Source organism: Lycium barbarum, chromosome 2 (assembly GCF_019175385.1).
Source record: "Lycium barbarum isolate Lr01 chromosome 2, ASM1917538v2, whole genome shotgun sequence".
NCBI lineage: Eukaryota > Viridiplantae > Streptophyta > Magnoliopsida > Solanales > Solanaceae > Lycium > Lycium barbarum.
In genome coordinates this window covers 149,731,337-149,803,425 of record NC_083338.1, presented here as the reverse complement: position 1 = coordinate 149,803,425, position 72,089 = coordinate 149,731,337, and the positions used below count along the sequence as shown (strand labels likewise).

Genomic DNA, 72,089 nt, shown 5'->3' with positions numbered 1-72,089 from the left:
TAAACCTTTTTCTCCGTTCAGGATTCTTTGATTTGAAGATGTTGTTGGTAACGTCAACATCCTGCCTAAGCACAAGTGATGAGTGGGAAATGACCCCGATAAGAATCATAATTGAACTTAAGCGCTTGCATGATGGACTTAATTAAGAGATAAAGTTGCGTTTTTTTTTATCAACTATAATTAATTTTTCGAGGGTTTATCAAAAACAGTTTTTTTATCTTTCATAGTAGGGATAAAATCTGCGTGCACTTTATCCTTTCCGGACCTTATTTATGGGATTACACTTGGTATGTTGTCGTTGTTGTTGATAGTAGTAATTAAGCGCTTGATCTAATTTTGCCACTACATCAAAACATTAAATGCAGAGGGTGTATTTTACCCGAACTATAGAAGTATGAAACAACCATCCTAATTAATGCAACTACCAACAACACAAGCAGACTTGCAAGGCACAGAGAAAGCAGCTCGAAACTGTGCGGGAAGATTCTCTCGTGCGAACAAATCTGAAAAAATTAAGGGTAGCTGTCAGGTAAGCTATTGTACTATTTGTATAGTAAGAATTTTGTAACCCTAAAAGAGGATCAAAGTATGCATGTTGTTATAATGAAAGCCATTCATATTGTTACCAACCTGGATTGGTCTGGATGGTGTCCGACCGGCTCAGTTCCCTCATTTTCACTTTTCTCTGAACATAACTAGTACGCAAGAGTAAACAAAAGATGAAATTTATTTTTCCAAATGTAAATGGGTTAGATTAAATAAATTTTTGAAAAAGGTGGATCCAAAGTGCTCCTTTAATAACAGAATAATGAAAGTATCACCAAGAATCGAGGAAGTTTCACTTTAGATAAATGGATATGGATTATGATTTTTGACAACCTAAATAACAAACAGGTTCGGGTTAATGGTTGGATATTTGCTGAGTAATATTTGGTAGAAATGAATTTTTAGTCCTTGATAATTTATTTATTTTTTAGTTTTATGATTTTTTTATAAGAGATCTTCATTTTTTACACATAAGAGATCTGACAAAAACACATAATAGATCTGAAAATTCCATTTCCTTCTATTCAAATTGTAAGAGGGAAAAATATATCATTTCTTCGGAATATATCTTATTGTACAACATCCAAATTAAAAACTAATCAAATTCTTCTAACATTACGGCCTTTACCATAACAATGCAGTGTATACGGTAAAAACCGGATAAGTGTAAACCGGTGAGACAAGGATCCGAAGGAAGAAGAGGACAAAAGCATATATGAAGACTTTCGTTCTGAACCGGAGGAGCGCTATGACCGGGGCTAAGCAGAGGCACCATTTGACCCGGTTTCTTCATCACCGGGTCGGTCGAGGCCGTTAGTCCGATTATCCGTGGTCGTTGGTTCGGAAGAGTCGTTGCACTTGATCCACACGTCGGTAGCGTCCTGCCATGGTCAACCACCAACCATGCGTGTGTCAGACAGTACGGCCAACCTAACCCACTCAGAACTGTCCTTTCTCTTATTTTTTAATGATTAGTATTGTATGAAGCCCATGAAGGCAACATTATAAATAGAGCTCATCCCTCTCCTTTGAGGGGGTTGGCTTCCACACATCAAGATCACTTTGTAATAGCAATATATATATATATATATATATGAAATCTCTCTCTCAAACGCCTGCTTTCGGTCATATTTGTTGCATTTATTTCTTGCATTACTTCAATCGAGTACACTCTTACACTAGTGAGCATACAAGCATATCGCAAATCATCAATTGTCATTGCTCTCGTCTTATTATATCCACATTTACATCTTTCTTTTATCAAGTAGATTAAGGCTAAACCACATATCTTATACCCACTCACAAATTTAATTGATTATCCAAATTCGGGGTAAACATGCCGTCCACAAATCCAATTATTTCGTGAATTGGAGTATAAATTGATAAAAAAAATTGGTTGGATCAATTTGAAAAGTCAAACAAAACATGCTATTAATAGGACGAGACTAGGTTAAGCTCATTTTCTAAAATCACACATACCATCTTATTCCCGCCTTAATTATTTGACTAATAGTACTTTACTAAAGCCAAATTAAAGTAAAACTAATCATTACTGTGTGAGCTAGTTACCGAAGGGAAAATATTTTAATAACATTATTTGTATAGGCCATGGATCCAAAGAAAATCTTGCTAGAGCTCTTTTTACATGACATAGCATGGCTGTCAGGAAGAGCCATCTTTTAAGGTTACAAAAGGCTAAGAATATATAGGGGTTTTAAAATATTCTCAATCTTTTTTTCTTTAAAAAAAACTTGAAGAATTTTTAGAATGATGATGGTCTCAATTGAGGGGGGACACAATGTCTCTAAAAGCAAAGAATATGATAGGAAAGCCCAGGCCACACTTGAGCTAGCTTTGCGAGTGGAAACCTCACTGGAAACACTTCATTAGTTGATTTAATTAAAACATTAATTGTCTTAAGAGACATTATAATTAACTCAATCGTACTATTAGCTTCCATAAGAAATTTTATGTCAATTTTCCGGGAAAAAAAAGGTGAACGAGAAAAAAAAAGATTTCTACTGCTTTTTGACATTAATGTTTCTCGACAGATACAAGTGCTGAACATTCTTTTCTTTTCTTTCCGTTTTCTTTTTGATCGATTGTGGACCAAATGGTTCACTTAATTTCTTGATTAAAGGATGGAAAGTTTTAAAAAGGCCAGATTATAAACCCTTGAGAGTGCCCCTCAATGGAAGTTTTTTTTTTTTTTTTTTGAAATTTGTGTTAGCTATTGGGAAAGCGGAGAGAACATAATATACTAACTAATCATCAAACTATAGAACTTGGCTTATGTATGGATTATTGCTGAGAAAAGGATCAAAATCATCCATAATGTTTGGGTTTGGATCAAAATCATACATATTTTTTCGCATGGAGCACTAATAGTACATTATATTTGCATAAGTGGTGCACTTTTAGTCAAACTCCCAAATAAATTTAATGGAAAAGAACAAAAATGCCCCTGAACTTTTAGAAAAGGTATAAAAATACCCTTTATTCATCTATTTTGCTAAAACTACCCCTCAATTCAACTTTTTGTCTCATTTATTCCCCTTGACTACGGACAACACTAATTTTTTTTTAAAAAAAAAATTAAATTGCACATGACATTTTATTACAGAAAAATTGATTTATTCTTTTAAAAAGAAATCTGAAACCTTGGAATTTTTTAAAATTAGAATTATTTTTAAATTTGGAAAACTTTTTTTTAACGAGTAAAACCTTGACTAACGGACAACACTAATTTTTTTTCTTTTCAAAATGTGAAAAATTGGATTTTTATAAAAATCTGAAAAAATTAAAATTTTTATGGAAAAACTGTGTTTATAAAAAAACCAGAAAACTATCTTTTTTTAAATCTAGAAGAAAATTATGGAGTATTAGTTTTGCACATTTTACTTAAAAAAACAATCAGTTTTTCAGATTTAAAAATTGAATTTTCTAAAAAAAAAATGGGGTTTCCACCCGTTAAAAAACGTTTTCCAAACTTAAAAAAATTCCACATGTTTTAATGAAAATCCAATTTTGTTTACATATATATATATATATATATATATAAAAGGCTTACTACATTTGTTTTTCAAAGAAACTGATGTTGAAAAATTATTTTTCCTTATTCTACAAATAACGATTTTTCAGATTTCTTTTTAAAAGAATAAATCAATTTTTCAGTAATAAAATGTCATGTGCAATTTATTTTATTTAAAAAAAAAAATTAGTGTTGTCCGTTAGTCAAGGGGAATAAATGAGCCAAAAAGTTGAATTGAGGGGTAGTTTTAGCAAAATAGATGAATAAAGGGTATTTTTATACCTTTTCTAAAAGTTCAGGGGCATTTTTGTTCTTTTCCGTTAAATTTATTTGGGAGTTTGACTAAAAGTGCACCACTTATGCAAACATAATGTACTATTAGTGCTCCATGTGAAAGAATATGTATGATTTTGATTCAAACACAAACATTATGGATGATTTTGGTCCTTTTCTCATTATTGCTTCTCTATCGTCAAACTAAAAGAGATGTGCTAGCGACCGTACATATAAGTTTTTAGAGGCGGAGTCAGGGTTTGGATTTTAGCACGATGATTTCAACTACTATTCTAAATTTAATAAGTATACATATTTAATAAAATTCTTAACACCTAGACACTATTTGAACAAAAATATACTGAATTCGGTCGAAACCCATATTCGTATTTGGAAACAATCATATTAGTTGATATTGGTACTATCACTGCACACAAGAAAGAATCGGAGATCTGATGATGTATTGTTAAAAGTAGGGGTGTATATGCTTGGACCGGGTTAGTTCGGATTTTTTAAACACGAAATCAAACTAATTGCGTCAGGTTTTTAAATTTATACATCAAACCAAACCAATAAAATTCGAGTTTTTCAACCTCGGGTTTTCTCGGGTTATTCGGGTTTTTTTTCCGGAATAGTCTTGATACAAAACATATAACTTTTACTTCAAATATTTCTTTAGTCCTAATAAGATACAACTATGTAATTAAGGTGTTTCATAAAAAAATAACACAAAATGTGAGAAGAGTGGTAACATTGTATTAAAATATTCAACAAAAGATAATAAAATCGGTTAAAATAAATATTGCTAATTAATAAATCATAAAGAAAATGATCATAATCTAAAAATACTAAGTCATGCTAAAATAAGTACGGCTAATAAGTATTAATTACATGACAAGAAAAAAAATTTAAGTTATGTATTTTCACTCTCTAAGCCAATTATGCAAAACTAAAGAATAGATATCTAACATTATTGTCATTCCTAGTGGTAAATTGAATTTCTTTTGTTAGTATTAGTGTTGAGTTGGTTTTGGTTTGGACTTTATATGAGTTACTAACATCCATAGGATATAAAACTTATTTACATTCAAAATTCTAAGTTCAAGCTTGAATAATATGATAATAGATAAAAAAACTACGAAAAAATTTAAGAAATATTTATAAATTACATTACAAATAAATATTTTTATGTATAAAATATTTTAAAAATTGAATACATGTAATGTCGGGTTGATTTGGTTTGGTTTGACTTTTTTTTTTTTTTTTTAGCTAAAACCAAATCAAACCAATTATGGTTCTTTTTTTTTTTTTTAACACCAAACCAAGTCAAACCAAACCACTAGTCGGATTTTTTTCTCGGTTTGACTCGATTTATCGATTTGGTGCTAAACCTGTTAACCGGTTCGGTTTAACCGGTAACCGGACCGGTTAAACCGGAACCGGTAGAACCGGTTAACCGGTTCCGGTTAACCATTTAAAAATTACCGGTCCGGTTCCAACATTTTTGAAACCGGAACCGGTTAAATCGGTAAAACCGGTACCGGACCGGTTAAACCGGTTTAACAGGTGAAATTAAAAAAAAAAAAAAAAGAAGTATATATATTATATATATATATATATATATATATATATATATATATATATATATATATATATATATATATATATATATATATATATACTTATATACATGTATACTATATATGTATATAAGTATATATAGTACTTATAGTTATACATATATATAAGTATATATATACTTATATACATATATAGTATACATATATATAAGTATATATAGTATATAGTACATATATATAAGTATATATAGTATATATATATATTAAGTTATACATATATATAAGTATATATATATATATACTTATATAAGTATATATATTAAGTTACACATATATATAAGTATATATAGTATATATATTAAGTTATACATATATATAAGTATATATAGTATATAGTACATATATATAAGTATATATAGTATATATATATTAAGTTATACATATATATAAGTATATATATACTTATATAATCTTATATACTTATATAAGTATATATATTAAGTTACACATATATATAAGTATATATAGTATATATATTAAGTTATACATATATATAAGTATATATAAGTTATACATATATATGTATACGAAAAGCAATATTCTATATTGCTGACTTGCTGTTAGTCTGTTAGTCAGTAAATATTTAAACTTTAATTATAAACTTGTATAACATATGTAAATATACCTACAATATACTATAATATATATATATAATACAAAAAACAAAAAAAAAAGGTTTTAACCACTTTGAACCGGACCGGTTCCGGTTTGGGATTTCAAACCGGTAAACCGGAACCGGTTAAGCGGTTCCGGTTTTTAACCGGAAACCGGCCGGTTCCCTAACCGATTACCGGTCCGGTTCCGGTTGCAACCGGTTGCCACCTTTATTTGGTGCGATTTGTCGGTTTATTTTGTACACTCCTATAAAAGGTTTGAAGTAGGCTGTGATTTGTGAAGAAATAGCACATAACGATATTCATGACCAGTTGAATCCTAACCTACCAGTAATTAATCCTTCCTAGCTGGAATAATTTTTCTGTAGATTTAGTAGGTGTGAGCTTACCAGACGATAATTTTTAAAGGTTCACGAGTAGGTTAGCTAAGCTCTTTTATTTTTTATGAAAAAAAAAAAAAACACCATGAAGTCCTTGTTATCTTTTGAATTGACCTGGTCAAATATTCGGTCACACGAGTGGTCTCACGATGTCTTACTGAATGATTTAGGGTCTACAAGTTTGTGTCATACAAATGGTCCATACCTCTAAGAACGTGTGGTGGTTCTTGTACGGACAGGGTGGATCGAGTTAGAATTATTTTTGACTTGAATTTCATTAAATTTCTGAACCAATGAAAAATATTACTAGTATAGTCTGTCTTTGGTTTTTATACAATTAATTTTTTTTAGGGTATAGGCTAGAAATTTTAAAACATAAAAGTTGAATCATTGGGCATAAAGGGTAGCTTGGTGCGTTAGCCTCTCGATAAACTTCAGGTCCAGTGAAAAGCTAGAACAATATTATAATATGTACTATTAATTTTACAGTTTGAAGTGATTTGAACCGGTAATTTAGTGATGATAAAATTAATTCTTTTTTAGTGATTCAAGTTTAAATATGCTACGTTATGATTTATTTATTGATTTGATTCGACGGGTTGAACCCAAAATAATGCATCAAAATAACATAATCTGATGGATCAAAATGCAACCCAAATTAGACCCTGAAAATTGTATAAATTCAAAAAAAACTTAAGTTAATAATTTAAGAAAAATACATTACTTTCTCAAAAATGTAAAATAAAAGAGGGAGAAGAGAATGGGTTAATTTAGGCGAATTGAAATATGACTTGTCATTTAACATATTTTGATGCAACTCATATTTGATCGAAATAAATACTCCCTGAATAAAATGATGATCAGTTTATTGATTTGATCCAATTTGACGTGTCCATAGTCCATACTTGATCCAACCACAAACATTTACAACTTCTAATCACGCTAAATGAGGTTAGAGGACATGATTTGTTTACTGATTTGTCCCGTTTTAACTCGTCCATATTTGATCCAACGTAACTATTCATTTATCACACGATGTGAGGCTAGAGAACTTGATATATTTATTGATTTGATTTGTTTTAATTCTTTTTTTTTTTTAAACCCAACCAATTCATTTACCACCTCTGATCACACGGCTTGAGGTTAGAGCACACAGGCAGACAAACAAGAAGCAACAAATGAAACCCAACGTAGAGCTTAGCAGGATGTGTTGTGTGGAGGGGTTTATTGTGGGGTTTTATGAGCTAAAGCATGCATGGGTGATGGGGTACCCCGGCCACCACCCCTCGTGCGCTCTATCCATTGATGGCGGCTCACCACCTTCCCTTCACAACCCCCCCCCCCCCCCCCCCGCCCCCCCAACTCTATTTGCTCTCATCAATTATCATCATCATTAATGGCATGCTTCCAAAACAGAACCTCTTAGACACAACACTATTTGGGATCTCCTTTTTTCATTTCTTTAGCTAGTGGGAGTCCATGGATTGGGTTGTCTTGTCATCCCCAATGAAGGCTTTTTTTTGGTTTAATTTTTATGTAAGTTAGAACATATTCTTTTTCTTTTCTGGCTGGAATTTTTTTTTTTTTTTCTTTCGGCATCAATAATATAGGTGAAAACTAAGTTTAAGTTTCCAACAAAGATAAATAAAAGTAAGTGATTTTTTTCATTAGGTAGATTTTTAAGTAGTGATCCAACCAAAAAAAAAAAAAGGAAGCTAAGATGGAAGCAGCATGGGCTAAACAGGTTCAACTGAAATTATTTAAATAGTGCAACGATCGATATATATGTGTGTGAAAGTTATTAAAATTTTAATAAATATTAAGTTCTCAATTCGTAATTGTTGTGAGAAAATGAAGGTTTGAATCCAGCATTGCCTATATCTAGTATATGTGCAACTGAAAAATGGTAGGTATCCTATAAAATAACTGCAAATGGACTCAAGTATCATCGTTATAAAAAGGAGGTGATTTGTTTTTTCTTTTCTTTATTTCCTTTTTGTTTTTCCCGATTTTGTGAGAGAGGGAGAAAGGAGAATGTGGGAGACAACCAATAACATAAGAAGGTTAAAAACAGTTGACATAACATCTTTTAAGGACCCCATTGGTGGGGTCACTCTTCTTTTTAGCTATATTTATACCCCCTAACTCTAAGCACCAAAGCATCGATCACAACTCAATTCCATCCCATTTCTCTTTACTTCTCTTCAATAATTAGCCCTGTTACTTCATTCCTTTTTTTCCCTTCTTTTTGCCTCTGATTTTCTCTAATGGCAGATACTAGTGGTTCAACCACTACTAAGAGAATGGGGTTTGCCGTGCCTGAAAAAATGCAACTGCACTTGGCCATGTTGACCTTGCAGTTTGGTTATGCTGGTTTCCATGTTGTCTCTAGAGCTGCCCTTAATATGGGCATTAGCAAGATTGTCTTCCCAGTTTATAGGAACATTCTTGCTTTCCTTCTACTTCTTCCCTTTGCCTATTTTCTTGAAAAGTATGTCACTCCAACCACGTTTTCTGTTAAAATTTATGACTCCGCCGCTAATTAAGTTCAAGGCTTGAAAGTAACAACTAATTTTTTTTTTTTTTTGGTTTTATCAGGAAAGACAGGCCACCACTTACTTGGAATTTTGTTATTCAGTTCTTCCTCCTAGCAGTTGTTGGGTAGGAGAAAAGGATAGTACTATAATTAATTAAACATGATACACGTTGAGCGTCAACTATATATGAAAAACTAAGATAATTAACATTTCAATATTTTTCCTTCTTTGTAGAATTACTGCAAACCAAGGATTCTACTTGTTGGGGTTGGACAACACTTCCCCTACTTTTGCTTCTGCCATACAAAATTCTGTCCCTGCCATTACGTTTCTCATGGCTGCAGTACTCAGGCAAGTTCTCTATCTATACACTATCAGCGTAAAATAAAAATTCACTACCAGGTCAGCTAAAAAATATATGCAAATTACCTTCCATAATAAATTGAATTATATATTAAGATTATAAATATATAATAATTTTGTATGTTCATTGAATATTAAGTTAAGTACATATATCAAACGTGCAGGAGCCACTACCAAACTTTCATATCTTACAATAACTACAGATTGTTTATTTTTTTAATCTAAAGTCTTTGACTTTTATGATGAAATTTCAGGATAGAAACAGTGAGACTGAACAGAAAAGATGGAATATCAAAAGTGTGTGGAACATTATTGTGCGTAGCTGGAGCTTCAGTAATTACACTATACAAAGGTCCAACAATTTACAGCCCAAATCCACCACTACAAAAGGCCTCACCTATGTTGATGTCCTTAGGAGATGCTAAGGGGAAAAACTGGACCTTGGGCTGCATTTTCTTGATTGGACATTGTTTGTCATGGGCTGGGTGGCTCGTTTTGCAAGCACCGGTTCTTAAGAAGTACCCGGCTAGGCTTTCGGTTACATCGTATCAGTGTTTTTTTGGAGTCATACAATTCCTTATAATTGCAGCTTTTTGTGAAAGAGACCCTCAGGCTTGGCTTGTTCACTCTGGTGGTGAACTATTCAGTGTCTTCTATGCTGTAAGTATTTTTCAGTCACTTTGTGTCAGAATATTGTCTCTTTTTAAAAAAAAAATATTCGTAACCTTAATGTGAAAAATAAAAATAAATTACGACTATTGCTCTGTCCCTTGCGTCATAAATACAGTGTTTCACTAGGCATGAGATTCAAAAAATACCTTTAGAAAATTTGATAAAAGGTTATGGCGATTTAAACTACTTTTAAATATCTAAAAGTGTTGATCTTTTATGAAGCATATAAAATGTATTACTTCCATCCCATTTTATGCCATTAGCTTTGACTAGACATGAAGTTTAATAAAAGAAAAAAATACTTTTGAAATTTGTGGTATAAAATAATGCATATTTATTTATATAGCTATAATCATCTCATTAAATATATATATATATATATATATATATATATATAAGCTAAATTATTTTTAAATATAGAAAGATATTTGAAACAGCTTAAATGGATAGTGTGTAACTAATGTGTTGCGAACTAATGTGTGTAACTTGTATATTTAATTGAAGGCTATGTTGCGAACTAATGTGTGTGAAGCAACAGCAGGCTAGAGTACCAGACTTAAATTCAATTGAAAAATTCATGTGACAGGACAAGCTGATTAGTCAACGTAAAACAATTGGATCTTTGCAATATTGTTCCCTAAACTTACTCTCTTGTAGTTATGCTATATGACAACAAAATAGGCAGATGGACATATGGTTAGTTATAGATAGGGAAATGACAGCAAAATTTTGTGTACTCATTTTTTTCCTTTAATTTATTTATATACTAAGAAAATGAAGGGTCGAATTAATTGATTATATATTATTATGCAGGGAATTGTAGCATCAGGGATAGCATTCGCTGTACAGATATGGTGCATTGATAGAGGGGGTCCAGTTTTTGTTGCCGTTTATCAACCTGTTCAGACTCTTGTAGTTGCTCTTATGGCTTCCCTAGCTTTGGGCGAAGAATTCTATTTGGGAGGGTATATTACTCATCTCATTTTCTGTTATACTATCAGTATATATAAGTTACTAATATTTTTCATTTTTTTTTTTACTATCTTACGTCTTTTCTGACTTGATTTGATCCCGCCAAAGCTAAAACCGTTTGAATGGCGTCGGAAATCGTCAATTTCCAATCATATTAATTCCAACAGTCTTGGCAGTCTCAAATAGGCCAATTTCTAGTAGTGGTTGAAATATTATACTATGCAAAATGAGGCAAAAGCAAATTATTTTGATTAAAAATAAAAGTTATTGAATTCTAGTATAGATATAAAGGTACTTAAAAATAGCTAATTTTGAAACCTTTATATGATTTTTGAAAATTTCTGACTCTGTCACTATCTCTAACTCCAATGGGAATACTATAAAATAAAGAGAAGAAGAGTTTAGTTGGTTTTTGAATTTTCTTGGCTGGACTAAAGCTATATTTCCTCAATTATGCATTTGTGGAAAGACCCCACAATGCGCATTCCTTCACCCCATGACATTGCATGTAGTTAGGTACATTGATCGTGGATATATATGTTTTGACCTTTCTTTTGTTTTCAATAATCACCAAGAACTTCCAAACAAATCTTTGTAGGTCCATCATATTCTCTACACTAGCTAATATCGCCATCCACACCGCTATCGAATAATTGCAAATATTATACAAACTCATGTTAATCGATACGACTTATTGTAATATGTTAAAATATCTTATACTGTCAGTATATATAAATTAATTAAATTGATTTTGCAGGATTATTGGAGCGGTGTTGATCATAACAGGATTGTATTTCGTGCTATGGGGCAAAAACGAAGAACAAAAATTTGCAAAGGCAGCAGCTGCTGCAATTCAATCCCCAGTGGATATTTCTAACAACAGGCCAACAAGTCACATCAAGTCCTCTTTGGCCCAACCACTTCTTGGTTCTTCAACTGATCAAAATGCTTAACAAAAAAAAGTTTGCTGGAAATCAGAAAAAAAAAAAGAAGAAGATCTGCTATCCTTCATATTAAGAAAAGAAAAAAAAAAAACTTTGGTGTGTATGCATTTTTTTTTTTTTTTGTGGTCTAGTTTAGGTTTTGTTGCCCTTTTCCTTTTTTAGTAGCACCTAAGGGATGTGATGATTACTATTTTTGGAGTTGGATCTAAGCATGCAAATCCCAAGTTGTTTTTTATATGTTTAATTAATTTTATGTTCTCCAATCTATGAATGGGAAAAAATTATGACGAAAAGAGTAATGCTTTTACTTTTTTATCATTGCAATTAGTGGACCCCTTTATTTTGCAAAATGATAATTACATATGTCTAAAGAGGTAGAAGGTGGCAGCAAACAAGTCGATTTTTTACATAACATCACCAACAAACACTTTTGTTATAATGTGAGTGGCAGGAATAATTTGTAACGAAGTGATCACTACATCAGATATTTTGTTACATCAATTAGTGGCACCGTGATCAATTGGAGTTAATTATGTAAAGTCCATAGACAAGGTGACAAAATAGAGCTTGTAAATGTAGAATGTTCTCTGTTTTTTTCTTTTTTCTTTGGAAACTGTCTTCTTGGAAACGAAGGATAGTGACAATTTAAGTATCTAACATTATGTTCCCGAAATTCGAAAGATAGAAAAGAGAAGAGAAATTTAAAAACTAATCTATAGACTATAGTTCGAGAACAGAGTTATTTTAACAGTTGCAATTGATCCAAATCAATTATAGTCGTCTGGTTTACATATTAGTTTGGTGGGGATTATAACATAGGGATGGTTTATATGATGATTCATTAAAAAATATTATGTAGTGATATTAATGAATTGTTATACATTAATTACTAATTATTTTAAAAAGTAGTTAGTCATTAAATAATTTTTATGTTGGTGGATTCATTATAATATCAGCTAGTTTCTAAATAATTTTTATGTTGGTGGATTCATTATAATATCTACACTCCATTCACTGGATACAAATATCCACCATTGTTTCTAAAGATAAATTGAACTTTTTTGTTAACAAAATGCAGACACGTGCAAACACCAAAAGTAAGTCGCTAGGGCAAAAGTAAAATTAATTAGCAAATCCCAAGATGTTGACATGATTAAAGAGAGTCAAATTTAATCATACGGGATGCAGTGGTAGTGCATTTTTCGAAAGTATCAAATTGCATGCTTTCCCCTTTATTAATGATTTGAATGGCATCCAGTGACATTTCCCTGTACGCTTTTCATTAATCTAATTTCTTTTCGATTTCTTTGATTTCATTATTATGTCTTTACAGTGGCATTAATTTACTCAAAGCCTCAGCAAACACTTTTGTCTTCCTCACGGAGTACCTTTAGAAAATCACAAAGCACTAAATTCCAACAAATTGAAAACGACTAACTAGTAAAGCAAAAGCTTACTTGCTAGATTTAAAGTCATGGGCCTAATTTCAGTAAGTGGATACCCTACTTAACGATAAAGAATTAAGCTGAACATGATCACGTTGTGCTTTTTATTCTCCAAAGTTGAGTTGATTTCTTTTTTTTTTTTTTTTTTTTTTTTTTAAAAAAGGCACATTCCCACTACGGGAAATACTCTAGGACCAGTGAAAAAGATTTCTGTATTGAAAGAAAATAGTAGGCTTGCCGCTTGCCCAATAAACATGATCTCAACACCTTTTACGGGAAAGGGTTGGCAACTTGATGTGTGAATATGTCACGTTTGGTGATTTATTTTAATTTGATGAAGTAAGAAGAGAGTGAAGGATAAAGTAGTGACCGCTATTAAGGTAGGAAAAAGAAGTGATCAAAAGTGGCACTAGAAAAGCTTCAATATATAGGTGATTGCGAGTTCACTATAACTAAATATTCTATATCAGAGCCGGATTCAAAATTTGAAGAGCACGAATATCACTAATTTTAATGCAAAATTAGTCACACCTAGCAACGGTGAAATGCATGGTTATAGGTGATTTGCTCGAGTTTGATTGAGACTACAACCCATGCATTTTACCAATGCACCTATAATCTTTTTGTGACTTCGGATAGCCGTCCATGTAATTGGAAATGAGTATAATTCAGTGTAATTATACAGTTTGATAGGTTTGGTAGGTCAAGTAATTACATGGTCAGCATGTAATTGAATGTAATTGGAAGGGTGTAATTACACTCTCCAATTCTCAAAGAGGGGTTGAGAATTGAGTGTAATTACATTATGTAATTACAGGGTTACTTTATAATTTCTTTTCTTTTTAATTTATTTTTTATTTCTATTATTTTAATTTTTTTTACATTTTAAATTCTTTTTATTTTATAATATTTTTATATAATTTATCTTTCGTTTTCTTTCTTCTCATTTCCTAACCTTTATCTCTTGTGATTCCATGTAATTTCTAGTATTTTTTTATTTATTTTTTTCTTATTTTCTTCATTTAGCGTAACTATGCTATTATTCTAGTATTTGAAATTACACTTCCTAATATTAGAAAGAATGAGTCATTTACAAACTTGACATATAATGAATGATGTTATTAAAGTAGAATTTCGTTGTTGTATGAGGTTATAAACTTATAAATATTTTCACTTTCTTTTGAATTATATTTACTTAAGTTATGTTATGTTGGAATTTGACATAAAATTATCATGCTAAACTTTTTTTTGGATTTGGAATTTAGGTTATAATTTCGATTTCAATTTATTTGCTTTACTACTATTCACTTACTGTTTTACATTGCATGTAGCTCATTTTCCACTTACAATTGATTGATTACTTTTTGTCAAACAATTGAATAACATTATAACGACATTATATGTATAAATATTAATCTTTTTGTCAAACATCCAGCCCATGATGTTCTTACAAAATATCTGTTATACCCCATTTAAACCGGGTCAAAGTAGAGTACAACATATTGGTGATTCCTATTTTGTTTATTTTAAGGAGTCGCCACCTAATTAGTTTAATGGTGAATTAGGGCACCTAATTATTAACTAAGGTAAAACTAACTAAACCTCCGTTAATGGTCTGCTTAATTTATGATTCTAGGTAAGGGTTCTTGATTATCCTAAGGGAAGGGGTTAGACATCCTTTAGAATCCGTTAACTACGGTTAACCGGTCAAACTTAGGTTAATTAATTAGGGCTAAAGATGCAAATATAACATTTAAATTTTAAGAAAATGGCTTGTAAATGTTGCTAAGGTTTTAAAGGAAAATATAATAATGCTATTTAAAATAATACTTGTAAATGTTGTTAAGGCTTTAAATGGAAATACAATAATGCTATTTAAAATAAGATTTGTAGAGGATATAATGATTTGCATAAAAAGAAGACTTTAAATGCTATTTAAAATAAGACTTATAAATGTTGCTAAGGCTTTAAATGAAAAATAATGCTATTTAAAATAAGACTTGCAGAAAATATAATAGTTTGCATATAAGTAATAGCTTTTAAGAGAAGACTTAGCAAATCTGAACTTTGGATAAAACTATGTTATATGAATATGGCGATGTAGAAAAATCTAGACTTATTTTTATAAATAGGATGCAAAAAGATGTGAGTTTTCTTTCTTTTTTTATTAACTTTATTTAACTATATTCGGCTAAAAAATATGTATAATTGGGTAAATCTTGAAAAATTGTTTATAGAATATACTTGAGTTCATATTTGCGTATTAGTGACGTTTTTAAATCTCTAAGATAGCAAGAATAAATCATGATTCCTTTAGCTCAAAATATGTAGTCATGCTATTTTGAAAATCAATTATTATAATAAAACATAAATATTATAGATATTACAAATAATTTTAACATAAAAAGGGAGTGAAACCTATGGAACTAATTGCTAGTTTCTATTTTAAATTAACTACCCATCATACTAAAACTAACCCACTAATTCCACTAAGGTTCATTCTAGCTAAGAAAGCAAACAAAGTAAAGTATTAGTTGTACAATACAAATTAAATGCACAAAATAAGGAGCAAATATAATTAAATGGGCTCAGTCCATTTTAGGACTGCTGTGATCGTGCAGGCTGTTGGGCTTAGCCCAGAAATCCTTTATATATATATATATATATATATATATATATATATCTGCTGCGGACGGGGCTGGGCAGAGAGAAGTCATGTTTCGTTGGGCCTTAGCCCAACACCGAATGCGGAAGATGACAAGTCCCTTGGACTCGTAAGCGATGGTCATGCATAAAAACGAAAGAAAAAGATTAGTACGCAATCAATAAATAAGGCTAAGATGTATATGATGCAAAATTCAAAGAGACAGAAATCCACACTCCATCAGGAAAGAAAAGTAGGCAAAGAATACAAGTAGTAAGTCCAAACATCTACGTCCAATAGGGATACATATTCATACTTAACACTTAAACAAATATAGGTTATAGATCAGTAAAAAATGGGGGAAGTGTATCTTATACGTACTAAGTATACAAACTCGCATACACCTAAGGTGTATAGAGTTCCGAATTTACTTAGTATATTCTAGATCCCTTTTTTATACACACTACTTATACTCAATCAAATCATTATGCATGCTCACAAAAAAAAAAAATCAACAGAGGCACAGGACATCCAAGAAGAATATAGAAGCAATCTAAAAGGCATCCTAGAAATAGTATACCTCAGTATACCTTAAATATACAAGTCCCAGTATACCCGAGGGCACCACAAGTTGTATACTTCAGGTATATCTGAGTATATCATCCTATAAATTAGACATAGAATACTAAAAAAAACCATACAAACAAGTAAACCTCAAATTCAATTATCATACTATACTCTTATCTCTCAAAGCATGCGGGCTACCTTTTACAAGAGGGACATGATATTCAGGGGAGAAGACAAGTAAGAACATGCACTGTGAGACTCATTTTAGACCACATGGCAATTTTGCAGGTTTAACAGCAAAAGGTTCAGGCTTTAAGCGAAAGATAAACAAAGAGACTTACCTAACATAGAACACACAGGCACATTTTGACACTGATGAGACAAGGACCTTATGCAGCGACATTTGGAACAGAAGCAAACAACATATTAAGCAAGTCTGACGATATCATGAGCCTTGGTTAGGCATACTTCACTTTAGTAGCACATTATAAAACACAACATTTTAATGGTTGGCTTAGACCAGCAGATCATAACAACAAAACTAAAAAGATCCTAGCAATTCGAACTAGTACATAAACTCAACTATTGAAAGATAAGGGTATAAACAAAATACAGTGTCTTTATTTAGGATCAAGCATTCACGATCTTATTTAGACACATTAAAGTAGAGAAAGTGAAACTTATCTGTAAGCAACTGATGAACTCATATAATAGCTAAACGAAACAGAGGACTGAAAAGGGACTGCTTTCATATTTCATACTCATACCATAGCCAATGTAAAGCTTAAATATCCATGAAATTTAATTAACTGACCCCATACTAATTTAAACATTCAACTGGGTATACTGTTGTTGTTGTTGTATTGTTGATACTAACTTTAAACAAACAAAAACAGGAGCTGAAAACTACAAACCAAATATCAAAAACATAATAAAACCATAGCTAAAATAGAAACTGAAAAGAGAGGATGGAGAATTACAATTAGCAAACATTTTACTATTGTTTTAACACATCACAAAAGCCATCATGGTACTCCTACCAATATTAAGCTGAACAAACACATGCTAACACAGGTTCATTAATCAGGCTAACAAGGCATTAACTAGACAGTGAACAAAGACACTCTAATCATGTTGAGTCGCTATTAACAGGAAATAAACTAAAGCAGCATATGAAAACCATATTAAACTGGACGATGTTAATATTAACAAGTAACTAACCTAAAACAAGTAGCTTAAAACACCTAGTCATGCTGAACTACCAACATTCATAAGTTTGTTAATAACAACAACTAATGTCTATTAATCGTGCTTAAGTCATTATTAACAAAGATACTAGAAATAGCAACTAATGCACATTAATTATGCTTAAGCTACTATTAACTGGAAATTAAACCAAACAGCAACCAAAGCATACAACAACTAAGGCATGACAGAGACTAACAACTAAGACTAAATAGAAAGAAAAACAACTAAAGGAAGGTGATTTACCGACCTTTTTCGAGTGCAGCGAAGTGGATGCGGGTCTCCAATCTACCTCGAAACACCACAAACTCCGAGCTCACAAGCACTCGGATTCGAAGCGACACCAGGGGAAAAGAAAACATAAACTAATTTATTATTTTTGAATCAATATCAAGCAATATAGACTACTGAAAACTAATATTTTGTAAGGGAATTTTTGAGCGGCTAAAAAAACTTCATATTTTCTTAGGGAAATTCGGCGACTCAAGAACTGTCTCTAATTGACCTCCAAAGAGATTATTTATAGGAGGAACTTCTAGGGTTTTTGGAGTTCAAATATTTGGGCGGGACCTTTAGGTCAAAACGCCCCACCCCAAATCAAACGTTCGTATCTCAAATCCCAATCCCGAAAAGAAAGAAACAGACAAAAATTCATAAAAACTTCGTACTCGAAAACGAAAAGGGACTGATAAAGGGGATGGATTTGAACTCGCAAAGGGCCAAAATCCATTAAAATCGTTTAGATCAAAACAGACAAAAGAAGAAGACGACGACTTACCCTAAGCTGAAACCTGACGGGGAAAGGACGAGTCATTAATTCCTTTCCCCAAAATGGTCGTGCATGGCCTGGGTTCGCGAAAGAACTCTGTGATTTTTGCTGAATTCACCGAAAAAGAGGGAGAGGAGAGAGAAGGGGTGAGAAGAGAGAGAAGGGGAGGGTGCGGCGCTGTGGAAAAAGATGAAAACCTAATTTCCTTTTGTTAAACAGGCGGGTCGGGTCGTAGTGGGTAGCGGGCCGGGCGAATTAAAACATGGGACAGCCGGGTTGCTGATTAAAATATGGGCTGGTCATTAATGGACTGGTCCAAAAAGGTTTGTGGGTTAATTGGGACGGATGGGCCCAAAATTTGGCTGAATGAAAGAAGCAATTTGGGCTTCTAAATTTGCATAAAAGATCTATTTTAATAAAAAAATATTACCTATTATAAAAGTATGTATTTATCAGTGCTCGGATAAAAATAAAATTATATGACGTCATAATGGTCGTGCGATAATATCAGTAAATAAATGCTATTATTTAGCTGCGCAAAATAAATGCGATGCGGGTGCCTAAGGTGGTAAAAATGCTGAAATGATTATAATGCAAATTATAATAATACTGGTAATAATAATAATAATAATAATAATAATAACAAAAATAATAATGATAATAGTAATAATAATAATAATAATAATAATAATAATAATAATAATAAGGATAAGTGGTAGTAATAACAAAAATAATAACAGCTAGTGACTGCAATAGAATAATGAAACGCCGGTATTAATAAAAGCTAATAATTATAGTAAAATATAAATAATTATTTCTTAAGTTGCCAAAAATATTAGAAGCGTAGATAGATATTTTGGGGAAGGCGGGACAAAATTGGGTGTCAACAATATGTGCTTTTAATTTTTACACCATTATTACTTTGAAAATATGCAATTACTTTTACAATATTATTTACAAATATGTGATTAGTCATTAATATATTTTCAAGAGACAATATGTATCTTAAACATCCAATTTAATATATCATTTATAAAGGCACATATTTGTCAAGTATTAATTTTTATTTTTAAACTAAACTTACTGTATAATTACACATGTATAACTAAACAGTATGCTTTTAATTACACTGTAATTACGTTATGACAAACAATAGGTCCTTGTAATTACTATGCTGTGTAATTACTAGGTTGTGTAATTACTACTCTAGTAATTACACCAATTCCAATTACCAGGTGGCTTTCCAAACAGACACACACATATATAATTACATATACATACAAGACGCTTTAGCCAAGTGTCCGGGTGCCAGTATACCTCAACGGTCTACATAAATCCGCCCTTGCATCTATACTCTTTTTCACGATCTCTCAATCTATATCGATCAATATTAAGAAGATTTTTCTGAAAGGCAAAAGAAAGAAAGAAAGAAAGATGGAAAAAGCCTATATGGTATATAATTCCTTATTTTTTTACTCGGACCACAAAATTATTTCCCTTTCCAGTTAAATCTGACCAACTGGCTAGCTAGGCAAATCAACTGCAGGAGCTTGTTCTTACAAATACTATTCCCCTCTCTCTTTGTAGAGTTTTGTGTCAAAAGTGAGGACAAATTAAAGGAGCCAATATAAAACATGTCTAATCAAGTAAGATGTGTCTTTGACCTATATATAATCCAACTTGATGGAAAATTTGCGTATTTTTTAAATTGAACACTTTGAAGTTTGAATTATTAAAAAGAAAAGGATTTTTTAATCGATTCAAATGATTTTTTTCTTTCTTGTAACATCTTTTTCTATGACTATGGATTGGTGTGGACGACAAACATTGTGCCTCAGTATGCATAATTCTCTTCTTGTATTCAACAAAGTAATCCACATACATTGAACATATGTCTTTATTAAGCTTTTGCAAAAAAATTTGAATTATATAGTGTAAGGAATTTTACAGGTCACCTTTATATGTTATAGTAGCATGTATTTTTATTTTCAAGATTACAAGTTACACATTTGAAGGATCTGTAAATATCTTTTTATATAACTTGATAGTACAAAATTCCTTATATGTACGTCGGTCGCTTTGTACCCCATTAGTTCTCCATATTGTTGGGTCATCATTTTATTCGTTATATTGTCATCTCTATTCAGAACTAACAATATACATCTGTGTAAAGCTCAACTAAATATTCCTAGATCAATTTCGAATTGACCTTGAATTATATTAGTGATTCAAATACGATGTAGTTGGAAATGCAAAAAATTTATTTTTGAATTGAGAATTTGGGTGATAATTTGAAGGTACTATTGGAATACTAATTGATTGAATTTAGAAAAAGCTCCCACGAGTGAATCAAACAGAATCAAATTTGCTTTCCGATGAATCAATGAGTCTCTGCAAAGTTTCAAAAGTTAATGTCATGTTACATCCAAAGCATCGAAAGGGTACGATCTTGCAAGTCAATTATATGGACCAGGGACCTGCAAAAGGCCCATTTTCTCCCTAGATTGTGGAGCCCAAAAGTTCAAGGAAACAAACTTGGGCTAGATCCAATGATCCATAGTTCGGAGTATAATTGGTCCAAAAAGTGAATAAAGCCACGGCCATTGCCATGTTTAGGGCATACGGGTAAAACGAAATTGGGCTAAATTCATTTTGGTATTTGAAGCGCACTAGAAGAAGAGTATACTGATCAATGCATGTAATTTTCGGCTCGAGTTCGAATATGAATGTTCTTTTTTACTATTTAATAAAATAAAGTCTACATATTTATAAAAAAAAAAAAGTCTCTTTTTCTTTTTGGCAACTTTTCTATTCTAATTTTTCACATGACACGTTTAAGACCACAAGATTAAAGGGTATTTTAGTAAATTTTAGATATTTTTAATTTAAGACCACAACATTCAAAAGTCCTCTTCACTTTCTTAAATTCCATGTCAAGTCAAAACTAGAGGAACATTTTGAAACGGAGGGAGTAAAATTCAGAAAATTTAAAAACATAAACCAAATAATAGAATTTGTTTAATTCACCCAAATAACTATCTTTAGTACTCATATGTCATATCGATGCTGTATGAGATTTTCTGTTCAATGGCGGCAATTCACCAGATATTCCTAACGAATAATGAATATTCTTTCCACCTCCTTACATCATACAGATATCTCTCACTACGTAAAATAAAATTGTGACTACTTTTGCATATACGTGGAGCTCCATTTCAATTAAGACCATAAACGTAACCAATCAAACCAAACAAATTTATAAACATAAATAAATAAAAAAACACAAAGCAAGAAACACATGAGCTTCAATTCAAATAAATAAAAAATGGGTTTGCACTTTGCAGCAGGTTTACAGGATTATTTGTAAGTACAAAAATTCAGTTATGTGATGGTGGAATAACTAGTGATTATGTGAGAAATTATAATTCTAATGTGGATATGCCACTGAACAGTGATGTATTTCAAGTGCCACCGGGTTACAATGCTCCCCAGCAGGTTCTTCTGCTCTCTCTTCATAATTTCCAAGTTTAATTCCGTCTATATGAGCTTAGCAAAATATAATCCGGGGTATCAGTTGATCCTTAGTGTTAAAATATTTCTGATTAATCTGGGATAGAGGTGTAATTAATTGATTCTTATTTCTATATTCCTGTGTTTTTAGTTCCTTATTTAAAAAAAAAAAAGGTTCTTTTATTTGGTTAACTGTTCTTTTGTCAAACAATCAGCTTTGTGGAGGAATCTTCCTAGCCTCTTAATTTTTTATTTTATTATATCATAATATTGAGATAATTCTAATTAACTACTATGTTATTCGGACTCTCCAAAAATGCACTCCATCAGCATTTTTGAAGAGCTCGAGTAACAGAGCTATTTAATCTTCAAGATGCTATAATATGGTGCTGGAGTTCATTGAAGTCATGGATTAAGCATCTTAAAAAAGACTAGTTTTAAAGGCTTAAAAAAGACTAGTTTTAAAGGCCTCTTTTCTAAAACAAACACTGCAAGCAGTGAAGCAGAATTTCATATCGATGTCTATATTGGTTGATTTTAATTATGTTTCCTTTAGTGTCTGCACAGCTTTGTTGTGTTTAGCATCAACACATCTTTTATGAATCCCATTGTTTCTTGAATGTCATTGCAATGAGATGAAACTGTATTATCTAGTACTTATCGATTGTCATTTAGCGTTGATATTGTTGATGTTGCTTTACTATGGTGCGCCTTTGTGTATTTCGGTTTAGTTCATCCTGTAAATGAATGTGGATCTTGAAGGTTTACATAACACAAGGTGATCATGAAGGAAAGGGTGTGACTGTATCGTGGACCACACCTGATGAACCCGGCTCAAATGCAGTCCTCTATTGGGCCGAAAATAGTAATGTTAAGAGCTCCGCGGAGGGCTTTGTGGTTAGCTACAAGTACTATAATTACACGTCTGGATATATACATCACTGCACTATCAAGGATCTTGAGGTACAATGTAATTCTATATGGCACGATGACCTCAAATAATTATCATAAATGTCTGCATCACATATGTCCTTCGATTTGATGAACATGAACGATTAGTTGTGCCTCTCCCTCCTTTTGGTCTTAACCAGTTTAAAATTTTGTTCATTCGATTGAGCACCAAATGGTGCTAATACCACGAATCGAACATCCATCAACCCTAACTGGTTAATACCAACATTCATGCCATTTTGGATTGTATGTTAAGAGTATTTGTTGTCCATGTGGTTCTTGTTGCCGGATTCTGAATCTTGTATCTGTTTTGATTGTTTGTTGAGTTCCTTCAATGTGACTGTTTGCTTTGATACTGTTAACCTTGAAGTGCCGCCATATATGTTTGAGTAACCTGAAAACATTAACAAACAATTAGTATAAACATCATTCACAATCTCCTCCTAAAGGATTTGAATGTGAGAATTTCCTCTGCTCCAAACGTCCCCTAGTTCTGGCTTCCTCAACATTTCTTGATTCTTAGGTAGAGCATTTGCAATTTGTCACCGTTCACTATTCTTTAACATTGACTCTCCATGTCTTGAAAAGAATTGAACAGTACCTCTCCATTATACGGACCTAAATTAGCTAGATGATCTGCTAATTTATTGCCCTCCGTATAGATATGCTCTATCAACACAATTTTATTCTCCATAATCTTCCATATTTCTACCACCATAGGCACAATTTGCCAAGGTATTTTCCAAATCCTCTAAATGATGCTTTTCAATAGTAATGAGTCAGTTTCAATCTTAATTCTATCCATCTGATTCTCCTTCAAGTATCTGAGAGCTTGCAGAATAGCAATTGCTTCTGCTTCTATATTGGTACTCAAAGGATCTTCCATCTCTTTAGCATGAGTTTGCACCACATTCCCCATCTCATTTCTTAGTGTCAATCGTTATAACATTATTTGTAGCATACTTTTCTAATTTCTTAATTAAGTGTTTATTGTAATTGTGTCTTTTTCATTATGTTTTTTTTTTTTTTTTGTTGCTCATTAGCACTTGATTAATAAAATAAAAGAAGTTTTGTTTTTTACTTTATCAATATCAAATGTTCTCTTTGTAACATAAATTAAAATTGGTATTCGTGTTGCTACCTAGTAATTTAGTTGGTAAAGCTCGACTTAGATAAATTGAGAACCTCAGTTGATTTCAGATTCCTCATAGTAAATCCCAACTGCTACTTTATATGTTTTCCTTTTCCTTTATTATATTGTTATTACGAGTTTTCCATTTTGAGAGTTGAAGATACATTTTTCTTACGTATGTATAATTAACTTCAACGAAATATTCAAAACTAGTAACTTTTTATATACTTCAATTTCTGTTTTATAACTAAAAAAAGTTCTTACATATGGATGCAATTAAAAAAATATTATTATTGAATATAAATTCTATAGGATTAATTTGAATTGTTCGTGCAACTCATGTTTCTATAGCCCAATTTCTGCTTCAATTCATTATAAATTCTCCCTTCTAAACCCAATTTTACATCTACACAAAACTCAAGTGTCTCTTCTCCAAAAAAGAAAAAATGAGTATCCCATCTTTTACACCCATGTCATCAACATTCTCTGTGGATGATCAAAGAAGGTCCAAAAAAATAACTCAAGCTACCATCACCACTTCCTTCCCTTCCTCCTTTGATCTACGTGCAATTCACGTGTCCAATGATTTATGACTAAGATAATAGAAAAATTTAGGTGATTTTTTATTCTTGTTAGCAAATCTAAAAACGGAACGTTTACCACGTATAATTAACTTGAACAAAATATTCGAAGAACTAGAAACAACTTTTTGTATACTTTAATTTCTGTTTTATGACTAAAAAAAGTTTTTACAATGTGTATGCAATTAAAAAATTGTTAATTTTTGGATAAAATCTTATACTCTATTGATTAGTTTTAGATGTATGTGTTACTCATGTGTCAACATCTAAAAGACAATAATAAGAGGTTCCTTCATCAATTTTTCCTTTTTAGTTAAATACCACTAAGCAAGCTTAGTGGGTAATTTATTAATCAACTAATAAAAAGAAGTTCAACAAGTCGGAAACCCGACAAAACAGAAATAAAGCAACAAATAAACAAAAAGGGAATGAGGATCAGGTCATAAGACCAAAACCCTAAAATGTAGCTTACCAAAGGCCGGGACCGTGGTCCTCCGTCTCCGATTTGCTGGCCGATAAGATCTCTGAGATTGACCAGCCAGCTGGGTTGGTTTGGCTATTCTTTTCTATTGAAAAGGAGTCAGTTGTCTGCGCGAGTCACCTTCTTCTAGGCTCCCGCTGGACGACACGGCATTTTCGTTCAAATATATATAGGCCGGCCGTACGACAAGTGCAGTCCAGTTGTTCTTAAGCTGAATTAACTGGTAAGTTGTCTAATATTCCATCCAATCTCCATGTATCTGTGTTGAATGCTTCTAGACTTGTTGTAATAAGAATCAAACTGCTGTGTTTGAGTGATTTCCTTCCTTATGAGCATCAATTCAAAGGAAGCACCACAAGTATATGAGCATTAAAAGAGACGCATGCATGCGTCAAACCAATTGCACGAGGAATTGCCTGAAGCAAGAAAATTATGAGGAGGGCAAAATATTGCGTTGGCGCATACTCATTATGGCACCTCATCTTTCAATGATTATCTTTTCTTAGCCAATTTTTCAACATATTTGTTGCACACTTTTGCCGGTAATTTTTCTGGCCATTTTACTATTTATTTGTGGTAACTAAAGTCGGCAATAAAATGTACTTGCAACTCATGTGTTCAGTGACTAGTATTATTATAAAGATGGGAGAAGAAAAGATCAACAAAAAAGGAGATCCAAAAAAAAAAGAGCAGACAAGCCATTTCGTCAATAAATGTAGCATAAATAACGCTATAATTGTAACATACACATTGTAAAAAATTTCTTTAGTTATAAAACAGAAATTAAAGTTTACAAAAGTTGCTTCTAGCTCTTTGAATATTTCGTTCAAGTTAATTATATATAGTGAATGTTCTTAGATTTGCTAACAAGAATAAAAAGTCACTTAAGTTTCTCGATTTATCTTAGAGCCCGTTTGGATTGGCTTATAAGTTGCTTATAAGCTGTTTTCAGTTTTTTTGAGTGTTTGGCTGGCCAGCTTAAAGTCATTTTGTGCTTAAAATAAGCTCAAAAAAATAATTGGGCCCATTTGACTTAGCTTATCTAAAGCAGCTTATAAGCTGAAAACAGCTTATAAGCCAAAAAAAATAAGTTAGACTACCCCAACTTATTTTTTTTAGCTTATAAGCTGTTTGCAGCTTATAGGCATAAGCCCATCCAAACAGGCTCTTAGTCATAAATTATTATTACACGCGAATTGCACGTACATCAAAGAAGGAGGAGGAGAAGGAAGTGGTGTTAGTTGCTTGGGTTATTTTTTCGAACATTCTTTGATCATCCACAGAGAATGTTGATGACATTGTTGTAAAATATGGGATACAGATTTTTTTTTCTTTTTTGAGAAGAGAAGCTTGAGTTTTGTGTAGATGTAACACTGGGTTTAATTAGAAGGGAGAATTTATAATTGGGTTGAAGCAGAAATTGGGATATAAAAAACGTGAGTTGCACGAACAATTCATATTTTTTATATGTGTTTGTTTACATGTCTGATGGATAACAGTTGTGATGAATTGGAAGTTACTCCACATTCATTTTTGGATATGCGCTTTCATTTGTATTTGTCTACATGCCTAATGGATAACAGTTGTGATGAATTGGAAGCTACTCCAGATTCATTTCTAGATATGCACTTTCATTCGTGTCTGTCTACATGTCAGATGGATAACAGTTGTGACGAATTAGAAGTTACTCCAGATTCATTTCTGGATATGCGCTTTCTTTCAATATTTTTGACCAATTTAATTTTTTTATGAGTTTAAATTTTGTGCACCGTCGGTGTATAAAAATTTCAACATTATCAAATAAATATACCTTCTATTGCAGTTTACCAATTCTTTTTAGCATTTTTTACTTTTTCTAAAAAGAAAAAAACACTACATGCCTGTTTCTCTCCAAATTTTATCTGTCTCCTCTCCAAATCCTCCTTCCATGTTTATTACTTTTTTGGGCATTGTTTCCAACCTCATGTTTCTGATCACTTTAATGTGATTGAAGCACGTAAAACGCTTTAAGATTTTGATGCAATTTTGCACCACTTCAGAATAAATTTACACATGAGTTGTCTGTCGAGCCTAACTAAAAGAATGTGATTGAAGCTCAAACATTTTTTCCAGACATCAATCAATTTATTCGTATAACACTTCAAACACCACATGTCTAATATTTATCAAAACTGGGTACTTGTAAGGTAATTATAAGAAATTGAATACATATTAAACAATAGTATGCAAATAGAGTTCCCACTAAAAAAATTATAGTATGAAATGTGAAACACAATCAAATCCCACATATAAAGCCAAAAGCTATTAAAAAGCCAGAGCTTCATGACATCACCTTACCTATGACAAATTGTGAATAGTAAATATATGCATCAAATATGATGTGTTTAATCATGACTAGCGATTCATCATCAGGCACGTGAATTGCACGCACATCACAAGGTAATTCATGAATTAAATATCACAATCTATCTTTGCAAAAACATTTTGTACTATAATCAAAATAGAACAAAAATATATTAAAATATAATGGTAGTCACTGAAATTTAATCAGAATTAATTATAGTAAACCACACAAACCAAAAACTGCTCAAAAGTTATACTTTCGCTTTCAAAATAATAATATTCTCAGGGCATATAAATTTATTAAAAGAAAAACAAATGAAGAAAGATCATGAAAAAACCATCAGCACTATTTCTAGACCTCATAGGGACAAAAATGATGAATTGGAACTTAGTCCAGATTCATCTTTGGATATGCATTTGCATTCAATAGCAAAGCTAAAAAAAAACAGCGACTAACTGATTGCTAATGGAGTATAGTTATTAGATGATACTGTGGGTAACTAATGCAGTTTGTGAAAGAATTTTCTGTGGTTTACACAAGTCTCGTGAGTCCGAGAAAAACATGTCTTCTAGTCGGAACTTTCTGTCACGCAAGTACAAAATATTTGTACTATTGTCTGCCCCAAATACCCCTTCAGTAATAACTTGGGGTAGGCTCCTCTTCTCAAGAAAAATTATAGCATTGTGAGTCATGGAAAATGTGATAGGTAAAATTTTATATATCGATGTTTATCAAATTGGTGGATATAAATATTTATCTTTCATACACACATTTATCACTTAAGATCTAGTAATATTAACTAAAATTTACTTCCTCGGCCTATTTTTACTTGCCCACTTGGCCCACCTTAAGGAGCCATAAATAGAATGATAATTTTACAATATCAACCCTAATGATTACTAAGTCATCTGATGATTGAAATCAAAAGGAGTATTACAAGGAGATGGTGATTGTGTCGAACCAGAAGAAGAAAAAGGAGGAGGTGGTGATGATGTTGCCCAAATCTGAAAAAAACAACAACATGTGGTTGTGATGTTGTTAAAAAGAAATAAAGATGATTTTGATATTACCCTAATTTGAAACTAGAGGTGGTGGTGGTGACTGAATCCCACTTTTTTTTTTTTTTAGATCAGTTTGGTTATGCTGTTGTCGCCAATTCTACCTCTTCCTTCTTATTTTCTAATCTAACCATCGTCACCACTAGCACCTCCTTCTTCAAATTCGGCCAACACCACCTGCTCTTTTAGATTTGATCACTACCAACACCATCTTTTTTTTCAAGATTTGCTTACCACCGCCACCACCTCTTTTTTCAGATATAGGTGACATCACAACCAGCTTTATTTAAAATTTTGATAACATCACAACCACCTCTTCTCTTCTTTTTTTTCCAGATTTGCGCAACATCACCACTACCTACTTTTTTGTTCCTATGGTGATTGGTGAGAGCTTGACCTGACTCTATTTGCATTAAATGTTACTAGAAAAGATAGTTATTGAATTTTTGTTTCAATGAGAACTTCACATTTTTCTTTAATTAACGACAAGATATTAGTCCCGCTTTATGAGTTGGAAAGAAGTGAGAATTACTTAACCTTTGGTGATCACACATTGACCGGATAATCGCTAACAACAGTCAATGAAATTTTGAATTTAACTGTTCAGAAAAAAGCGGTCTGATCATGTGCTTTCATTTGTCAACAAATTGTGTATAGTGCATATACACAACATATATGATGTGTTTAATCATGATTCATCATCAAGCACATGAATTGCATCACAAGGCAATTTATAAATTTTATATCTAAGATATCACAATCTATATTTGTAGACATATTTTAACAAAATTTTGTATTGTAATAAAAATAAAATAAAAACATATGAAAATATATTGTTTGATCTTTGAAATTTCGCCAGAATTAATTATAGTTAACCACACAAACCAAAAAGTGCTCAAAATTTATATTTTCGCTTTCAAAATAGAAATAATTCGCATGATATATAAATAAATTAAAAGAAAAACAAATGAAGAAAGATCATGAAAAGGCCATCAACACTATCAAGAGGAAGATTTCAAGACCAACAACTTAAATTCCTTCTCCTTGGGTTAATACATGTAGTTGTATGATTAATTTAGAGGTTCTCAATTTTCTAATTGTGGGTCATTAGATTTCATCAATTGTGTGTTTTAACCTTTCTTTCTTCAATCTATTGTTACTTTATCTTGCTATCTTTAATTTAAGTTCTTCCGCGTATTCAATTTTACATCACGGGGGTATTTAAAACACCGACGGGTAATTATTGAATGTAAACATCGACGGGTAAGTATTTACTGGATAAAGAGGTAAGTCATCGGTCATCATAAAGAAAAAAAAATTAATTTAAAAAAATAAAAAAAGACAAAACGCGAAAGAAAAAAGAACAAAGAAGGAAGTACACGATACCATCATTTTGGTGTTACTGTTTAAGTTATACTGTAAGTTTATAAATTTTTGCACCACTTCGGAATAGCTTTACACATGAGTTGTCTGTTGAACCTAACTTCAAACAAATATGGCTGAAGTTCAAACATTTTGCTCGAACATTAACCAATTTAGCCACATAAAACTTTAAACACCACATGTCTTATATTTATCAAAACTGGATACATGTAAGAAATTGAATACATATTAAATAAAAATATCTGAATAGAGTTCCCGTAAAAATTTATAGTATGAAATGCGAAACACAATCAAATCCCACACATGAAATCAAAAGCTATTAAAAAAAGAATTTAGTCCGAAAAAGCCAGAGCTTCATGACATCGCCTTACCTATAACAAATCATGTATGGTACATATACGCAGCATATATGATGTGCTTAATCATGATTCATCATCCGGCACATGAATTGCACGTACATCAAAAGATAATTTATTAATTTTATATTAAAAATATCACAATCTATATTTGCAGACATATTTTAAAAACATTTTTTATTGTAATAAAAATAAAACAAAAACATATATAATGGTAGTTCTTTAAAATTTCGTCAGAATTAATTATAGTGAACCACACAAACCAAAAAGTGCTTAGAAGTTATATTTTCGCTTTCAAAATAGTAGCAACTCTCATCACATATAAATAATTAAAAGAAAAAACAAATGAAGAAGGATCATGAAAAGGCCATCAGCACTATCCTAAACCACCTAGGGGAAAAAATGACTTCAACCACCCATACTCAATCCAATAATTTTTAAAATTAATTTAACAAGATTTTTTTACATATTATTCTTAGAACATAAAACTCTTATGGTGTGTGTGGTTGAGGTGGGGGGAGGGGGGTAGGGACATCATCGGGTAAGTATTTATGTAAATATTGATGGATAAGGATTTACTGGATAATGAGGTAAGCTATCGGTCATCATAAAGCAAATCTTTGAATGTGAAAAAACAAAACGCGAAAGGAAAAAGAACAAAGCAGGAAAGAAGGAAGTACATGAAACCCCCATTTTGGTGTCACTTTTTAAGTTATATTGTAAGTTAATAATTTTTGCACCAATTCGGAATAATTTTACACATGTGCTGTTTGTCGAGCCTAACTTCAAACAAATATGGCAGAAGTTAAAATATTTTGTTTGAACACCAAATAGTTAAGCCATATAAAACTTCAAACACCACATGTCTTATACTAGTTGAAATTGTGTACATGTAAGATAATTGAAAGAAATTGCCTACATATTAATTTAACAGTATCCAAATAGAGTTCCCGTAAAGAATTTATCGTATGTAATGCGAAACACAATCAAAGCTCAACCATGAAGTCAAAAGCTATTAAAAACGAATTTAGTCAGGAAAAGCCAGAGCTTCATGACATAAACTTACATGTAACAATCGTGTATAGTACATATACGTAATATATATGATGTATTTAATCATGACACATGATTCATCATCAGGCACATGAATTGCACTTACATGTAACATCCTGTAAATTCGAATTAGGTGTGAATGTATAAAATTGGTATTAAGATGACATGTTAGGTATATGAATCCTTTCGGAAATATTCAGGTGGAAGATAGCCGTTTTGAAGTCAAACCAAATAGTAAAGTTCGTAAGAATTCTTAAATTCGTCTAAGTTTGAGGTAGTCCTCACTTATGCCCAATTTTCGAGTAGTTATGTTAGGAATCTGAGAAAACTCAAAACATGAAAGTTTTAGATCTTTAAAATACCTTTGCAACAATATACGATGAAGGTCAAATGGAGCTATGTGCTAGGAGTTATACACATTTTACTGAACCCTATCGGCAGTCGCGGCACCCTTGCGTCGCAAGGGTGGCACGAGTTCATGTTTCAAATCGATTTTGGCCTTGTGCAACACATTTTCAATGCAAGGGTTGCACATGGGAGGTCCCTCATGCTGGCCTTGCGACTCAAGGGTGATGCGAGCCCTTGATTTTCTGGTTTCGAACCCTTTAAGTTTAAAACTTCGTTTTAACTTTCTCCACTTTGTTTTGGCCGACTTTTTGAGAGAAAACAACCCTAATGCTTCCCCAAAATATCTAAGGTAAGTTCTTGATCAATTCCCATCACTACAACATCAATCTAACATCAAATTAACACTAGTTCATCCTTCAAAAACTATAGATTCTTAAAAATCGAAGACAGAGAAATTGAAGGAGACTTTGGGAAACTTCTTAAAGGCATGTTATTTGATCCATACTAAGATTATTTAAAGGATTTGGACTAGTGTAGGGTATTAGAATCAATAGTAATCCATGGGTGATTCATGGGGGAATCAAGAACATGTTTTTGGACACAAAAAGCCCTAATTTTTCGATAAGGGTGGGAACTCTTAGAATTTGATTAAAATTATGAATTTTATCATTAATAATCATTGTAGAGCCATTGTTGAACTTGGAGGAATACATTTGAGCGGGAATTGAGGTATGTCAAGATTTGAAAAATCTTTCTTGAAGTATGTCTATGTATTGAAATTCTCTCTATGTTTTGAAAATCTCTTTTAAAGTATGTATACTTTTATTGAAAACGTTTTGGAGTATGAATACGTTTGAAACCCTTGTTTTGGTGGATGTTTCTTGTTAAACCTATTTTCGATTTGGAGATGATTTTTGAACAAGGTCATGTGTGCATGTTTCTTGTTAAACCTATCTTCGATTTGGAGATAATTTTTTAACAAGGTCACGTGCGTGTAGGGTCAAGCCCGCATCGAACCACATGCGAATTAAAGTGAACCACACAAACCAAAAAAGTGCTCAGAAGTTATATTTTCGCTTTCAAAATAGTAATAATTCTCATAATATATAAATAAACTAAAAGTAAAAACAAATGAAGAAAGATGAAGAAAAGACCGTTAGCACTATCCCTAGACCTCCGAGGGACAAAAATGACATCAACCACTAATAGTTAATCTAATAATTTTTAAATTTAATTTAACAAGAATTTTTTTATATTATTCTTAGAACATAAAACTCTTATGGTGTGTGTGGCGGGAGGGGGGGGGGGCGAAGGGAGTGGTGGTGGCCGGATCTAAAAGGGGAGTATTGCGAGGAGATTACAATCATGTCGAACGAAAAGAAGAAAAAGAGGAGGTAGTGATGATGTTATCCAAATCTAGAAAAAAAAAAAAGTGGTTGCGGTGTTGTCGAATCTAAAAAGAAATGAAGATGATTTTGCTATTACCTAAATTTGAGAGAAGATGTGGTGGTGATGACCGGATCCGAAAAAGCAAGTGGTGTTATTTTCTTCACTCGCTACCCCCCCTACCCCTTTGATCCTCTTCCTTATTCTTTAGATTTGATCATCGCCCCCAAACACCACCTTGTCCGTTTTCTTTTTCTTTTTTGGATCGATCTAGTTATGCTGCCGCCGCAATTCCACTTCTTCCTTCTTATTTTCTTATCTAACCATCGTCACCACTATCACCCCATTCTTCTCCAAATTCGGCCACCACCATCTTCTCTTTAAGAATGATCACTACCAACATCACTTTTTTTGTAGATCTGAAGGAGGAGGAGAAGAAGGGAGTGGTGGTGGGTGGACAGATCTAAAAAGGGAGTATTGCGAGGAGCTGACAATCATGTCGAACCAGAAGAAGAAAAAAGAAGAGGTAGTGATGATGTTGCCCAAATTTGGAAAAAAATAAAATAACAAGTGGTTGTGATGTTGTCGAATCTAAAATGAAATGAAGATGATTTTGCTATAACCTAAATTTGAAAAAAGAGGTGGTAGTGATGACCGAACCCGAAAAAGAAAGTAGTATTTTTTTCCACTAGCCACCCGTTCCCCCTTTTGGTCCTCTTCCTTATTCTTCAGATTTGATCATCGCCCCCAACCACCACCTTTTCCGTTTTGTTTTACTTTAAGATCGATCTAGTTATTCCGCCGCTACAATTCCACCTCTTCCTTCTTATTTTTCTGATCTAACAATCGTCACTACTACCACCTCATTCTTCTTAATTTCGGCCACCACCACCTTCTCTTTCAGATTCGATCACTACCAACACCATGTTTTTTTTCAGATATGATCACCACCACCACCTTTTTTTCAGATATAGGTGACATCACAACTATCTTTTTTTAAAATTTGGTAACATCACAACCACCTCTTCCTTTTTTTTTTTCTAGATTTGGGAAACATCACCACTACTTGCTCCTCTTTTTTCTTCTGGTTAGACCACCACCTCCTTTTAATCCTCCCATTTTGAATCCGGTTTCCGCCACTACTTTCATCTCCTCCTTCTTCTTTAGATCTGGCCACCACCATACATTTATTTCACTCGCCACCCCCATTTTTTTTAATAACTACCAACCACCACCTCCTTCTTTTTCTTTTTCTTTTTTTAGATCGGTTTAGTGGTGCCGCCGCCACTAACACCACCTCTTTATTCTTCTTTCTAAATCTGACCATCGTCGTTACCATCACCACCTCTTTTTTCTTCAGATTCAACCAACACACCTTTTTTTCTAATTTGGGCAATATTATCACTACCTATTTATTTTTCTTCTTTAGGTTTCACCATCACCTTCACCTCCTCTTAATCCTCCATTTTAGATCCGGTCACCACCACCACTTTCTTCTTTTCCTTCTCCTTCTTAAGATCTTGCTACCACCATATGGTTTTTTGACTCGCCACCTCCCTCTGATCCTCCTTATTCTTTAGATTTGATCATCACCCCAATTCTGATCTTTCTTCTTTTCTGACCAAACCATTGTCATCAGCACCACCTAGTTACTACCATCTCCTTTTTCAGATTCGATCACCACCAGCACCACCTTCTTTTTCAGATTCAGTCACCACCATCACCACCTCCTTTTCAGATTTGGGTAACATCACAACCATCTTTTTTTAAGATTCGGGTAACATCAAAATCACCTTTTTTCCCCCATATTTGGGCAACATCACAATTATCTTCTCCTTTTTGTTTTTCTGGTTCGACCACCACTGCCACCTCCTCTTTATCCTCCCAATTTAGATTCGGCCAGCGCCACCACTTTTTTCTCCTCCTCCTCCTTCTTCAGATCTGCCCATCACCATACTTTGTTTTTTTCACTCACCAACCCTTCTCTGATCCTCCTCCTTGTTTGTTCATATTTGATCATCACCGCCAATAACCACCTCCCTCTTCTTCTTCTGTTTTTCTTTTTAGATTGGTTAATTTGGTGATGCCACCGCTACCGACACTACCTCTTCCTTTCTTTTTTAACCCAACCATCACCGTCACCATTACCATCTCCTTTTTCAGAATATAGAATAACAATGTACAAACAAGAACCAATCCCAGGGAAAAGGCAGAATAGATTTGATTGGGAAGTAATACCACCCTAGACCTTTTTTTAGATTCGGTCATCGTCATCACCGATGGTGTTAAAATGGCTAAAAAAAAGATAGTCACTAAATTTTTGTTTCGGCTAAAATTTTATATTTTTGACAAGATATAAGTTAAGCTTTTACGAGTTAAAAATAATTGAAAATAGCGTGCTTTTACATATTATAAAATCGACCATGCATGTTATATAGTTTATTAAAGAAGCATAGGTAGCAATGAGGCGGATTAAAGAAGCATAGGCAGTAATGAGGCGGATGATTTTGACACGTGGTATATTATAAAAGATTTTGTATCGATCGCGTTATAGACTTCTCTTTATATGAAAATGCATATGAAGTCGATAGCAGGAAAAAAGAGTAAGATAATGATTTGTATAATTTATACTATTTTTTACTAACTTAATAGTAAAAATCTCATGCATGTCGGTACACCCCTTAATCTCAACCAAACTTATATAAGTAAATACATAAATAGTGACATGAAGCGTGTAGCGCATGCATGTCGATATCAACCAATAGTTTCTAAGAAAAAAATCTCAAAAATCCGAGAAACGTTTAATTGTTGCATCATATGGATAACTGCTAAACTTGTAGACTTAGATATATATATACACATATATCTATATATTACTATTCTTTTTTTTTTTTCTTTCTTAATATTTGCTTAATACAAGCTGAACATTTTACAGTCCATATATATGCGCTTCTCAACACACTATAGTACCCGTCACAGTAATTACCCTAGACACTTTTAGTAACTTCCTGCACATAAACTTAAAGATAGAGCTATATACATGCTCTAATACCTATACAAGTAAAGTATATACCATATATCCAAGCATTTTTTTTCTTTATATATATTTTTTTACCATATATATAAAGAGAGCTAATTAAACACATAAATTAATAAGTACTTAACCACACCATGGAGGATAGTTAATCCCATCATCCAAGTTGCATGCATATAACCCTGGATCATTCACTGCCTCTTGAAATGAAGTTGTTGCTTTTGCTTCTTCCCATATAGAAGAATCATCAATTACTGGCAACATATTCAAATCTCTCCACATTTCTCCACCAAGCTGATTATTATTGTTTTCATCTAACCCTTCATCAGCAGTTTGGTTGATGTCCAAACACATAAATGCATTTGGATCATTACCAGAAAAATTGTTGGTACCAAAATCATTGTTGAAACAAAGAGAGGTGTCATTTCCAACACTCCAAGTTGATGGTGAAGCCACATTGTAAACAGTTGTTGGAACCGGAGCTGGAGCTGGAGCCGCACAAATGGTGTTGGGCCTGGAGTTTTGTATTTGGGCCTGGGGTTCAGCCTGGGCCTGTTTGTTGAACAGATGAGGCAAATTGAGTTTGGCCTCGGCACCATAGAGCTTACGGGCCGCGTGATCATAGGCCACAGCGGCATCGTAAGAATTCTCATAGGTGCCGAGCCAGAGTCTGGCTCCGCGATTGGGTTCGCGGATCTCAGCAACCCATTTGCCCCAAGTACGTTGGCGGACACCCTTATAGGTGCAGCTAGCATTTTCGGGACCACCTTTGCCTCTCATGCAGCCTTTTCTGGAAGTGGCTTGGATTATTTTTTTAGACCTTCTTGGATCATCAACAGAGAAGGTTGACATTGTGGGGAGGAAAATGGCACTGAATTTTTATTTTATTTTAAGAGAAGAAAAAGTTGAGTTTGGGTGCATCAAAACAGGTTTTAGATAGGAGATTTATAGTTGGTGAAGGCTTTGATGGTGGGAACTGTTCAAAGATACGTGGCTACCTCCATGGTTAGAATTTTGATACTTGTCAAGTGCTACATTTGATCTTGTTGCTATCTCTTTTTTCTTCTTTTTTGTTTTTAAATTCGTTTTAGAAACATGCATGTTTGTGTCTCTAGTTCATGCAAGTGCTTATGCGTTTTTTTGTACTGAAGCAGAGGTGTCAAAGACAAGATGTTACACCTAAGAGTACTGCTTAAGGTTTTCTTCTTCATTCTTTTCCTTTTTATATTTTGAGAAAGGGTCAAAAGTAGCTTCTCCAGTATACAAACAGTCTAATTTTATCCTCAGTTACTTTGATCATCCATATATTTTATGTTGACAAATTACTCCGTAACTGTCCTTTCTATTTTGCTAAAGAGAACTAAAATAATAAGAAACTAGTTCCCGAAAACATCTTCTCCAACACACGAAAAAATGCTAGAATGCACGTGTGAATGTCATTCAAAGCGAGATTCTTGACTAAACGTCAAATTTGCTAAACCATCAACTACCAAATTAGCCTTTGTATAAATATGGGCGATAGAGACCACCCAGTTCCTAATCAAAAAGTGACGAATGCGGTTGACAGTATCACCATTCTGTCTAAAATATAGTAGAAAGATAATTTTAACCTATAGTCAACAATATGTAGAAGGATGAATTTGAATAATTTCTCTTGAAGTATTTTGACATGTAAATGGACAATCGAGACCACTCAGTTCCTACCCAAGAAGTGACGAATGTAATTAATAATATCACCATTTTGACTAAAATGTAGTAGAAGATATTTTTAACCTATAATCAACAATATATAGAAGGACAAATTTGAATAATTTATCTCGAAGTATTTTGACATGTAACTTGTTCTCGAGCAGTGGTGGAATCAAAATTTTCACTAAAAAAAAAAAAAAAAAAATGGCAAGGAAACATGAAACACCAACACGGCCGGCTTTTGGGCAAAGCAATTAAAGCCCAAGCTTGAGGCCCCTAAACTTTTGGGGCCCCATTTTTCACTAATAAGGTTCTATGATTTTTTTACTTTGAAAAATTTAAGATAATTCAAATCGTAAAAAGTACATTTTTTCCATTTAAAAATTGTTCTTCTTGATATTTTTTACTATATATTATAATTTAAATATGTCAAGTTGTCTATGAATCCTGTTACATAAAAAAATATCAAAGTAAATCATAAGGGATTATTAAAATTAAGAAACTTGATTCTTTTTCAAATGCTTATATTGCTTATGAAATAATATTAACAATTTCTGAAAAAATTGTCTTACTGAGAAAAATTTTGAATTAAAATTGATAAAATTTTACTTATAAGTTAAAACAATGTCTTAAGAGAGATTGAATATATTAATTATATTATCAACTGGAAAAAAAATATTAGAAGAGATCAGTTATAAAATAATTATATATAATTTTGCATCTCAAAAATTCTATATATAAATAGACTTCAAATAAAAAGTACCTAGTATGAAAGTGTTTCTCCTTTTCAAAGAAAAAAAAAAAAAAACTTAAAGCCTTTAGTTGAAGTTTGGCTTTAGACCATCAATAATCTTGGGCAGCCCCTGATTACACCGATAGGATTCAACAAATAGTATTTACAAAAGCAACAACTATGTCCCAATCGCACTTAAATTAGGGTCAAGATATAGTATACATGCATAAAAATAAAACTAGCTATCCACATAATACAACTTTTTATCGAAGGGGCGTCAATTGACGCCCTTTGAACATGAGTGGCTCCGCCATTGCTATGGAGCTCCTTAAAATTAAGGACCAATACGAAAGAATTTACTAACAGCAAAATTTTAAAGATGAAAGATAAAATTAAAAAAACGTTTGTAGGGAGTAGTTTAAGATTTGTAAATGTGAACCTACTTTTTCCACTTCAACACTTCATCAGGAACCACTACGCACTTTTTCATGCTTTGGTCGATGAAAACAAAAATCAAAAGAGAGTAAGGATGAGAAAATGCTTACGTCAGTTCCCGGGAAAACATGGAAATTGGATAAGTACGGAAACTCCAAAAACTTAGCACATGAATGAAGTATAGAGACAAGTAGGAAGAAAGCTGGCTTCTTTTATAGTTACGTGTCTGTCTACATTTCTGATGGATAACAGTTGTATGAATTGGAACTTAGTACAGATTCATCTCTGGATATGCATTTGCATTCAATAGCAAAGCAGAAAAAAAAAAACAGAGACTGAATAACTATTAATATGTGGTATAGTTATTAAATGATACTGTGGGTAACTAATGCAGTTTCTCAAAAAAAAAAAATCTGTGGTTTCACACAAGTTTTGTGAGGCCGAGAAAACATGTCCCTCTTGTCTGAACTTTCTGTTAGCGCTAAGTACAAAAATCTTTGTACTACTGTCCAACCAAATTACCCCTTCAGGAATATTTGGCGTAGGCTCCTTTTCCCAAGAAAAATGGAGTACTACCACTGTGATTTGTGAATCATGGAAAATGAGATGGTAAAAAAAATTGTATACTCACTCCATCCCAATTGTTGTGATAGTATCATTTTACTAGGCATGGCGTTTGAGAAAATAAAAAAATAAAAATTGTGGTGTAAAATAAGCAATAAATCTAACGATTTCATTCACTTCACTGCAAAAGGTTAGGGGGAAGTTTTAAACTAAATTATTTCTAATGCAAAAATGTATCATTTTTTTTAACAAATTAAAAAAAAAATATCACATAAATTGAGACAGAGAATACATTGAATGTTTATCAAATTGGTGGATATAAAATATGTCTTTCGTACACAAATTTATCACTTAAGATCCAGTGATATTAACTTACAATACAACTTAAACAAAGAGAAATAGATTTTTAGTCCTTTACAATTTTTTTTAATTTTATGATCTTTATACAAGAGATCTTCATTTTCTAAACATAAGAAATCTGAAAATAACACATAAGAGATCCGAAAAAAATATTTTCTTCTGATCAAATCGTAAGAGGTCAAAAAATTTTCATTTTTCTAACATTAAAATGGGGTACCGTGCCCTTTCCTCTTTCATACTTTTGTTTTTTTCTTTTCGGGTTTTGTCTTTACACATTCAAGAATTTGTCTTTATGATGACCGATGGCTTACCTCATCATCCAATAAACTCGACGAGTCAGTAATTTAATACAAACATCAACGGGTAAGCATTTACTAGATGATGAGGTAAGCCATCAGTCATAAAGACAAATGCTTGAATGAGTAAAGATCCCCAAAACCCGAAAGAAAAAAGAACAAAAGTAGGAAAGAAGGAAGTGCACGGATACCCCATGTTGGTGTTATTGTTTAAGTTATGTTGTAATAGCAAATTTTTGCACCACTTCAGAATAACTTTACACATGTGTTGCCTAACAATCCTTAGTTCACGTAAATATGCTAAAGTTTAATCATTTTTGCTTGAATTTCAAATAGAAGTCTCTGAATTTCAGTCATATAAAACTTCAAACACCACATGTCTAATATTTATTAAAATTAGGTACATGTAAAAAAATTAAGAAATTGAATACATATCAAATAGCAATATCCAAACAAAATATCCGTAACTTTTTTAGTATGAAATGTGAAACACAATCAAGTTCACGATATATTTTAAATCATTTCTCACAGTACAGGGGTATATTTGACCCTTCTCCATTTAATGTCCAAAATTATCGTTAATGAGCTTGTTAACTATGTGCTAAACGATTTCGTGGCATTAATTGATTTTACAATAAATTGATTTGCTTTAAAGCGCTTCATGACATCACCTTACTTAAAAGAAATTATTATTCCTTCCGATTCAAAATAAGTGTTCACTTAGCCTTTTTCACACCCTTTAAGAAAACATTAACTATTAAATTTTTTTTAGTTATTTTGACTAAACTACCCTTAATTAATATAAGAATCTTGCTTATTTTTCACCTTGAGTAAATACGGGCAAATATGAAAAAATAAAGTTAATTCCTTTCTTAATTTTGCAAGCGGACACATATTTTGAACCAAAATAAAAAAGCTAAGTGAACACTTATTTTGAACCCGAGAGAGTACTATACAAACTTCAATTGTCAACGCCTCAATCCCAAAACAAGTAACAGTCAAATTTAACTGAACTTCCATCAAGTTAAAATTTCAGCAATATAATTTCAGGCTATTGCGTATATATATTTCACATGGTACAACTAATGTTACAGGATGTAGGTGTTACAGGATGAAAGTTGCATACACCATTTTGTTCCCTTTATGGTTTAATACATTAGAGAAAAATGGGTCATAGGTGGGTCTCAAAATATTCACATACACAACGCAGCCGCTATATAATTTTCCAGCATGAGATTGCCGGCATACAAATCCCAAGGACTCACAATGCAAACGTAAAGTCACATAATCTTTGAAGAGTAGGCTGACAAACTTTGCCTCTATAATAGTAGTCCATAATGCATCCAAAAAAAAAGCATTTTATGATATATTAAGAGGCAGCCAATCATTTTAACAGTACAAAACTTCATCTCTCCTGACAAAAACCTGACAATAGCATCAAGGTTGTATTATTGGGATTCGCGTAGCGCTGCCCTTATTGCTTTCAACATCTCGTTGACTTTAATCCCTTTCCTACAAGCAACAGACATAATAGAATTTTCACCGTTGGCCGCTCAAAATAACATGTAAATATACATATGTGCTGATGAAGAGGTTTGGCTGAAAGTCTGAAACTGTAGCTGTTTTTTTTTGTCTTGGAGAATAACATAATTTATTTATCAAATACGGAATCCATAAAATATGCAACAGTATATGATGAGCACAAAATAAAATATGAAGTGTCTTTTTTTCTTTTTTCTTTCTTTTTCCTTGGTATTATGGCCTAAAATTAATTCAAAATGCCTACTTGACGGCATATCAAGTGACCTTAGAACTTGGTTGGGACAATCACATAGTTACAGATATGACAGCATCAACCATATAAAAGGAAATTATAAGCCTAATATATTATATGGACAATCAAGACTTGTGTTAGACACAAAAAGGCCTATAGGAATATCTAAAGTTCCAAACTGGAGGACATACTCGTTTCTAACTAAATACTTCTCCTATGACCAGAGGCGGAGCCAGGATTTGAGGTCTGGGGGTTCGGCATTTTAAGACATGACAACGACCTTAAGCTAATATATAACAACTAAGGGCGTCTCAATAAAATTAATGGCCTAAAGCTAAATTTTAATCCGAGACCTTAAATATATACACATACATAAAAAAAAAAATCTAATCTTGCCTTTTTGGTTTTTTAATAATTGTTGCATTTACTTCACATAGTAACATTATTATTAATATTTATAATAGTGAGGATTAATTCAAGTTAATAAGATGTTAATCATGTGTCTTAAATACATTACCTTAGATGTTGTTGTAAAAACTTTATTTAATAATATGAAGATTTTGAGTAATTTAGTTCAAAGTCCTAAAATATTTCTCTTAAAAAGTAGATAGTTTTTTCCCTTCTTTTATTATATAAATTTTGTACTTCTTTTTACAATCTTCAATATTGTCTAAGAAAAAAATAAAATCATAAAATTCATCCGTAAAAATTTTGGGGCCTCAAAAGTTTGGGGGGCTAAATTAAAGGTTTTACTAGCTTCACCCTTGAGCCACCCTGATAACAACCATCAAACTAACGAACAGGTATCAGTATTTAATATATTTTAAAAATCTAAGTTTGGGTTTGGCGTTGTGAAAGAAAACGATGAAAAAGAATAGTAGCAGCAAGTATCGGGAGAATTCAGTTTGCCTTTTGCTTATTGATTTGTCAATTTTATATATTGTTTTTAAAATATAAAGTGTTAAAAGAAATTCTGTATGATAGCAAAAAGGGAAAAAGTTACCCCCAAAGGAAAAGAATTGCACGAGTTCAATTCATACGTTCTTCTAATTTTACAAAGTGAATTAAAAAAGAATCTTGCTTATTATAACAAAAAAACGAAAAAACATAGGCACTGATGGGGTTTCAAACCCACATCTCTGGAAAGAAAGCATCTCTAGCCTCTGCCTTACCACTGAACCGGCAGCTTATTTGTGTATGTGAGTTCGTAAGTAAATAATATCTACCTTTACTATTTTTCTATAGTAATAATATAGGGTCTACGCAAAAGCTACTAGTTCGCCCGAACCCCCCTTTAATACTGTAGCTCCGCCCCTGCCTATGACAGTGTGAGAGCAACATCACATGTATCTAGAACATGATGAAAAATTTGGGAGGAAGAAACTTATATTACAAGCTTTATAAAAGTCACACATGCATGTCTAACTTTCCAAAATAATATGATCTTTGAGGCTTGAATGTCTGTAAACCTAGAAGAAGATAGATGACAGAGGAACTTACAGTACACTAACACCCACAACAGCAAGAGGGCGTGGATACTCTTCAAGTTCTTTAACCTTCTGATCCTTAGCAGATAACCCTGAAGAATGATCACTGTTTTGGCTCTCGTCAATAGAAATGGACTCAGCCACAGCTCCAGAGCTTGGGTCAGGTTCGGAAGATATTCTCTCACACCCAATTTTCCATATTTCTTCGGTCAAGGTAGGAAGCTTGTCTATTGCCTGTCAAAGCCATAACCATATCTTTCATATTTAACAAACTTGATGGCCCTTGACAAGATGCATATTAATACAACATTTTTTGCAGGTGAAAGCAAGTTATGCAGAGCCAGATACCTCAGGTTTGTCAATCTTGTTTAGCACTACAAGGTATGGCCTGTCAAGGTACTCAGGATTGTACATCCGCAGTTCCTGCAAATAAGATATCATTTCCCTCAGCAGAGTGGCAAGGAAAGAAGATACCGGAGTGTCGATAAGCAACGACTTACTCAGAAAGGTGAAACAACCCCCCACCCAAAATAAGAACCTCCTGCAGTTGGGAGGTCAACCATAAAACAGAGAGACTGGATGAGCATAGTATGCAATATGGCTACAACAGAAGTAGCTTTGAAACTACTTCTCCAGAAAAAATATACTATAGCTAGGGTGTCAAATGGGTGGGTCAATCAGTTGGGCTAAAATGCGCTGAAATAGGGTGGGCTAAACTGGGCTAAAAAGCAGGACATAACCCAGCCCGCCCAATTCTTACCGGTGTTAATTTCTTGGTTTGTTCTATTATAATTTTTTAATTACCTAAGAAAGCTATATTTTTTTCATTATGGCTACATTGGGTATGTTGTTGTCATTGTTGTTGTATGGCTATATATCCCATATCAAATAAAAAAGAATGTCTTTTCGAAAATATTTTGACAAAATTTCTATGGGTCAATCGGGCTACATATCACCCCAATTTGGCTACATATTAGCCCAACTTTTAGATGGACTAGAATGTGTTGGGCTAAAATGGACTGAGCTAAACTTGAATGGGTTGGATAGGTTATATTTTCATGGGCTAAATTTTGCCACCCCTAACTAAAGCAATTAAGCAAACTACAAAACAATGATGTGATACAAGTAAGTTTATGGCGTTTTTAACAGACCAAGGTAAAAATACTTGAGCGCTAAGTTCACTACACCAAAAGAGGCTTTTCGTGGCAATATATTTTCCTTTTAGCGGCAATAGTTATTGCCCCAAAAACATTTACAAGCAATTGGTTAAATGTCATTAGATCCAAGGTCGCTAAAGCCTTTAGCGGCATTTATTGTTGGGGCTAAAGTTTGGTATTGCCGGTAATAATTGATTCTAGAATACAATTAGCGGCAATTTAGTTATTGCCGTTAACTAATTGTCGCTAAAAGCATATTTTGTTGTAGTGGTTGGTCTGCCCAAACCAATTAGGCAAGACATTAATGAAATGGCATGAGGTAGAGAACATAAAAAATGGATCTCTCTATGATGAGGCAATAATTATTACAGAGTAAAACAAACACATCACATAGATCAAGTTTCTTGTATGTAAGACTAATATGCATCTATGAGTAGAGAGGGGGATTTTAATAAATAAAAAGGTTATTAAACCAGCAAAGTAAAATGTTTCTTAGTTGGAAAAACCAGTTAAAGATAGCAGCTAACGAATAACCGAGATGGTCATGGGAATCCATGTAACCTATCGCTTCCACACACTTTATTCCTTGTCCACCTTAGCGCTTACTTAATCCAAAATGATTAAACAAAAAATCACAGCGCAACTCAAAAATGAAGATGAAGGAACCTGCATGGTGAAATAATTCTACGGAAATAAATAGGAAGAAATTGTGCATTACGTAAGTTTATCTTTCAATTCGTCCCACCTCTGATCTTTGAAGCCATATGCTATAATAGTAATCAAGAGTTGATTCTTTAGATGCCTCTACGATAAACTGGTCAAATTAAGAGAACTTTAAATTTTCTTGTCAAACCAAATCGGGTCAATGAAGAAGAACCTTACTACTGTGTGATTCCAAATTTATTTCTTCTGTTAAGACGCAATTAAGGTGTTATAACTAATTAACTATGACAAAAATTATGTTTAACGAGTGGGATTAGACTTACTTCTTTTACAGTTCTGTAATCACCGACTGGGTCCTCAACAGCTGCATCAACAACATGAACCAACAATCTTGTTCTCCTCAAGTGTCTCAAGAAATTACGCCCTAGACCCTGATAAGATAATTAGGGACACATGCATAGCCAAATTTCATTTTGTAGAGCAACATAAGTAAAACATAAAAATACAAGGTTTGAGGCCTCAAATTAGTAGAGTGATAACTGAATATAATAGAAATACCTTTCCCAAATGTGCACCTTCTATTAGACCAGGCAGATCCGCTAGAGTTGCTTCAGATGAATATTTGTCTGCCCCTAAACTTGGGTCACCATCAAGACGTCCAAGGTTTGGCATCAGCGTTGTGAATGGATAATCAGCAATATCAGGCTTTGCATGCGTAATGGCAGCCAATAGGGTTGATTTTCCAGCATTTGGAAGTCCCTGAGGAAAATTTAAAGAGCAAAGTCAAAGAGTTGAAGATAACTGAAGAATAATAGAGTTGCATCTATATATGATCACATAATGTAATGAACCAATCAGGCTATAAGCATCCAGATGTATCACTACAAACAAATTTTACTATTGACCAATATAATCCACATTTTACATGTTATTACTTATTTGTACTCGTCCCAATGACACTATATGTCCTTGGGGATCCAAAAGCTAAAAAGTCAACAAAAACCTAACATCATGCATAATTTAAAAAAACAAAGGTCAAATGGGTAAGAGCCAAAAAGCAAAGTGCTTCTCTATGGCCTCAGGTTCAGAGATCATTTCAATTCTAAAAGTAGTAAAGATGCATAGACATCTAAGCAGACATAGCATCCAACAAAATAGGCTCACAAAATTAGCAATTACGAATGCATAAATTAATAAAGAGGATAAAGGTTCTAGAATTAATCTTTCCTTTTTCTCAACATTATTTTTATAAGGATGGTGTTCGGCCAACTTGCGGGCACCTCGACTATACTGTGTGATACCTGCTATCTCCCACCAGAATATGTAACGGATATCTCTGCCACCGAGGCTTAAAAAGATAGAAGAAACCATTTGGCATTTTCAACCTCTGTTAGGATTTGAATAATAGCCTGGCTAATTGAGTAAACGACCTACCTAAATGTGCGAATGGTTGAAATGTAATATCAATTGATATATGCATCAGTGTTTACCGGCATATATTAGTACATGTCAATTGAATCATGGATATCAGAATGCTAATTAAGTTTGTGCACATATCTGCAAATATGAAAAGTTTGTCTGATAAAGATACTCACAACAAGACCCACATCAGCCACAACTCTCAGTATCAACTGCAGGCTAACTTCCTCTCCAGACTGGCCAAAAGATAAAACCTGCGAGAAAGTGAAACAAAAAGGTACAGTGTATTAAGTCCAAAAACTACTACCAGTATTCATACTGGCTTTAGTAAGTCCGATCAGATTATCAACACATTTGTGGGTTTTCAGCACACTTTTACTATTCACCCAAGTCAGATAAGCATGTTAGCTCGTCAAAATACAATCACTTGGAAAGAGACCTTTTGCCAGCATAGCATGACAGAATACAGGACTACATAGCTGGATCACATGACACTAACACTAGAAAGCTAGTATCAGCTAAGTGCATAAAATTATTTTTTTCTAAGCTCCTTTTCATGTATCATAAGATTCATTGGCATGCTAGCAGACACGGGGAAAGGATTATATAAAATCAGATGTCTCTTAAAGATTAGGCCTATACAAACCTTATCGGTTTCATCTCTCATTATATTTGTTGACAAATTCGTCATTTGTTTCCTTTTGTGCTCTGGAACATCCAACAAGCTAATCTGCCACAACCATGTAGCACAGAATCAAAGACCAGGCATGCAGTTCCAAATAAGTAATACAGTATCTATTACTCACAACGAAATACTTCAAGCACCAACGAACATATCCAAAAAAAGCGAAATAATTTGCTCCTTTTTCTTTCTTTTATTTTTCTTATATTTGGTAGGGGATGGTGTAGAAGAGAGATACTAACTACTTTAAAAAACTGGTAGAAGCATGATATGCCAAGCATCGCAATTATATATGAGACCCAAAGATTTCTCACCCCTCCTTGTCCTCCCCTTGCAACAAGAACTTCATCACCTTGATTAGCTAGATCTGCCAAAAACTTTCCTCTTTTAAGTTTGACAACAGTACCTGGAAAATATGGAAAGGCATGAGATGAGAAGTGTTGGCATCACACAGCGGTATGCCTTTCAAAATACAAAAATCACTATTCTTAAACAGCTTCAAATGAAGTGTCTAAGTTGAGAAAACAGAAGATATCCAGTATACATTATAGCAACAAGAAAATAAAAGAATGTAATAATCTCAAAGTAAATCCATAAGTCTAAACTCTCACAGGAGTTTCTCATGCATGCTAGAGCTATTATCACACTAGAGATCCAAAGGGAGAACAAACCTAGTGGAACGGGAATTCTCAATGTTGGTGCAGTAGCTCCATTTTGCATAAGAGATGTTAACACACCCATGGAATCAACATTCCCCCCACGCTTCGCCTTGTGATTTCTCTTATTGTGAAACTCCAACAGTGAATCTTTACTCTCATCTGCACAAATGACAACATCGCCACCATGTCCCCCCATTGGTAGGATTATTGAGCCATCAAAGTCCCTTTTATAAGAGGCTTTCTTCTTTGCCTTATCTCTGCCAAATTTTCCTTCTGACTTAGATGGAGCTTTATGGTTGGGCATACTAAGAACGGCACCATGCCCTCCATCTCCAGCACGAACTGTGATAATCACCTCATCAAAATATTTGTGAGGTTCTCTTATGTATGCATCAGAAGCGGGCGAAGGAGGCATTCTGGTTTTTGCAAGTGCACACTTTACAGCATAGCTTCTATAATTTTCATTACTGTTCCTCTTTTGAGAAGCACTGTGAGGTAAGTCCAATATACATTATAGCAACAAGAACATAAAAGAATATAATAAGTATCAGAACACAAGTCAACCAAACCAAATACATGAAATGATAAATCGGTACTCGCTAATAGTCAAACAGAATACCCCAGCAGAAGTTCACAGTATACATTAATTTGCACCACAAGATGCTAATATGTACAACAAAAAGGACTAAAGATTCCTTTAAATATGGAGGGAATTCAAGAAATATCCAAGGCATTAAAATCATGCTTCTTCTTGAAGTTACACCAAGAGTACAAAATCTGCAAATCCCTAAATTTTACGGAAAAAAAAAACAAAAAAGGCTGTAAATTCTCAAAATTTCTGTTACTCCTTTCTTCCCAAGTACTCTCATATGTTAACACAATTGGAGCATATTGCTAACTATTCCAAAAGAAAGAAAAAGAAAACATTGGGTGAGTCGTAATCTTTTTAATAAGCATCATTTTAAGTTCACAACTTTTTTCTCAAATTTACCTGTATAGGCATTTTATACACAGTCCCCCTCCCCCCAATCTTTTAAGAAACTCTTTAACATAATTTTTACTGTTTCTAATAAGTGCAATCCTTTAACAGAACTCTAAAAAAACCCAAGTGATTATATAGCCAAACAGAAGGCAGCAAAGAAATATCTACATTAACTGTTAGAAGAAACTCGTATCTATCTCCTAGTGCGAAATTAACTGCCTTTATTTTATGTTTTGTTATTCCTACTGTTGTACTAAGTATTAGGAGTAGAAGGTAAAACTGGTACAAAATTGTTAAGCAATTGCACTTGTTAAGTAAAAAAAAAAAAAACTTCATCAAGTTCATATAAGCTCAATGAATTACATATAGCTGACCATATTAATTACAAGATTAAGGTAGAAGCTGTACCTATTTGGGAATTGTTGAAGAGGACAGGATAAGGTAGAAGAGAAGGAAAGAGAGGAATCATTATTAGTGAAATGAAGGTTGAGATATGAACAAGAAGAAGACAAGTGAGACACCATTGTAGTTGTAAAATGTAATGTTGTTGGGCGCCAGAATATTAGAGGATAGAACTAGAGGATTAACTTCCCTTTTATATGTTCCTTTGCTGGAATTCTTTTTTAAGCAAATTGCATCTAGTAGGCTGTTATTATGCCTTTAAGTTTTATCCTTTTCTTTAAATTATTTAATCTATAGCCAATTTAGCAAAAAAAAAAAATCAATAAGTGCTTATTTTAAAAAAGTGAGGTATTTGACCAAACTTTTGAGAGAAAATAAGTGTTTCTGGAATTAGCAAAAGCAGTTTTTCAGAAGCTAAAAAAAAATGTCAAAAAACACTTTTTTTAAAAGAACTTTTGAGAAAAATACACTTAGAAGCACTTTTTAAAAACTTAGTCAAATACTAATTGTTACTCAAAAGTGACTTTTAAATTAATAGGCCAAACACAAACCGTTTTTCGCCAAAAGTACTTTTTTCAAAAGCAGTTTTGAAAAAACATTTTTCAAAATAAGCTAATTTTAAAAGTTTGGTCAAACAGGTTAGTTAACATATATTTCATGGCACTGGCCACTGAGTATTATGCGATCAGCATACAAGATACACTTTTTGTTCTTAGTATATCAGTTATTGTATTGTAAATTTCCATAAAATTCTATTTAATTTGAACAATTTTGGGCTGAAAAAAGAATAAATTAAATGGAGGTACCGCGGAAGCATGGATGAAGTATCACAGTGAAATGAAATGAATTATCAAAGTTCATATAAATTTTTTTGCCAAACTTCCAAAGTTTGAGACTTTTCAACCAAAACTTTAGGCAAAATGTTTGAAGTTTGGGACTGCCAAACCAAACTTCGAACAGAGTCATCTGAAGTTTACTTGCAAAAGCAATATGCCAAACTTCAAAGTCGTATATGTCCGATTATTGTACTTTCAAACGCAAATTTTTTCAACTTCAATATCATAAATCTGAAGTTTGATTCTGAAACGGCTAAAACTTCCATAAATTTATATGCTTTCAGCTATGGGTTATATAGCAGTCCGCAAATCGACTATCTGTGCACTTTGATAGTCTACTTTCTTGATGGCTCTATGATAGAGTGAGCAAAATTTGATACTATCCACGGGAAAAACCTCACTTTTTCCTCCACTAAGAAGAAAAACGAACTAAGACAATCTACTTATCGATCATTTATTTACCATCACCTTTTAAACTAATCTTCTCATGTCGAGCGCAAATGAATTAGCATTTAAACAAAGCATTTGACTAACACATTCACTTATGACATTCTAAGCATAAACAAATCGCCACAAGTGGTATCGTGGTATTCAGTAAAACTTTAATACTCTCACAGTTGCCCCAAGGACTGATTCGTGAGGTCTTAAAAACGTCAGACAACCCATAATCAGCCATCCCAATTTTTGCTTTCCGAAAGTTGGCAATGTGAATCTAGCTGCGAATGGACTTCAAGGTGCAGTAATTGCTCCCCCGGGGGCTGGAATCATGCTCCTAAATCAGCTCACCTAGCTCTTAAGAAAGTCTTTCAAAGAAAATGGTGGATGCCCTTCCTGCAACACGACAGTCATCAAAAGTTTAGTATTTAAATGGAGAAGGGTAGTGGGGCAGGACATTATCCCCCGAGTTTCAACTCTATCCGATCATCAAGAATCTTGAACTACCAAAGTTTCAAGTGGTCTTGGTCCAACAGCAGGTTCGTAAAACCTTGCATGCATGGGCGGAGCTAACTAGGAAGGGGTTGAACCCCCCTTGTTGAAAAATTATACTGCGCACATAGGGTAAAAAAAACTATTGTTTGTGTGTGTATATATATATATATATGAACCGTGAATCCCCCTTAATGGAAGAGAAGCTTCTACTGTAGTTGTAAATGTGGTACAAATCGGGTTCCAACCCCAAGTGTATCATTTAATCCCCTAGCCAGAATTCTAGCTGTGCCACTGCTTTGCTTGAATGCCTAGGGTAGGGGTAGCTAATAGATAGGCGAAATTATGTCGCTCCTGGGATGAATCACTAGCGGTTCCTATCTGAAAAGTTTCTCTTTTAACACTTCTTTCACCTTCTATATTCCCTCCCTGTCCACAGAATGCTAAGCAACAATTCATGAAATAAAGCTCTAAGATCAAACCTTACTGGATTCTTGACTTAAGCATTGCCTTACGACAGTTGTCTGCTGCATCAACCTTTCAACCGCAGAATAGCTGGGGAGGTTTGAATGTGCTGCCAGCAGCATGACAACAAAAATGAGTGAGAGGAGGGAAATTAAAGTGATTAGAAATCACGACATCAGAAAGACCCGTAAAAAAACACACCAAGTATTGCTCTATTCAAACTATCGGCAACTTGCTGTCTGTACTCCAAGCTTAATAGATGAAACATGGGTGACTTTTCTGGTTCGCTATAAGCTAATAAAGCCATGAAGTCCTGCCACAAAGCTTCAATATTTAGACAAGTACAAGGGAATTGGAAGAGAATATCTAAGAGATTCACTAGGGAAGAAACGTACCTCAAGCTTTTCAACATATTTCTGCACCTTTCCAAAAGGAGCCAACTTTGCCTGTGCAAATTCCAGAGCTTCTGTGCTGCCACAGATAGATAGAAATAGTCAGAAAAGTGAATTTCATCCTTGACAATTAAGCCATTGGCATACTGTGCTCACCATTTTCTTGAGCAGACAAGTCCAACAAAATGAAGGCTCAAGAGATCAAAATGAAGATCCTTATTTTTCTCTAATAAGTCAGGAGCGAACTGCTCTGTAAGTTCAATGGCCTTCAGTACACACCCCTCTAATGCCAAATGATAAATCCCTGGAGATAACTTTGTAGTTAGAATCATCAATCAAACACTTTCTAAAGACTAAAATTAATAAGGGGAACACCAGAATCCAGACAACTCCATTGCTTACTGTGATGTGGATAAACTAACTAATAAAGAGGAAAGAAAAAAAGGAAACAAAATCGGCTCATCATAACATTTTCAAATCTGCTCCTTCTTTACTGAAATAGGTAAAACCATCTACTGCTCCTATGCATGGGAGGTGAATAGAACAGCACTACTTCCCAATCCCAAGATAATTGGGTTAGTTATCTGAATTCTATATATTCAATTTGCTCCATTAGGGCTTGTTTCATTCAAATACTCAATAATTTGCCACTTAAAAATAAATATCCTCCAAATCTCATGCTTATCCTAACATTGACACATCATTCATTAACCAAGGTGAGAATGCTCTCGGTCCATACTAGACTTGATATACGTGTACCAACACTGACCAAACCTTATTTCCGACTAGCTAATATTGCCTATATGTGTACTTGCTTCTATTATGTTTTTCTTCTGCTAAGTCGCGTGGAGTTTAGAGATTGTAGGTCTTTGAGACAACTTCCTTCCATGTTATTTGGCTCTATCTCGTCTCTTTCAACACCTTCAATCATTGTGTTACACAGTCAATCATCAAGCATTGGAGGACAACATCTCATAACGATGAAGTAAAATTTGTGCCCCAAGTTTATAGGCTTTTGACATATCAAAATGAATATGATATCCACAATAGGCAGTAGGCATGCAAAATATGCATGTGGGAAGATCGACAGAAAAATAGCATGCCATCAAAATGAAACAAGCTATTGCAGACAAGACTATTTCTCAAACAAAAATACACATTGGGGAAAAAAGGGGGTGTACTTATCATGGAAAACTGTTCTCAAAGTTTAGAAGCAAACCAATACCAAAAAAGGGGCTTAAGGAATGTTAATGTCAGATTGTAACACAATAAGAAGAACGAGCAATCTGTGCTTGATGAAAACTATCACTTACTTTTTCTCTTCTCCATATCCTCCAGATGATTAGCAGTCTGCTTCATGCCAGTGGAGGCAGTAAAAGATTCCAACGTGTCTGTGAAGCAATTATGCGCGAGATATGACATGACAATGTTGTGAATATCATTGTCATTGACAGCCTATTGAAGAAGCACACAAAAAGCAAATCAGAAGTTAGAGACAGCACAAACATCCATTTGAATCATAGATCTTTTGTTTTATGAAAGTTTTCCAACACAGAATTGAAAGAGAGTCCACAAACAAAACAAACTTCTCTGACAATATGTTACTTTCAGTATTTTCTTAAGATCGATCTTAAAGTTAACTTTTAACTTTATCAACCAATTAACTATTCCTCGATCCCAAATCAGTCGGAGTTGGCTATATCTAATACCAGTTAGGATCGGCTATACGAAATTACAGATCCTCTATACTCATTCAGAGCCCATTTCATTGTTAATACTAAATAATTTTTCTTTCAGGATAAATTAAAGGATCTCTAAAACAAGTTCTCTAAATCTCTCTTATCCAGTTATCCCTATACTAACATAAAACACGACTCGTAAAGAACACCAGACCTAATATAAGTATAATAATAACTAGTAACTAGTACAGTCTATATCATTCTCTCCCATTGTATTACCTACATTGATTACGAGAGATTATAGGTATCCTGAGACAACACCTCGTGTTTTAGGTCTATCATGTCCTTTTTAGTATCTTCAATCATCATAGTGTCACACTTGTTGACCGATGCATACTATACCCCCCCCCCCCCCCTCTTTCCCAGCACCGTTCTCACTTCTCATTTCATAGAGGCATATACAAACAGCCATGATATATGTTTACCACTATAAGTATAATACTTGTTCGTTATTTATTTATTTATTTGTTTTTTTTTTTTTTTGATAACCGTGGTGTCCAACCAGCTTGCGCGCACCTCGACTAATTCCAGGGGATACCTGTCACCTCCCACCAGCAACAGGTACAAGGTAACTTTGTCCACCAAGGTTAGGAAAGATGGGAAGAATCACCTAGTGTTTTTGTCTCCATTGGGAATTGAACCTGAGACCTCATGATGCGCAACTCACCTCATTGACTACTACGCCACACCCTTGGGTGGTTGTTCGTTATTTTGAGAACGGGAAAAGGTTGCAACTTGTAGTATTCTTTTTACATAATCTCAATCTGAATCCGATATTCAACGAACACATTACTCATGCCTTAGGGGGCTTCAGCAATTGGTCAAATTGATCATCCAAAAGCAAAATAGCATCACAAAAAATTAGGAAGGAGAGAGTATAAGATAACAAGGTTTCCCTAATTTCTTTTCTATTCTTTCATTCTGCCAAAGCTAACTGTCATTCAATCTCCTTTTTTGCTCAACCAAAGAAAAGGAACTTTTCCAAATTAAACCTGTTTCTTAACCCTTTCCAGTCTATTTGTCGAATGATCAAGAACAAGATTAAAAAAGAGATACAAGAACAAGCATGTAATAAGCAAAAATTACATGAATATAAAAACTAAGCGAACCCCATCTACATAAAAACCACAATGCCACAGATACGACTAGTCAATTGTCAAAAAGAAGTGTCAAAGTCAATTATTAGCAAATTACAGATTCAAAAGATTTGAACAAAAGGGTCTACAATGGTATTTAGCAAAACCAAGAAAAGCTAAAAATTAGAAAATCCCCTCATCAAGAAAACAATAATAGAACATGAAAAGGAACAAAATTTATTCATAAGTTACCGGAATAAACAAAAATAACTTACAATGTCTTCGTATTGCTTGGGATCAATATCCATTATTTACCGATAATCTTGGAAGATATATGATTATTACTGTCTGCTTTGTTCCAAATTTTTTAGAAGAAAAAGTTTTTCACAAAGTATAACTGGTGGGGTTATGCCGTATGCGTTTATAGATGATTTGATTGATGGTGGGTTATGTTTGTCTTTGATAAGAATTTGAAGCACAGACAAAGACTCCACAATTCTCCTTTTGTTTTTCTTGCTTAAAATACTGACCCTGATTTTTCTTTCAACAATGTACACCCCAACATAATATATACGTACCTATATATATTACTCCCCGATTAAAAAAGAGTCTATTTAGCTATTTGCACTACCTCTTAAGAAACTACTCATTCAAAAAAAAAAAAAAAAAATTGATTAAACTATTCGTAATTAAATAAGCATTAGAATATAATCACATAACATTTAATAGGAATAAATTTAAAAAAGTAAAATTAATTATTTTCTGATTTAATAAATAGACTTGTTTTTATTAAAAAAAAAAAAAAAAGTTATGCGGACACTTTTTTTTCATCGTGAGCGAGTACTTCACTACTTATATATAGGCCTCATCCTGAGGGAGTACTTTACTTTACTACTTATATATAGGCCGCTAGCGAGAGGGGTTTGGGGTCGGCCACTAAATTTAGCGATGTGTCCTTTTGCTGATGTAAGGGATTGTAGGGGTATTTTGGGGAATTGGGTTTTCTGATTTAATTTTAATTCCAGCGGCAGCGAGAGGATCTTCGGGTCGTCCTCTTCCAGCTTGTGCTCTCTCATTGGTTGCATATAGAGGTGGTAAAATGGATAAAAAATATGATTATCCGTCCGATTCAATCCATTTTAAATGGGTTGGATATGTCCAACCCATTTAATATTAATCTAATATGAGTCAACCCATATTATCCACTTAAAATATGGGTAAAATGGATAAAACCCACAACATATAGAGTGAGTGTGGTATGGAAGAAATGTTTTCCAATTTTTTCATATTTGATTGGTCAAAAATATTTTAAAAAATATTTTTTCTAGGAAAACAAGTTCCTTAACCACCCCCCCCCTCCTACCCCCTCACCCCACCACCTAACCACCCCTTCCTACCCCCACCCCCACTACCTCCCTCCCTACCCCTATCACTGCCTACCCCCAACCCTTACCTCTCACCTCCCTACCACCACCCCATTTCACTCAACTTTGCAAAACTACACATTTTGTGAAAGTAGTAACTTTCAAAAATAGCAACTTTACAAAAGTAATCACATTACAAAAGTAGCCGCTTTTTCAAAATATTACTTGCGAAAGTAGCTACTTTTCAAAAATAGTCATTTTGTAAAAGTAGTCACTTTTAAAAAATAGCCACTTTGTGAAAGTAGATAATTTTTTTAAAAAGTCACTTTTTGAAAGTAGTCAATTTTCATGAATAGTCATTTTGTGAAAGTAGTTACTTTAAAAACTAACTACTTTGCAAAATTAGCCATTTTTTAAAATAGCTTCTTTGCGAAAGTATTAAAATAATCATTTTTGCAAAAATAAGATAGTGGTCACTTTTGTAAAGTAGCCATTTTTTTAAAGTGACACAAAAATGACTATTTTTGTAAAGTGATCATTTTGTAAAAAATGACAAAAAAAAGTTGCTATTTTTGCAAATTTGCATTTTCAATCGTTTTGCAAAAATAACCATTTTTATGTCACTTTTCAAAAATGATCAATTTACAAAAATAGCCATTTTTTGTGTCACTTTTAAAAAATGACTAGTTTAAAAACATAGTCACTTTTTGGAACCGTCTTTAAAGTGCAAAGTAGTCATATATGAAATAGACGCTTTGGGAGGGGGGTGGGTGAGGGTTAGGTGGAGTGGTGGTGTGGGATGGGGTGGAGTTGGGGTGGGCAGGTGAAGATGAAGTGCATTCGAGAGTGGTCGTTGGGTAGGGCTGGGATTTGGTTGGGGAATGGGTGGTGGGGGTGGGGTTGGGTGGATAGTTTCCAAAAAAGATTTTCTTTGAGGTCATGTCATTGAAAAGGTTCATCGTTCTATTCTTCCCAAAAATGTTGAGGCGCAACTATGTACTAGGGATTGGATTTGTGGACAAAATGGTAAATTAATCTTCTCCATATTGGCTACATGAAGCCAACATTTTTTAAGTAGCTTTGGATAATATGAATATCCATATTATCCGTCGGGTAACCCATTTTTAACCATGTTAAATATGGGCGGGTCGGGTAATTGATCCGTTTTTTGTCAACCAATTTTGACCCGACCCATATCCTACTCGACCCGCTCATTTGCCACCCCTAGTTACATAGTACTACTTATGATTTTTTCTCACTGCTTTATTATTGGGAATTATAATCCCGGGATAATTTTTTCTCACTACTTTTTAGCTGGGTTTATTGTGCTGTCCTTTTTTGTTTTCTGCAGCAACGCATAACATTTTCTTGTACTCAATATACTTCCACGTGTACAGCAACGATGCGTATAGTTCCCCTTTGTTATTATAATAATACAGTGAAAGTTGGTATTATCTTTGATTGAAAAAAAAAAATCTTGATTTAATTCCCATTAAATCCTACACATTTAGGATTAGCACGTGCAGTCCCTAGAAATTATGTCCTACTGTAATTATTTTTGTGCAAGTTTATAAGACACAATTTTTCACATCATTTTAAAGAGAAATAAGGATGAGCGGAAAAAAGCTAAAACCAAAGACCACCACGGAAGGAATTCACGGACTAAATTATGGTAAATACTTTTACCTATCGAGTCCTTATACTTATTTAAACGATAAATCTTAAGAATCAACATCAAGATGAAAATATATATTACTTATCTTACATCCATTAACTTGGTATACATATTTGGCATGGGTAACTTTCTGCCATAAATTACTGGCGAAGTTACAAAAATAAAAAAGATTCTTATTTTGTGACTATATGTTAGTATGTGTTTTGGAACTAGAGTAGACATTTTCATGTGCTTATCATGTTTCTACTAGAGGTGGGCATGGTACGGTATTTAAAATTTTGGTATGGTAATTTCGATTTTCAGTTTCTAAAAATACTATACCATTATCATACCAAATTAATTCGGTATGGTTCGGTCTCTTAAAGTTCCGTTTCGATATTTTATGGTACGGTAAATCGGTATCATAGTTTGTCAGATTTCGACTTATATATACTCATATCGTGGAGAATTATGACTTCGATACTTAAGAAACGTCTCAATTATTATGTACTAAACACCTTACACATGTAAAAATATTCAAAAGAAAGTACAAGCAATCCCCTTCGTAAATCAGTTACAAAAAAAGACATTTAAATCGGGATAGAGTAGTCAAAGTTCTAACATTTAAATAATTAATTTTCTAATAATACTAGTACAATAATTAATTTTCTAAATAATTAATTTTCTAAATATATATATATATATATATATATATATATATATATATATATATATATATATATATATATATATATATATATATATGTGTGTGTGTGTGTGTGTGTGTGTGTGTGTGTGTGTGTTAGTATAATAATACTAAAATATATAAATTGTATACATTAATTAATTTTCTATATATATGTGTGTGTGTGTTAGTATAATAATACTAAAATATATAAATTGTATACATTAATTAATTTTCTATATATATATGTGTGTGTGTGTGTGTGTGTGTGTGTTAGTACAATAATACTAAAATATATAAATTGTATACATAATTATATACTTCGGTATGGTATTCGATATTTCGGTATTTTCTTTATGAATACCGAATACCAAGCTTTTTAAAAATGCATACCAAATATCATAATACCAAAATCGCAGTATAAAAAATTTCGATTTCGATATGATAATCGATATCCACCATATCATGCTCACCCCTAATTTCTACTTGGTAAATTGTCTGCAAGAAGAGTTCGGCTTCAAAAACAATTAGTAAACAAGAGAAGTACAAATGTTCCATAGAATCATATTTTGTATAAGTTTAAGTATCGTTTAAACAAATTTTGAAAATTAACGAGCTATCTCTACCGAGGATACTAAGTAGGCGTTTGGACATGGGATTTCATGTCATGGTTTCATATCATGAGATGAAATCAGCATTTAGACATGCGATTTCATCTCATGAGATGAAATTCCAAATTATTCAAAAAGGCATGATTTGGGATTTCAAAAAAGTTAAATGTAAAACTTGACTCATAAATTTATACTTTGTAACAAAAGACTCAGAAGTTGGTAAATATTTTTAACAAATACTCGCACCAACCAAACCATTTACCAACCTCATTAACTTCTACCAACCTTTATTTATGTGGGAGGATTATATTAAAGAGTAGTCACATTACTATTCATGTTAAATTTTTCATTTTATTGAACTAAAGTTTGATCAATTGATGTTGTATTTTTTAGAAAGGCCTTCTAGTAACGTATTAATTTTGTTATGAACTATGACTTGCTCATTTGGTAAGATTGTATAAGAATTGAGAAAGTTTTGATAGTTTTCATAACTTGTGGAGTTTTTATGTCTATAAGACAAAAATACAAATTAAGAAATCCAAATTGCATGTGTAAACATGTTTTCATCTCATGATTTCAAATCATGTCCAAATGGCTCCTAAAGAATTTGTTGGGAAAGAAAATTGTTCTTCTTTGAGACTTATGTGTTGGAAGCGACAAATATGGAGGATATATGCATTCTTGACTTTGTTGATAGAGATCAACAACAATGTAAAATATGTTAGAAGTAGTACTCCAAGTTAATTATGTTGTACACCCATTAGTTAGTTAGAAATAGTTAATTGTGTAGGAGTGAGTCGGTGGGGTTATACGTACATATATGGCACTACAGCTCATCTTAACACATTTTTTTTGTAACTGCATTTGACCACCTTTGACCAGAAATAAGAGTTCTTCTTCTCACCATTTCTCATGCGCCCTTCATATGATTTGCTGCCATTTATACTCTGATTTTAACATGGTATCAGAGCCAGGTTATTGCTCCTGATAATCTGTTAGTGTTTTCCCCATTTTTCTCTTCGTTTACTTCGCCTTATCGTCCTTTGTTTTTTCCACTCTGTTTTTGAGGTTTTCTAAACCCTAACAATGGCGGCTGAAGACGGTGAAGCCATTGCAGCGAATACAGCCGTACAACAGATAGATTTTAGTGATGTTTTGTATGTACATCTGTCACACCCCATTTTAACCTGGGTTAGAGCGGAGTACAACATATTGGTGATTCCTAAATTTGTTTTTATTTAAAGGAGTCGCCACCTAATTGATTTTTTACGGTGAATTAGGACACCTAATTATTAACTAAGGTAAAGTTAAAACTAAACCTCTGTTAATGGTCTGCTTAACCAGTGTGATTCTAGGTACGGGTTCTATATTATCCTAAAGGGAAGGGGTTAGGCATCCTTTAGAATCCGTTAACTCACGGTTATCCGACTAAACTTAGATTAATTAATCAATGTTGGATATAGTGTTTAAATTTTAAAGGAAAGCTTGTGCAAATAAGACTTGTAAAAAAATATAACAATTTATGCAAAAGAGGATTTTAAAAACGTCATTTTCTATAAAGAAAGAAGATTTTAAATAACGAAAAAATGAAATGGGACTAATAATTCCCATAAAAGGGATTTTAGAATACTATTTGAAATAAAAGTTTATAAGTGCTGCTAAGGCTCTTAAATAAAATGCTAATAAAATCTATAGAAAAGAATATAATAATTTGTATAAAAGGAGACTTCAAATGCCATAAAATTTATAAATATTGTTAAGACTTTAAAAAAAAATGCTATTTAGAATGAAATTTGTAGAAAATATAATAATTCGCATAAAAAGAAACTTCAAATTCTATTTAAAATAAACTTATAAAAAATATACTATAAAAATAAGATTTTGCAAAAAATAGAAGAAAACGCAAATTTGTGCAGTGTTTTAATGAATATTTAAACAATTCTGAACGATGGTATATTAATTTACGTTGAGTTTCAAAAAATATAAATGAGATACAAAATAACTAGTAAGTTTCTTCATCCCCCCTTTTTTTTTTTTTTTAACTATGCTTAATTAAGGATATTACATGATTGACTCAAACTTTGAAGGGTTATTTAAAATATGTCTAAAATTACATTCGCACATTAGTGATGTCTTGAAATTAGTATAATAAGAATAAAACGTGATTCCTTTAACTCAAAATGAATTTATGTCATTAATTATTCGGGGGGTAAAATATTCTAGAGGTTGATTTGTGAGTTTTTTTTTTTCTAGGTTTACTACCCAATATGTTAAAATTGATTCACTAAATTCACTAAGTTCATCTAAATCAGGAAGAACAAAACAAAGTAAAATATTAGTCACCCAGTACAAATCAAATGAAAATGAAATATAAAAAGGAGTAAATCAAATGGGCCCAGCCCATTTTGGGGCTGTTGGGCCTATTTGCTGTTGGGCTTCGGCCCAACAACTCTCTCTCCCCCTTTTTTTTTTTTTTTTTTTTTTGGATCTGGGCTGCTGCTGCTGCTGGAATTGGGCCTGGCCCAGAATATTGATTTTTTTTTGTGTAGTTGATGGGGCCGACTCGATAAAAGTGCTTCGTTGGGATTTTACCCAACATCGGATGCAGGAGAAGACGAGTCCCTCGGACTCACGCGCGGTAATCACGCATAAAAAAAAAATGAAAAGGAAGAGGATTAGTACCTGAACAATAAATAAGACTGGACATATGTATAATATAAATTCAGAACAGATCCGTGGATTATGTATATACCGCGTATATTTGCATAATTCAGGTACAACACAATTTAATTTACAAGCAGAACAACACTTAGACATGGCAGAATCCAAAACCGTATAACATTTGTGCATTTAAGCATGAACGGGATTGAGATAAGCAAATAGAAACGAAAGTGTTTTATATCATAAGGACGGGAAACAACAGGTATACCACTGACACTGGAAAGCAATTAGAAAGCATGGTATACCACTGATACTGGAAGACAACTGGAAAGAATGGTACATGCAGGTATACCACTGATACGCCCCCCCTTATCCCTCCTTAAAATTTTATAAGCATAGAGTGTGATATACATCAATGTACCACTTAAATATGATGCTTTTGCTCTGAAATTCACTAAGTATAGGCAGCTATATATACCCGATATACCTCTCATATACCTAGGATATAGAGGGCAAAACCGCCAAGAAGAGCATACCCTCTTATATCCACCTAGAGCTCACATTGTGTCATATATTTATACTCAGATTTGTACTCTCAAACTTAATAAAACACTGCCCAATAAACACAACTTGGAATCAGATTAATAAGAAAGATTCAGCAAGACCAAAATTTACTGGACACAGTAGGAAAAAATGGTCTAGTGCCTGATACATATTAATCAGCATATAGGAAGACAAGTTACAGCAATGTCATAATGAAGCAAAGGGGTCACAATACAAGTTCTAAAGTATTCATATCACACATCATGAGCTAATCATGGAATACAGTAGATATATTTTAAACAGCAAGCAGTGGTAAAAGATTATGCATAGGAAAAACTCCAAAGTTTACCCAAAACAAGAAAAAAGGCTTTAGGATAGACATAGGTGTGAAAAAAAAAAAAACTTCAATATAGCATGATACTAAGTTCGTTTATATCCAGAGTTTTTATAATTAGTCTCAGACAAGGAAATCCAATCACAAATTCAACTTCACGTAAATTTTAGATATGATCAGATCCCTTTAAGGCTTAATCCATTCCTAATGAGTCGATTAGGTGAGTGCAGATCCATCAGAGTCCCATTTTAGCCTTATCTCTTACTTCGAAGCCTCTAATTCTTACTACGCAGTTTCGGAGCTCATAATCAAATAGACAATGTCATATTTTACTTCGTTAAACACTTTGACATAACAAAAAGGGTGATCGATACAGGTAAATCAACACAAAACAGTTAAATGCACATAGATGTTCACAACAATTTCAATTAGTCATTTGTTTTGCAGGCAAAGATAGTTAGAAGCTTATCTTTAGGAGTAGAGGGATCTAGTTCAAGGGTGTTTCAAATGCCAAATAATCAAGCAATAAGGTTCTATGTCATTTTTTAAAACTAGTTTTATCCCTTAAAGAGGTGGAAAATACTAAGTGAGCAATCCTACAAGTTCAACAAGTATGACAGGTTCGCAAGGTCAGTCATGATAAACTATTAATCATTTTTTTTAACCTCTAAACTGTTTCAGTATAAGGCAGGTTAACAACAGAATTTTCAGGACATTCTAACCTTGTTTTGTCCCCAGAATTTGCACAAAAAAAAAGAAAACACATATGTAGTTAGAGTCTATAAAGGTCGCACTGAAGGGATTTTCTTGCCAGATAAATCAATAGATTCATATAGTCATCTTCCAAAGGAGAGTCTAAACAGGCACTTAACAACAACACACTTGAGTTATTTATAGCATTTCTTCATCATTTAATCAAAACTATATTTCTATATTTAGCCCAATAAATAAGCTAACAAGATTCTAGACAGGATTATATCATGTGCTTGGGAAAGTGGCAGGCAGAACATAGGCAAATATACATAATAGCTTGATTCAGAACTGATAATACTTGGATCTTGCTAACAGCGGATAACTAGTTTATTTTAACCAGAGCACCCCATAAATCAGCTGAACTAACATGTCATACCTTTCCTACCTTAAATATGCCAGACCAGTGTAATACTTAAGACGTATTTAAAACAAGCTAAACCGAACCTAAAAAAAACGACATGCTCAAATAGACCTTGCCCATACGTTTCAGGCTAAACTAAAACAGTTCGACGCATAAAACCACATAAATCACATACGATAGGCTTAAATACCTAATTGACATTATTTGACTAATTTACTAACATGCAAAATGCTTTAATTACTGATTCAGCGTAAAAGAAACAGGGCTAACAAATTACATAAGAACTAAACAAACCCAAAACTAATACATAAACGGATTATCCCACCAACATAAACTAACTAGCATACTTAGGATAAACACATAACACATAACAAGTAATGAAAACATAAGATGTAGAAAACAAAAATCAAATAGAGGGGAGATTACCAACCTTTTTCGAGTGCAGCGAACTAAGTGCGAAGCCTCAGATCTACGCTCGGACACCGCCAAAATAGAGCTCGCATGCGCTCGGATCAAACAAAACCAAGAGAATAGAACAAAACAAAAATAACTTTTGATTTTTTTGGAGGGATTAAGAGAGATTAAACACTACTAAATGGAACCCGCTTTTTTAGGGGATTTATCGACTGAAAAGCTTCGATTGTTTTTCAAGTGAAAGGGGTTTCTGAATCGACCGGAAATCAAACAAATCGATTTCGTTCTTCTTTTTTTCAGAGGATTTTTGGTCCGTTTCTGTTTGTTTTCTCCTCCTTCTCCTCCCTCCAGTTCTACTGGAAAATCTCATATTTAAAGGGAGATTAGGGTTTTCTTGACGAAGAGAGAGAGAGGACCGGGGGAAAGGGTATGGTGGGAGACAGCGAAAAATGGGAGTGAGGTAGGCGGCGGTGGTGGCGGGGAACAGGGGATAGTGGGAGCGGCGGCAAGGAGAAAAAGGGAAAAGAGAACGGAGGAAAAGGAGAGAGGAAAGGTGAGAGGCGGAGGCGGAAAAAAATGGGAAACCTTTTAGGGTTTCCCTTGTTTTAATGAACATATGTCGGACCCGGTCCATTTGTGGACCGGGTCAATTTTAGACTGGGTTCTAAAAGGATGGACTAGTGAATTAAAACATGTACTGGTTTTAAAAATTGAGATAAAAGCCTGGTCTAGTCCAAAAAAAAATTAGGAGTTAATCGGACTTTGATTTGGGGTCCGGTAAGTCAAAAATACGGACTGAGTGCAAAAAATAGTTTGGCTTCTAAATTTGAATAAGAGACACATTTTGATTAAAGATGTACTAAGGGTGCCAGAATATCATCTAATACGGAAATACTTAATTATAAAAAGACCCGGGTAAAAATTATATGATGTCGCAAGTGGCCGTGCTATAATATTTAATAGCAAAACGCTATCATAAGAAATGTGCGAAATAAATGCGATGTGTGTGCGGAAGCTGGTAGAAACGTCGAAAAATGCAAGTTTCAATAATACTAAATAATAGCAGCAAATAAATAGCGGTAGTGATACTGTTAATAACAATAACGATAATGGTAATAATGATAACGTTGATGATAAATGGTGATAAAACAATAATAGATATAATAATAATAGTAAATAACAAATATTGATAATTAGAAATGATAATAACTAATAAAGCTAATAAAGATGATAGTAATTAATAATAAACAATAAATAACAATTATTGAAAATAACAAAATGATAATAACTTAATAATAATAACAATAATAGGGGAAATAATAAAATAATAATGATGATAATAATAAGAGAGATAATGATGATAATAATAATAATAAATAACAATTAATGATAAAATAATGATAATAATTAATAATAAAAAATAACGATGATTAATAAATTGATAACAAATAACGCTGATAATAATTATTATTAATAATAATAATAATAATGATAATAATAATAGTTGTAACAGAATAATGAAACGCCGTTATTGATAGGGACTAATAACTATAGTAAACATAATATATATTATTATTTATTTTTTATTTTATTTTATTTTTATTTTATTTTATTTTATTAAAATATTAGAAGCGCAAAATATATATTTTGGAGGAGAGGCGGGACAAAATTGGGTGTCAACAACTTGTCCCTCTTTACCTGATAATGATGAAAGAATTTTCGGGCAAAGACGTTGACTTAGTAGCCTATTTTGTCCCGGCTAGAGGATTATGAAGGACTAAGGGTAAATAAAATTACGGCCGAACTCTGGTCTTTGAATCGCCTACATATCTCGGGTTGCACGAGAATCAGGCCGTGTGTAGTTCTGGGAAGACTATGACACCTATGACTGGCAACTCACGATTTGATGCGGATCTCCGCAAAATATTGTCCCAGTGTCGAATTATGATGACACTGGGTATCGTGATAGAAACCTGAAAATTGATTGTGCTGGAATGTGAACGGGAAATTCGAATTTGGAGCCGAGTGTTCGAGGTAGATCTTTGACCTTTGTCGAGAAGTCTGCTTGTCCTTCCCGACGTATTGCCCCAGTTCGCTGCCGAAGAAATAGTTCCACGTTGCGCTAAAGCTCCTGCGAAACTAAAACTGGATGAAAATAGTCAGTAAGAATAAGTATTGAAATACAGTGACGCAAGTGCGGTGCGATGCGGCTGCGCATGTGCAGGGTATTAATAAAATAATAATAATAGAACGAAGCACGTGCGGTGCAACGTCTTTATGCGGAAATTTAGAAGGGCGGTGCATGGCCCAGTAAACATATGAACGCGATGCGAAGAGCGGTGCACAGCTCACGCATCATATGAAAGGCGGTGCATGGCCTTGTGCAGAAATTTAAAAGGGCGGTGCATAGCCCATGTGATATATGAAAGGCGGTGCTCAGCCTTATGCAGAAATTTACAAGGGCGGTGCATGGCCCATGTAATATATGAAAGCGATGCGAAGAGCGGTGCGCAGCTCATGCGTCATATGAAAGGCGGTGCATGGCCTTATGCAAAAATTTAAAAGGGCGGTGCATGGCCCAGGCAATATGAAAGCGATGCGAAGAGCGGTGCGCAGCTCATGCATCATATGAAAGGCGGTGCATGGCCTTATGCAGAAATTTAAAAGGGCGGTGCATGGCCCATGTAATATGAAAGCGATGCGAAGAGCGGTGCGCAGCTCATGCATCATATGAAAGGCGGTGCATGGCCTTATGCAGAAATTTAAAAGGGCGGTGCATGGCCCATGTAATATGAAAGCGATGCGAAGGGCGGTGCGCAGCCCATTCATCATATGAAAGGCGGTGCATGGCCTTATGCAGAAATTTAAAAAGGGCGGTGCATGGCCCAGTAGATATATGAAAGCGATGCGAAGGGCGGTGCGCAGCCCATGCATCATATGAAAGGCGGTGCATGGCCTTATGCAGAAATTTAAAAGGGCGGTGCATGGCCCATGTAATATGAAAGCGATGCGAAGGGCGGTGCGCAGCCCATGCATCATATGAAAGGCGGTGCATGGCCTTATGCAGAAATTTAAAAGGGCGGTGCATGGCCCATGTAATATGAAAGTGATGCGAAGGGCGGTGCGCAGCCCACGCATCATATGAAAGGCGGTGCATGGCCTTATGCAGAAATTTAAAAGGGCGGTGCATGGCCCAGTAAATATAAAAAAAAGCGATGCGAAGAGCGGTGCGCAGCTCATGCATCATATGAAAGGCGGTGCATGGCCTTATGCAAAAATTTAAAAGGGCGGTGCATGGCCCAGTAAATATATGAAAACGATGCGAAGAGCGGTGCGCAGCTCATGCATCATATGAAAAGCGGTGAGTAATTCAGGTGCAGTGCAATGCGGATGCAAGCACACGCAGTGGCATTTAAAAAAGGATAAAAGCAATGTATTCGAAGGCAATACAGAATATTTGCATTGATATATATTTGAAGAAAATAATTTGCAAGATTAGCTTATTGTGATCGCCGAAAGTTATTGATATTTGAAGATATAATTGATAGAAGAATGCTCAAACCGTTTGACGCGTCATCCTTACAAGGTCGTGCCTACCTCGCTCCTGCAACTTGGCAACCTGCATCCAAAGAAAATTTTTGTAAGTTTCGGGGAGGGGGTTGATTCGCGTTGACTTGAGGATCCGGCTCTTGGCGCTTCATGCCTACAACTTTCTATGAACTTGTAGCCTCCGCTAATTCTGAGTCTTGGCCGACTAGTAAACAGTCTGATTACGATCACATTATTTTGGAAGAAAATAGACATAGTAAAATATATGTATGGTGATAAATAACTTTTGCTGAACTCGGAACTGTGACACATTGTGAAACAAAGCGAATGCCCCTCTTCCGAAGTTTTCTTCTGCCCGACGACTCTGTTGAAAACATTCTCCCGAGCCTGTCGATGTTATCCTGAGGCGATCCCTCTTTTTTTTTTTTTTTTTTTTTTTTTTTTCAAAATGGCGAGACCGAGCCTACATAGGCTGCCTACGTATCCCACTAGGGGAATCAGGTCGAGTGTAGTTCAAATTACAAGCCAAACTGCGATTGGGGAGAATAAAATGATGTGACCGAGGCCTATGCGGGCCGCCTACGTATCCCCCATGGGAATCAGGTTAGGCGTAGTTCATATTACAAGCAAAATAAAATTGGAATTTTGAAGTGATGTGACCGAGGCCTATGCGGGCCGCCTACGTATCCCCCATGGGAATCAGGTCAGGCGTAGTTCATATGACAAGCAAAATAAAATTGGAATTTTGAAGTGATGTGACCGAGGCCTATGCGGGCCGCCTACGTATCCCCCATGGGAATCAGGTCAGGCGTAGTTCATATTACAAGCAAAATAAAATTGGAATTTTGAAGTGATGTGACCGAGGCCTATGCGGGCCGCCTACGTATCCCCCATGGGAATCAGGTCAGGCGTAGTTCATATTACAAGCAAAATAAAATTGGAATTTTGAAGTGATGTGACCGAGGCCTATGCGGGCCGCCTACGTATCCCCCATGGGAATCAGGTCAGGCGTAGTTCATAATACAAACGAAAGGATATTGATTGGAATTATACCCAAAAGACCTAAACTGATATAGGTTTGTCATGCATCCCGCCACGGGGAGTAGTGTCATTACATGAATAAGTGTTGCGGGATATTACATACAAATAAAGAAGGCTTCTAAATATAATATCTCTTGACGGCATCTGCGTTGATAGCTTTCGGCCAAATTTCGCCATCCATTTCTGCTAGGATTAACGCTCCTCCAGTCAATACTCGATGAACCATATAAGGTCCCTGCCAGTTAGGTGCAAATTTTCCTTTAGCTTCATCTTGACATGGGAATATGCGTTTCAGTACCAATTGCCCCGTTTTGAATTGCCTCGGTCTTACTTTCTTGTTGAAAGCTCTGGCCATTCTATTCTGATAAAGTTGTCCATGACAAACGGCATTCAATCTCTTTCCATCAATGAGCATCAATTGTTCGTATCGATTCTGCGTCCACTTAGCGTCACTTAACTCAGCTTCTTGGATGATTCTCAAAGAGGGTATTTCTACCTCAGCAGGTAACACCGCTTCTGTCCCGTAGACCAAAAGATAGGGTGTTGCCCCTGTTGAAGTTCTCACGGTAGTGCGATACCCGAGAAGAGCTAACGGCAGTTTCTCGTGCCAATGCTTGTAATTATCGATCATCTTCCTCAGTATTCTCTTGATGTTTTTATTGGCTGCTTCAACTGCCCCATTCATCTGAGGGCGATAAGGAGTGGAATTGCGATGAGTAATCTTGAAGGTATCGCAAATCTCCTGCATTAGACCACTGTTAAGGTTAGCGCCGTTATCCGTTATGATTGACTCCGGGACTCCGAATCGGCAAATAATGTTGCTCCGAACGAAATCCGCTACCACCTTCTTTGTTACCGACTTATGTGAAGATGCTTCCACCCACTTTGTGAAATAATCAATGGCTACCAAAATGAACCTGTGCCCATTCGATGCTGCTGGCTCGATAGGACCGATGACATCCATACCCCAACTTGCGAAAGGCCACGGAGAACTTGTCACATTTAATTCATTTGGCGGAACTCGAATCAAATCACCATGAATCTGACATCGGTGACACTTCTGCACAAAACGGATACAATCGGACTCCATAGTCATCCAGAAATAGCCTGCGCGAAGGATCTTCTTAGCCAGTGTAAAGCCATTCATATGAGGCCCACATGTGCCGCCATGCACTTCTTCAATCAAACGAGCCGATTCTTTAGCGTCAACACATCTTAATAATCCTAACTCCGGAGTCCTCCTATACAGGATTTCTCCGCTTAGGAAGAAATGGTTTGCTAATCTCCGAAGCGTTTTCTTCTGAACACTAGTTACCCCTTCCGGATAGTCTCCGGTCTTAAGATATTTGTTAATGTCGTAGTACCAAGGTTCCCCATCAGGCTCTTCGTCCACATAGAAGCAATGTGCATGTTGATCGTGCACGTTTATCTTGATAGGATCTATGCGGTTCTTGTCTGGATGCTGAATCATAGAAGACAACGTGGCCAAAGCATCAGCGAACTCGTTCTGTGTCCTTGGAACGTGTTTGAATTCGACCTTAATGAATCTCTTACACAAATCCTTTACGCAGTGCAAGTACGGAAGTATCTTCCCGTTCTTAGTTGTCCATTCGCCTCGCACTTGATGAACCAGCAAGTCTGAATCGCCTATAACCAGAAGCTCTTGTATATGCATGTCAGCTGCCATTCTGAGGCCGAGAATACAAGCCTCATATTCTGCCATATTGTTGGTACACGGGAACTTGATTTTGGCTGAAATGGGATAGTGCTGGCCTGACTCTGAAATCAAAACTGCTCCAATGCCGACCCCTTTAGAATTTGCCGCCCCGTCGAAGAACAGCCTCCACCCCGGGTACTCTTCTGCGATGCCTTCCCCGATGAACAACACTTCTTCATCCGGGAAATAAGTTTTAAGGGGTATGTATTCCTTGTCCACAGGATTCTCTGCAAGATGATCAGCTATCGCCTGCCCTTTGACAGCCTTTTGAGTAACATACACAATGTCAAACTCGCTCAACAACATTTGCCACTTAGCTAGCTTCCCCGTAGGCATAGGCTTCTGGAAGATGTACTTGAGTGGGTCCATCCTCGAAATGAGGTAAGTAGTATATGCAGACAAATAATGTCTCAACTTCTGTGCAACCCATGTCAAAGCACAACAGGTGCGTTCCAATAACGTATACCGTGCCTCGTAAGGTGTGAACTTTTTACTCAAGTAATATATCGCTCGCTCCTTCTTTCCTGTCTCATCATGCTGTCCTAATACACACCCAAAAGCATTTTCTGATACGGACAAATACAATAACAAAGGTCTTCCAGCTTCTGGAGGCACCAAAACAGGCGGGCTAGACAAATACTCTTTGATTTTGTCAAAGGCCCTTTGGCAATCTTCAGTCCATTTGGTAGGAGCATCCTTCCTCAATAACTTGATTATTGGTTCACATATCACCGTTGATTGTGCTATAAATCGGCTGATGTAGTTGAGGCGCCCGAGGAAACTCATCACATCTTTCCGACTCTTTGGAGCGGGCAATTCCTGAATGGTTTTTATCTTCGAGGGATCTAACTCTATGCCTCTTCTGCTCACAATAAAACCCAACAATTTCCCTGCAGGTACTCCAAATGCACATTTTGCGGGGTTCAACTTCAGATTATATCGCCTCAACCTGTCGAAGAACTTTCTTAAATCCGTTAGATGGTCTGAGCTCTTTCGTGATTTGATGATGATATCATCCACATAGACTTCAATCTCTTTATGGATCATATCATGGAAAATGGTGGTCATGGCTCTCATGTAGGTAGCTCCTGCGTTTTTGAGCCCGAAAGGCATCACCCGATAGTAGTACACCCCCCAAGGTGTGATGAATGCTGTTTTCTCTGCATCTTCCTCATTCATTAGGATTTGATGATATCCTGCGTAGCAATCAACGAAAGACTGCAACTCATGCTTTGCACAATTATCAATAAGCATATGAATATTCGGGAGGGGAAAGTCGTCTTTTGGACTGGCTTTGTTGAGATCTCGGTAATCCACGCACACTCTAACTTTGCCATCCTTCTTAGGCACGGGAACGATATTGGCTAGCCAAGTGGGGTACATCGTAGTTCGTATGACCTTTGCAT

General features: G+C 34.1%; 6 protein-coding genes across 8 annotated transcripts in view; 2 read left to right on the top strand and 4 right to left on the bottom strand.

Annotated features, from left to right (window-relative positions):
• Positions 1-8,638: 8,638 nt before the first annotated feature.
• On the top strand, positions 8,639-12,265 carry LOC132628076 (protein WALLS ARE THIN 1-like). The gene is made up of 6 exons (XM_060343780.1): positions 8,639-8,975; positions 9,083-9,145; positions 9,256-9,372; positions 9,639-10,044; positions 10,870-11,021; positions 11,786-12,265. The coding sequence occupies exons 1-6, from the start codon at positions 8,752-8,754 to the stop codon at positions 11,979-11,981; spliced, it is 1,158 nt and encodes a 385-aa protein (XP_060199763.1). The 5' UTR covers positions 8,639-8,751; the 3' UTR covers positions 11,982-12,265.
• Positions 12,266-21,763: 9,498 nt separating this feature from the next.
• Positions 21,764-23,175, top strand: LOC132628075 (purple acid phosphatase 1-like). 2 transcript variants are annotated; one of them, XM_060343779.1, is made up of 3 exons: positions 21,793-22,005; positions 22,095-22,137; positions 22,915-23,175. In XM_060343779.1, exons 1-3 carry the CDS (start codon positions 21,968-21,970, stop codon positions 23,152-23,154), a joined length of 321 nt encoding a protein of 106 aa, XP_060199762.1. In that variant the 5' UTR covers positions 21,793-21,967; the 3' UTR covers positions 23,155-23,175. The 2 variants fall into 2 exon arrangements, 1 of the variants encoding a protein (XP_060199762.1); XR_009578028.1 differs by having other exon boundaries at positions 21,764-22,137; positions 22,884-23,175.
• Positions 23,176-33,245: 10,070 nt separating this feature from the next.
• Positions 33,246-37,904, bottom strand: LOC132628074 (dehydration-responsive element-binding protein 2D-like). Its single transcript, XM_060343778.1, has one exon. The coding sequence runs from the start codon at positions 37,109-37,111 to the stop codon at positions 36,386-36,388; it is 726 nt and encodes a 241-aa protein (XP_060199761.1). The 5' UTR covers positions 37,112-37,904; the 3' UTR covers positions 33,246-36,385.
• Positions 37,905-41,516: 3,612 nt separating this feature from the next.
• On the bottom strand, positions 41,517-49,747 carry LOC132628071 (probable GTP-binding protein OBGC2). Its single transcript, XM_060343775.1, has 10 exons — positions 49,568-49,747; positions 48,190-48,665; positions 47,833-47,924; positions 47,483-47,566; positions 47,013-47,090; positions 45,976-46,176; positions 45,741-45,848; positions 43,946-44,020; positions 43,611-43,831; positions 41,517-41,848 (listed from the first exon to the last, which is right to left on the bottom strand). Exons 1-10 carry the CDS (start codon positions 49,681-49,683, stop codon positions 41,785-41,787), a joined length of 1,515 nt encoding a protein of 504 aa, XP_060199758.1. The 5' UTR covers positions 49,684-49,747; the 3' UTR covers positions 41,517-41,784.
• A 1,082-nt stretch (positions 49,748-50,829) lies between these two features.
• Positions 50,830-55,554, bottom strand: LOC132628072 (uncharacterized). Of its 2 annotated transcripts, none has more exons than XM_060343777.1 (7): positions 55,272-55,554; positions 53,495-53,636; positions 52,338-52,485; positions 52,185-52,260; positions 51,991-52,102; positions 51,812-51,898; positions 50,830-51,228 (listed from the first exon to the last, which is right to left on the bottom strand). In XM_060343777.1, exons 1-7 carry the CDS (start codon positions 55,302-55,304, stop codon positions 51,191-51,193), a joined length of 636 nt encoding a protein of 211 aa, XP_060199760.1. In that variant the 5' UTR covers positions 55,305-55,554; the 3' UTR covers positions 50,830-51,190. The 2 variants fall into 2 exon arrangements, with proteins under 2 accessions (XP_060199760.1, XP_060199759.1); XM_060343776.1 differs by having other exon boundaries at positions 51,807-51,898; positions 55,272-55,552.
• A 13,485-nt stretch (positions 55,555-69,039) lies between these two features.
• LOC132623712 (uncharacterized) overlaps positions 69,040-72,089 on the bottom strand; it is a 3,351-nt gene continuing 301 nt past the window's right edge. The window contains exons 1-2 of the mRNA XM_060338508.1: positions 70,360-72,089; positions 69,040-70,302 (exon numbers count right to left, since the gene is read on the bottom strand). The exon at positions 70,360-72,089 is cut by the window's right edge and continues 301 nt beyond it. Coding sequence (XP_060194491.1) covers positions 69,085-70,302; positions 70,360-72,089 — 2,948 coding nt within the window. The 3' untranslated portion in view covers positions 69,040-69,084. The remainder of the gene's footprint in view (positions 70,303-70,359) is intronic.

What these genes read in the sequence shown, in the direction of transcription:
- LOC132628072 (XM_060343776.1), bottom strand. Translation starts at nt 55,304, where the DNA reads ATGGATATTGATCCCAAGCAATACGAAGACATT. An exon ending in GGATATGGAGAAGAGAAAAA is followed by an intron (nt 52,486 to 53,494) that starts GTAAGTGATAGT and finishes AGTTATCTCCAG; the next exon opens with GGATTTATCATTTGGCATTA. An exon ending in AATATGTTGAAAAGCTTGAG is followed by an intron (nt 52,103 to 52,184) that starts GTACGTTTCTTC and finishes GCTTTGTGGCAG; the next exon opens with GACTTCATGGCTTTATTAGC.
- LOC132628071 (XM_060343775.1), bottom strand. Translation starts at nt 49,683, where the DNA reads ATGGTGTCTCACTTGTCTTCTTCTTGTTCATATCTCAACCTTCATTTC. An exon ending in CAAGGGGAGGACAAGGAGGG is followed by an intron (nt 47,567 to 47,832) that starts GTGAGAAATCTT and finishes TGGTTGTGGCAG; the next exon opens with ATTAGCTTGTTGGATGTTCC. An exon ending in TGAGAGATGAAACCGATAAG is followed by an intron (nt 47,091 to 47,482) that starts GTTTGTATAGGC and finishes ACTTTCTCGCAG; the next exon opens with GTTTTATCTTTTGGCCAGTC.
- LOC132628075 (XM_060343779.1), top strand. Translation starts at nt 21,968, where the DNA reads ATGGGTTTGCACTTTGCAGCAGGTTTACAGGATTATTT. An exon ending in GCAGGTTTACAGGATTATTT is followed by an intron (nt 22,006 to 22,094) that starts GTAAGTACAAAA and finishes GCCACTGAACAG; the next exon opens with TGATGTATTTCAAGTGCCAC. An exon ending in GTTACAATGCTCCCCAGCAG is followed by an intron (nt 22,138 to 22,914) that starts GTTCTTCTGCTC and finishes TGGATCTTGAAG; the next exon opens with GTTTACATAACACAAGGTGA.
- LOC132628076 (XM_060343780.1), top strand. Translation starts at nt 8,752, where the DNA reads ATGGCAGATACTAGTGGTTCAACCACTACTAAGAGAATGGGGTTTGCC. An exon ending in TTCCTCCTAGCAGTTGTTGG is followed by an intron (nt 9,146 to 9,255) that starts GTAGGAGAAAAG and finishes CCTTCTTTGTAG; the next exon opens with AATTACTGCAAACCAAGGAT. An exon ending in GAAGAATTCTATTTGGGAGG is followed by an intron (nt 11,022 to 11,785) that starts GTATATTACTCA and finishes TTGATTTTGCAG; the next exon opens with GATTATTGGAGCGGTGTTGA.
- LOC132628074 (XM_060343778.1), bottom strand. Translation starts at nt 37,111, where the DNA reads ATGTCAACCTTCTCTGTTGATGATCCAAGAAGGTCTAAAAAAATAATC.